The following is a 72,089-nucleotide window of genomic DNA, read 5'->3' as shown; positions in this document are numbered from 1 at the left end:
ATTTCTCAATTGAATAACGCTGGTGAAGAATGACTGCTTCTTATTTTATTTATGATTTTGGATCAAGTACAAGGCTACCTGATTTTATGCAGCATATGTGCTGCTTCAGTGTTGCATAGAAATTCTTTTTTTGCAAGTCAGGTTCTACCTAAATTGTACTGCTATGGGAGTTTACTTTTTAAGGCCATCTTGTGGTGAGAGATTTTATAAAGTCAAGAATTCTTCAGTGAACTATCTGTTGGGATTGAAAAACCCAGGGTTGCTTAAAGCATGGCAAAATTACACTGTATATTTATTTACTTATAGAAAAGTAGCTAACATTATTTTTTATGACTGTCGCCCTGAGCAAATAGGATCTGGAAAATCTTGGGAATGTCAGACAGGGAGCTAATGCATAAAACTAGAGCCTCTCCCCTTAGCCACATTTTCTGGGAGCACCTCTCCTGACGGAAGACTGCTTCTTTTGATTTCCCTGATTGATGTTTTTCTCATCTTTCAACTCAATGTCTCAATCAATAATGCAAAGAGAATTCTATTGACTCATCTTCTCTGCGTCCTCTTGGCTCAATAGTGAGACTTTAGTCGTACCTCTGTGTTCATCACTCACTTGGCTTGGAATTATTTGGAGGCCAGAACTTTAACTTGGTCACCTCTGTATCTCCATAAAACTAGCCATTGCCTCCTGGAAATGGGTGTTCACCACACAGTCACTGATTTGATGGTGACACCCAAACTTATGGAACCCCACAGCAGGTGATACAATGGGGTGCACCCCATTGCCATCCAGGGGACCATGATGGCTTGAACTGGTTTCCTGCTTCCTATGAGTCCCCTCCCCTGAACTCCTACAACATTCTGGGACTCTGAGGCTCATTGGCTTTTAACTGAGACTTCCTCCTTCTGCTCTTGTGTGTGAGTGTGGGTACGTGTATATGTATTATTTATATACACGAATAGTCTGTCTAGATTCTAGTGTTCAGGTCAGATACTCTGCCTTAACCCTAATCCCCACCCTTAACCATAATCCTAACCCCTAACTTTAATCCTGACTTGGATCCTAATCTGAAATCTGAAATCCTGGAGTCTAGCAAAGATCCCCACTCAAAGTCAGTTTTTAGCAAATTTTTTTTATTATGAATGTTACTATAATCTTGACCAGAAACCAAAACAACCACACCTTTTCTACGTCGTATTTCTCAATGGGAATTACGGTTTAGAATGAGCATTACCTGGCAGTGAGAGAGCCAGAGGATTCAAATACGTTCAGTATGGATTTCAGGAGTTATTATGTAACTTAGTATCTTATGACAATTAGTCAACATGGAGGAGTAGAGCTAACCTTATCAATTCATTGGAGTCGCTGATTGATTAAGAGCACATCATTTGCCAATACGGTGTATTTATTGTCAAATGTGTGCTTTTTCTAGTTTTTATCCTCTCCTCACTGATTTCATAGGATCCTTTTACAGACAACTTAAAGCCGAATAAGGGAAATGAAACAATTAGTTTAACCAGGACCACTAAGACCCCAGCTTCACTTTCAGGAGGGGTGCAACATTTGTGGGGCCCAGGGCAAAATGAAAATGTGGTGAATTTTAGTAATTTCAAGATGGTGAGAGTAGAGCCTTAAAGCACAGGCACGCCTATGAAGGCAGCCCTTACTTCTTTCCAGATGGGGAAACCAAGCTCTAGAAGGCACAGCAAGACGCAGCCAGGCCACAGCTGATGAGTGCTGGTCACGTGGCTGGAACTCCCTCTCTGGACATTTGGTGACGGCTCTCTCTGCTGGGCTTCTCCCGCTACCCAGCATGACCACGATGTGGCAGCTGACGGATATCACCGGGGCTGTGAATGGCAAGTTCTCCTTTTGCTTCTTTTCTTTAGTTGTCTGACCCTTATCCTGATTTCTTTCTTACCTCCATACCTCAGCTTTTTTGCATACAGTTATTCTCTTTGTCAGCACGACCTCTTCCACTGGTTTTCTTAAAAACTCTGGGGAGAAGGTTTGCAAGGTGAGGGCGGAGTGAAAGCTAAGAAGGGGACATTTTGCAGACTGGATTGCTCTCCCTGGCGCCGTACCAGAAAGGATGTGTTTCTTCTCACTGAGTTCTCCTCCCTTCCCGAATCCCAACATAGATGAAATTCTAAGGGCAAGCCTAAATGTCGTTGCTAAAGCAGCCTCAGGAGAGGCTCCTGAGGGGGCTGGATGCTAGTAAAGAGAGGTTGAAAAATCCCGTTTGGAGAATTTTTCAAAAGATCATTACTTCCATCCCTAGGAAACCAGTTCCCAACCTCCTGCCCTACTTTACTTCATTCCCACCTTGAATGAAACATGGCTGTGATTTGCCAGAATTCCATGGACTCGAGAATTTGATAAAGAATTCTATTTCCTTCTTTCTCTCCAGAGGGACTTCAGCCACCGTCTGTGGTTAACGGAATTCAGACCTCTTTATTGTGCCAAATTTCCCCAAGCTCTAGGCATCACATTAACTTAAGAATGCAACCAAGCCAGTCTTTTGGAGAAGGAGGCATGGCTGCCCTGAGATCCAGCCTTGCATCGAGTCCACCGGCCAGTTTTTTGAGTTTATTCGTGAAATTCAGGCAAGCCTGAAGAAACCCTTGATTCACCGAAAACAAGAAGAGCCAGGTTTTTTTGTTTTTGTTTTTGTTTAAGGGAGAGAGGGGAGGGGGATTTCACATTATCCTTACAGAACAGATAAAGAAACAGGTTTAGGGGCACCTGGATGGTTCAGTCCCTTGAGTGGAGGACTCTTAATTTTGGCTGAGGTCATGATCTTGGGGTTGTGAGATTTAGCTCAGCGTGGAGTCTGCTTGTCCCTCACTCTCTGCTCCTCCCCCTGCCCGTGTGAGTGCTCTCGTGCTCTCTCTCTAAAATAAATAAATTAAATCTTAAAAACAAAAACATCCCAAAACAACAGGTTTGAAGAAGCTTAAAAGAATCTAATTAAAATTATTTATATAATCGCATGTTTTCCCTCCAAAACTTTTAGAAGGGACTCAAAGCCCAAGTCCAAGCCATACATTTGATACTGGCTCTACAAAGTCCACAGGCAATGTCCTTGAGTCTTCTTTGCAAACATTGAGCAGTACCCTCGGGAAATACCCAGAAAAATGGAAGACACAGTGGGGTACTTAAGGAACTTCTCCAGGGTGCCTGGGTGGTTCATCTGGTTAAGCGTCTGGTCTGTGGGGATATTGATCCCAGAGTCCTGGGAATGAGCCCTGCATGGGGCTCCAGGCTCAGTGGGGAGCCTGCTTCTCCCTCTGCCTCTGCCCCGCCCCTGCTCCTGCACACGCATGTGCACTTTCTCTCGCAAATAAATAAAAAATAAAATCTTAAAAAAAAAAAAAGAACTTCTCCAGAAGCAGGTAGATAAAATAAAGACACACAGGCAGGCAGAGGAACACTTTAATAATGACATAAAACAAGCTGAAAAGGGCCAAATGTGAAATACAGACATGCTTCTTGTAGCAAGAAGTAGAACAAAAGGATCAGTCGGTTAGCCAGGAAGGACTTTCTGTAGGAGGCATCCTTCAAAGCAGAGTAGTGAAGGTGGTCTGGGGCAAGGGATATGCCGAGGAAAAAGGAGGGAGGGCAGTCCCTCTGGGAATCGAGATGGTGATTTGCATTATCTAGTCAAACCTGCTTTTTCCCTTATTGTATTTTATACTTCGCTTTTTTATTTTTTTATTTTATTTTTTTGCTATAGTTTAAATGATTCAGACCTCTCTGCCTGCATACATCTGATCTCCAAGGTATCCTAGATTGGTTTTGCAGGTAATTTATTATTACACATAACGTGTCTTAAAAAAAAAAAAAGAAAGAAAAGAGAGCGACTGTATAATGTGAAACCTTAACTGTGGATAAAAATGCCAAGATGTGAACTCCACTGCCTTCTTTTAGTAATTACTCATATCTGGCAAAAAAGCAGATGTCTTAATTTACCCCGAGGACAACTTAAAAACACTATTGCCAGCTAATTTGCTTCCAACCCTGCCCCCCAAATAGTTCTTCTCCCCTTTCTCATTTGAGTACTCATTTTAAAAATTATCAATCTTTTGTGATTCATAGTGTGTAGGCATTTAGTTCAAGTTAATCTGGATAAAGTTAACACTTTCCTCTAAAGGCACATTTACTTTGTTCTCTCTGGGAATGTCATATACAGAGAAGGCCTCTAGATTACTCTTCATTAAGAGGGCAAATTACATATGCATTCCCTGTATATCTTGATCAAAAAACTTTCTCTATCTGTTGACACATGCATCAGCTAAAGTAGGAATTTATATACCCGTTCACGGGATTAGAAGTCATTAAGCTTCACGGATCTGATCCACAAAAGGGGGTGGGGGAGACCTCCTCTTGCTTCATAGAATCTGATTGCTCCCGTTCCCTATCGTCTTTCTAAGAGGATTTAAAAGTTGGTTTCAAACAGCTGTCAGAATGATTCCCCCCCTTTCTTAAGGCACTCATTAGAAAATAAAACCAGATATAATTAACAAACAAACAAACCTATCTGCCTGCTGTTCTGACTTGTTATAATAAGTGTTATTTCTACTTACAAACAGTTTCCTGTCAGCATCCTGCTGTTTCTTTAATAAGACTTCTGCACTGGAGAAGAAAAAAGCTCTGCATTAAAATTAAGCATTGACTTGTCGTCACTTCTCTTCCTGCTCATCTCCGTTCAGATTCAATTTGCTTTGAGGTTGAAAGGAATGAAAATGTCAAAATCATCACTAAGAGAGAAGAGGAATCTCTCTGTTCCTAGGGTTGGCTGAAGGATGGGGTTGCCATAAGACTCATGATAGACACCCCATTTCCTCACTCTGGGACTCTATGGCCCCTATGGCTTCCGGAAGGAAAACCCTATCAGGTTCTTGGAGTGGTTTCGCAGCTGGAGGATGATGTTCCAGCATCCTTGAGCAAGTTCCAGAAGCCCATGTGAGTGGACGTATCCAGAGGGGACTTTGACCCTGAAGCTGGCCTGTGGGTTTGGTGAGGACAGGAGGCTGAGTGGAAATTAACTGGAAAGTGGTTGAGGTGGCCAGTACAGCAGCAGAGATAATGCTGTGTGATCAAAATGACCAAACCCCAAAAGGATTATGGATTTTCCAAATGAATATTTTTATATTAATTAGAATATATTATTATTAGAATATATAATGAATTTTATAATTTTATAATGAATTTTATATTTAATTGGAATCAATATTTTTAATTCTAGAGAACTGCAGACATATCCAAAGAAGGTAAGGTAGAGTAATGAATTATATATACCCATCACCCATTTTCAACATTTATTCATGCTTGTTTAACTGATATCCCCACCAACTCTCTCTTCCTGTATTATTTTTGAAGCAAATCCAAGACATTATATTATCTCATCTATAAATATTTTGTCTCTCCGAAAATAAAGACTCCTTTTAAAAAATATGTATATGTAACCATAATACCATTAGCATACCTAAAAGTAATTAACAGTTTCTTCATATAATCAAATATCCAGTGCTTAAATTTCTAGTTGTCTCATGAACGGATTTTTTAAATAGTTTGGTCCAGATTCAAATAAATCTTGTTTGGAATGTTTATTACATTTCTCTTTCTCTCCTTTTTAAAATAAATTGTTTATTTTGGAATAATTGCAGATTTACAGAAAAGTTGCAAACAGAGTACAGAGAGTTTCCATGTAGCCTTCACCCAGTTTCTCACATAATTACAGCGGATTTGTCAAAACTAAGAGAATAACGTTGGTCCATTACCGCTAACTAACCTACAGGCTTTATTCAGATTTCCCTAGTTATCCTCCTAAGGCCCTTTCCTGTTGCAGGATCGAATCCAGGACACCACAATGCATTTAGTCATTACGAGTCCTTAGACTCCTCCAATACGTGACAGCTTCTGGGCCTTGTTTTTCATGACTTTGATATTGATCAGGTAGTTTGTAGTAATTCCCTCAGCTGGGATTTATTTGATGGTTTTTCATTATCTAGACTGAAGTTATGGGTTTGGGGAAAGGATACTACAGAGGTAAAGTGTCCTTCTCATGGACGTTATATACCAATATGACTTCAGGTCTCTTTTTGGGGTGCCTGGCTGGCTCTGTTGGTTAAGCGTCCAACTCTTGGTTTTGGCTCAGTTCATGACCACAGAGTCGTGATATTGAGCCCCATGTCAGGCTCCCCACTCAGCAGGGAGTCTGCTTGAGATTCTCTCTCCCTCTGCCTCTTCCCTCCCCTGCCTCTCTCAAATAAATAAGCAAATATCTTTAAAAAAATAGGACTTCAAGTCTCTTTTTAAATCTCTTTTATTCATCTTTCTCTGTCTTTTTTCCTCTGCAAATTAGTTGCTGAGAATCTGTAGGTTTTTGGTTTTGTAGTTGCTGCTGTTTGTTTATTGTTTGGTTTTGTTTACATACAGAGGCCATGGCCACGTTTTAGGCTGAGTAATGGAGGCCTCTGTTCTAAGTCCGGGCTGCTTCCCAACCAAACAGTTGTCATCTCAGCAATTCCTGTGCATTTCCATCCCTAGCATCACTAGGCAGGGTTAAAGAAAAGGCTGCCTGCACAGCAGCCTTTAATTTTAGGTGGATGTTGGAGAGAAGGTCTGAGAAAAAAAGAAGTCCAGGAAATACATTTAAAAAAAATTCCTTGAAAACAGATTCCTGTGTCATTGAAAGGTTTAGATAAAGACACAAGTGTGCGGGCACACACACACACACACACTATGAAGACGTAGACAAATATATTATTGGTATTAAAAAGAGAAAAATATACCATATGACGATGCTTAGAATGGACAGCTTTTAGAATACGCTGGGGATGATTAAAATCTGGCTGACATTGGCACTGGCCAACAAGGGTCCTCAAGTTTTCATAAGGCATGACAAGTGAACAAAGACATAATAATTGTCTCCCTCTTGAACACAGAGCTGCCCATTTCACCGCGTGTTTTCACTCATGTTACATAATGTCATTTTGAAGCACTTGTGATTCAAACGGGAGGCACTGCCTTTCCCCAGATAAGGAAGTCCCACAGCCGAGAGAAGCCTTGTGACTTGGTCACAAGGCTAGCTACAGATGGAAATGAGATTAGAAAGCAGGTGTCCTTCTTTGCATGCTATTACCAGGTAGATTCAGGTTAATGTCATCCAGGATCGACCTTTGAGGGCTTTCTGCTTTGGTAACAAACATCTCAGTATGAATCCTTAAAATTAGAATTTAAAATTAGAGCCCCCGGTTTCTCATCGTGAACAGTCCAAATGTTGATTTAGAGCACCAGATTTGTGCTCTAAATCGGGTGTCGTGTTGCTATATTGCTAGATATCTTACTAGTAAGCTTGGGTGGGCCAGGAACACGCCCCATTTTGCCCTGACTCGTGAGGTTCAGGCAGCAGCTCTGATGCGTTCAGTGCACGTTCATGGTCAGGAAGACCAACTGCTTACAATGGTTATGGGAGGTGCTCCTAGGTTCAGGGCCCAGTGCAGGGTCACGCCTGGAGCCCACTTAGCCTGGCTTCCTGGGAACAGAAGGATCCTTCTGAATCCAACCCTTGGTGATCTCCAGTGGGCTCCCATCACAAATATGGGAGGAAAAATTGTAAAGTATAGAAGGCAAGGGAGTGGTGAGGTAGATGAGTGCTTTACCCATGCCCTCCCAGGGAAGAGAAGCCAGCACTTCAATATATCTTAACATCTCAGATACAATTTCTGCCTCTGGTAATAATGAGGCTGACACCAATGTGCTAAGGGAATGGGGCCCCCATGTTAATAAAGGGGTGACCATAATGGGGGTCCCTTGAGTACACCCCTTGTTTCACAAGTAGGGTTCTTTTCTTTTCTTTTCTTCTTCTTTTTTTTTTTTTTTAATCTTGCTTGGTCCATGGGCAGTGCAGTTTAATGATGTGTCCCACTGAGTGTGCCTCAACCATGGTAAGGTATTTCAAGATTCTAGTTGGGCTTCTGGATTCTTGGTCCATTAATATTTTTAATGGTGACAATAAAAGCTGGAGGAACTTCAGTCTCAGCACGGGTTTTGGAGAGGCTGTGTAATAATGAGGCATGCAGAATCCTGGGTGGTAGGGCCTCCAGGCTCTTGCTCTGCTCCTGGCTGGTTCTGTGTCCTTGATCTTGCCACTTAACCTCCCTTTCTGCATTCCAGCGGAATAAGCAGATAAAACTCTCCTTGACCTAATAGGTAAGTCTTCAAAAACAGCTGATTGGGAGCACCAAAGGTGGGGGAAGCTTGAAAAAAAGAAAAAAGGGGAAAAAATTACATTTTGGAAACAAATCACTTAATAACAAGCAGAGACAGAATGCCTGCACATTGGAGTTTTCTAGTAAGAGTGAAGATTTATTTGGCATTTTGAATTTGTTTTCTCAGTGAGCAGAGGCTATTTGGGGGAGTTGAGGGAAAGGAGAAAAGGGAAAGAAATTTAAAATGCCAAGAATAATCTATGTAGAGGTCTCTACCAAAAATTCTACTGATGCACAAGTCCTCCTACTTATAGAAAAAAAGATCTTTCTATTAAGATTATTCACACCAGGTCTGCTTTCCACATTGTCTTACAGTTTGAGCTGCTTCTCCCACCCCATCCCCCCAGCAATTGTTGAAAGCTCAAAAAGAAAACCATTTAGACTGTTGGCCCTCTGGGGCCTTAGAACCATGGATGACCTAATTTTTCCCATAAGTTCTATTACCGAGCCTGGGTGTTTCAGCTTTTTGACCTTCCAAACACTGGCTTATCTTGGGGACCTTATGAAACACTGTGCCTAAGAATAACCTGGTGGTTTAAAAACAAATAGACTAAGTCCCATGTAAGCCTCCCATGAAGGGCATTTCTAATTCCCCCTTGGAAGCTTGATCTTGGATCAGAGTCTGTAGTCGTATTTCGGGGTCACTTGCTGAGTTTAGTTTTTCCTCTGCCACCTTGTGTCAGAATCTTGCTTCCTCTGACCTTTCTCCCAGTTCCAGAGGACATGGGTCATGGCAAAATGTGGACACTGTGGGGAATCTGGCTAGAGAATGTTGATCTCCCATTGGTTCCAGGCACTGAAGGGTCTTGGCTGGATGAAGAGAATTCCGTTAACCTCACAAGAACCAGAGGCACCACAATTGCTCTTTGCTTTCACAGAGGAAGCCCAGATCTTGCTGGGCTCAGCGGTTAATATATCTGCACTGTCTTAACAACAGCCCCCTCTCAGTGTTTCTTGTTCTACTGCTCTTGAGGACACCGTCTCTGACCAGCCCTTGTCCCATTGGAGGTGGAGAGGGCAATGTGAGCATTGGAGAATCTTTGTCATAACTCTGCCACCAGACAAAGCCTGTGTTGGGCCCAGCGAAGACTTTAATTCTTTGTTCCTAGTCTTTGACAGTATTTTTTCTGCTTACTGAGAGGGCACCTTGCGTTGGTGGTTCAGCTTTCTAGCAGATTCAATGGTGACATCTTATTCCCATCTTGAACCAGTCTGAGCCATTACCTCTTGGTTGTACACTTACTAAGAAGGTGGCATGGAGTGAGAGGAGTACTGGATGAGGAGTCAGGAGACGGGGTTTAGGAAATACCCTTCAAGTTCTGAGGGTATTATTTTTCTTGTTTATAAGTTGAGGAGATTAGACTAATATGATCTCTAAAGGTCTATGCCATAATAAATAGAAAATTTCTGTGGTAAAAAAAGCTAACACCTGTAGCGTTCTGGGAGTATGCTATATACCCACGTTTCTATGTGTAAATATATACGTCTTGAGAAATAAGACATTGATAAAAGAAACTTCTTTCTTCTGCCATTCTTACCACTATTTTTAAAAAGATTTTATTTAGGGACACCTGGGGGGCTCAGTTGGTTAAGCAAATGCCTTTGGCCTAGGTCATGATCCTGGAGTCTCAGGATCGAGTCCTGCTTTGGTCTCCCTGCTCCATGGGGAGTCTGCTCTCCCTCTGACTTTCTCTCCTCTCATGCTTTCTCATTCTCTCTCTCTCAGATAAATAAATAAAATCTTTTTTTTAAAATCTTTTTTTTTAAATTTATTTATTAAGATTTTATTTATTTATTTGACAGAGAGAAATTACAAGTACACTGAGAGGCAGGCAGAGAGAGAGAGAGAAGGAAGCAGGCTCCCTGCTGAGCAGAGAGCCCGATGCGGGACTCGATCCCAGGACCCTGAGATCATGACCTGAGCCGAAGGCAGCAGCTTAACCCACTGAGCCACCCAGGCGCCCCTTTTTAAATCTTTTTAAAAGAGATTTTATTTATTTATCTGAGAGAGAGAGAGAGCGAGCGCGTGTGCATGTGTGTGCGTGTGCACAAGTGGGGGACGGGCAGAGGGAGGAGAAGCAGACTCTTCGCTGAGCAGGGAGTCTGATGAGGGCTTGATCTATGGGGCGCTGAGATCATGACCTGAGCTGTAGGCAGACACTTAACCGACTGAGCCACCCAGGTACCCCACCTCTATATTTTTTAAAAGATTTTATCTATTTGAGAGAAAAAGAGAGTGAGCATAAGTGGGGGGAGGGGCGGAGGGAGAAGCAGACTCCCCGCTGAGCGGGAAGCCTGATGCTGAGCTCCATGTGGGACTCAATCTTGGGATCCTGGGATCATGACCTGAGCTGAAGGCAGATCCTTAACCGACTGAACCCCCAGGCACCCCGTTGTTACCTCTATTAAAGCACGGAAATCAGTTATTGTTCACAGAGTTTTGCCTATTTAGTATAATATAAGGAAGGAAAACTCTTCCTGTATAGGCCTGCTGGGTTTAGGTTTCTCAAGCCCACCAGTGGCTATTTTGTCCCTTCTAAGAGACATCAGCGCTGAAAACCAAGTCCTCCAACCATGGTGATTGTAAGAGGTCAGCTATTATTAAACATTAGTGGTAATTTACCAAAATCCTTTCTTTCTGAAAATAAGTCAGGCAGAACTGTTATTTATTTATGAGTTTAAGATAGAAGAAGAGATGAAAGTACTGCTCTAAACCAGACGGAGTGTGGGCAGATGCTGGCCAAGATTCCTTTCTATCCGCAGCCCTTTGCCGGCTACGCACCCAGCCTCTGGGGCAAAGGCAGGCAATTGTGCTAAATCATGCAAAATGCAGTGGCAGTTTGGTGAGGCACGCAAAATGAATTGAAAGCAGAAAACTACTTATTTGTCAGTAGCAATCCATCCCAGACACAAAGCCTGCAATGATAAAGAATAAGGATTAATTCTTAGGACATACTCTCCTGCTTCAAAAAAACTTTTTGCAAGAAGCATAACACATATTTCAGTTTTTTACAATTTTCTAATTAGTATTAACTCATTAGCACAGCATGAGTGAGTTGGGAATTTTCAGCCCAACAAAAATGCAGTTGCAGGAGGATCTTTATAAGCCTCCTATAATCTCCCCCAAATGTCCAAGATTACCCTTTTCTTCACTTTGATTAGAAAACCATGTTGCAAATCAGAACAGGGATAGAAAATTGACTTTGTCTCTCTTCCTCATTTTGTCACCTGGAACAAGTCAGTTAATCTGTTTGGATCTAGGTTTTGGTAGCATCACTATTACATGTTCACATCTGTAAAAAATGTCCGCACTACGTCCTTAGGTGGGAAAAGCAGCTATAAATGATTTATTTATGCATTAGGCAGCTTTGCTACAGAAACGATGGCGCCCGAATCTCAGCGGCTTAAAATAATAATTTATTCCTCTTTCATATATATGTTAATGACTACAGTAAGCTGCATTTCAGCTCCTGTCTCTTCTTATTCTGGGACCCAGAACAAGACTGGGTCTGACTTATTTTGAATCTCCTACTCGTGGCAGAGGGAAAGAGAAAGTTCACAGAGATGCACAATGACCCTAAAACTTCTGCTTGGTTGGGGGTGCATTTTATATCCACTCACAGGCCATTGGCCAAGGCAAGAAAACGTTGGGCATGATGAGGAGGTAGGGATAGTTAGCTTGGAAGTCATTTGGCAGCCATCTGATTGCCTATAGGAATCATTTCTCCTACAGTAAAGGGGAATAAATAGGAACAATAATACAATATAGAACCATATATTTATCTGTAAACATGGATGTGCATAGAAAAAATCTGAAACGTTATTCATTAAAATATTCTTAGGCCAGAATTGAAAATATATGTTCACACAAGATCTTGTACATTCCGTGTCCATAGCAGCATTATTCATAATATCCCAAAGTGGAAACAATCCAAATATTCATCAAAAATGACAAATGGGGTGAAAAAATGTAGTATATCCAGACAGTGGAAGGCTGTTCAGGCATGAAAAAGAGTGAAATATGGATACATGCTACAACGTGGGTGAACCTTGAAAACGTTATGTTAAGTAAAAGGCTCTAGTCATTAAAGACCGCGTGTTGTATGATTCCATTAAAAAGAGATGTCTAGAGTGTAGAGAAATCCATAGACAGAAAGTAGGTTAGTGGTTGCAGGGACTGGGGGGGGGACAGAGGATGGGAAGTTACTGCTGATAGGTAGTCGGGTTTCTTTGGCATAATGAGAAAGTTCTAGAACTAGGTAACACTGACGATTGCACAACCTTGTGAATATACTAAAAACCTCTTAATAGTTCATTTTAAGAGGCTGAATATTATAGTGTGTGAACTATATCTCCGTTTAAGAAGATTCACAGAAATCGTTAGATGGTGAGATCATAAAGAATTTTCACTTCATTGAAATGTATTCATTCCTATATGGCCCGAATTTTTTATAATGTGAAAATATTATTTTTATATTCAGAGAAAAAGAATGAAGATATTCTAATTGAGGAAAACACAAAAATAGTTACATAAAATAAAGTTCTCTTGCATGCAATTCATGTTTCCTAATCTCAAGTACTTGCAAGTTTAAAATTTGAACCATCCTTGAGTTAAGCACTTAAATTCATTGCCTTTCTCTATAATTAACCTGGAGAGGTGTGATAACAATGATGGAAATATCTAAAATCAGGAAAAAGTGAAAATTGGATTAATAAGGGTTATTTGTGGTCAATGCCAATCTACCTCATAGAGACAAATGGTTTTCTAAAGGGTCAAAGTGGGTCAAGAACACAGTGATCTCCATATTCTTGCTTCTCTGCTGGAGAGGAAAAAAAAAAAATCAAAACCACAGCTTCATCTTTTGGCCCTACCAAATCTGGAAAAATTACACGTTTAATGAAGACTTTGGCCAATGATCCTATTTTACTCTTGAGTAGACATGAGAATGAATACCTTAGACAGGAGAAAAATTTTATTTTCACGACAGAGATCTGGTGGTGAGGGGTCTCCAGAGAACTGAAGTGGGGACTCAGCTCAGAATGTCAAAGTAGACATCCAAGTGTGGGATGTCTGCCAGTAGGTGAATCTGAAAGAATGAGCCATGTCCAGTGCCCAGAGATTGAGGTCAAGTTGAAGGCTGCAGAGGGGATTCAAGCATCTTGCCAACCCCCAACAGGAAATCCTTCCCAGGCCCCAGAAAATGCCATTGACCCCATCTGCATCCTTGGCTGCCTGGAGAATCAGTGGCTAAGGTCCCTCCTGGAGTCTGTCTTTCTCGGTATTAAAGGAAGTCAGTGAACAATCATCAAAAAGCCACAAGAAGTCCAACAGCTCAGCAGGCATGAAATATATCCTCTTGAACAGGCAAGGCCTCTGCCCACAAGAGATTTATAGTACAATACGGCAGACGAGAGAGGCCAACATGTAATCAGCAGAAAACTAGTATTCTGACGAGTTGTACTTATGTGTAGTGTGTAAGGACCTATTTCTAGAAAGCCCATGGCTTCGGTTCTTTACAAATAGCACACCGCAAACGTAATTTGCACAAACATTGTTGTTAGTCACAGCTTCGATCTGAAAGGTCAAAGGCAACTGACAAAACAAAACAAAATGAAACCCACAAACCCTGTGATTTAACAGAATTTTGTTAAATGTTCTTTGGCCAGGAGCAATCATAAATGATGCGGTGATGTAGCCTATTACTCATGATTTATAATATGAAAAAGGAAAGGGCAAAGAAGTTGTTTGCCCTTAAAACTCTGGCCAGAAAATACAAGGTCTTGCTATGCCCTTCCTAAAGCAATTTCCTGAAGAACAAAACCAAAGCTGCAAACAACGCTGCAGCTCAGGCCATTCTTACCGGCATTACCAATAATATTATGCTAATTCTGATCTGCAACGCAGATTACATTAGCAAGGTATAACAAGAAGCAATCAATGTTTGTAAAGTATGTTTTCTCCTTAGCCCTGCGTGACACTGTGCCCCTGAGTTTGCCTAAAGCTCTGGGTCTAACGTTACAGATGGCAGCTAGAGACTTAATACCTGGCCTGATTGTCAAAGCTCTGCTAATAAGACCTGACACTAGTCTGCACAGAACCTGTATCTTCTATTGTGTCCAAGGTACCAGTCTTTGGATTTTGATACTAACCTGGGAAAGGGTATCTATCATCCACAGCTGGGAGAGGACATGCTGATTTTATTCAAGCACCTCAAACTGTGCACAGCATATAGTAGGTTCTCAATAAATACGTATTTTTAAATGATGAATAAATGAATGAAATACTACTAGGGCACATTATATTAGAGGTCTCCAGAAGACAGAACCAATAGAATGTGTACACGTGTTGGGTATATATATATATATATAAAATATATATACATAAAATATCTAAATATATATATTTATATTTAGATATATACAATATATTTATATAAACATAAAATGTATATATGAAATATATATACATATGTTGGGCATATATGTATATACACACATGTATTGGGCATATATATAATATCTAAATATATTTATTTTATATTTATATAATATCTAAATATATTTATATATTATATATTATATATTATATAAATACATTTATATATTATATATGAATATATAATTATAATATTTATAATATATAAATATTTATATTTATGAATATATAATGCATGAATATATAGTGTCTATTTAAATACATTTTGATATAGTATATACACACAGACACACATACCTATGTATACAAACACACGCAGCATATATATACACGTATATATACATACCTCTAAAGAATTGGCTTACCCAACTGTGAAGGCTGAGAGAAGTCCAGACCGGGAGAGCTGAGGTAGAGTTCCAATCCCAGGCTGAAGGCCTTGAGAAGCAGGAGAGCTGACAGTGTAAGTTCCATTCCAAATCTGAGTCTGAAAGCAGAAGATCGATGCCTCAGCCCAAAGATGGTCAGGCAGAGAGAGAAAATTTGTTCTTACTCAGGATTTTATTCTATTTAGGCCGTCAGTGGACTGGATGAGGCCCACCCACACGGAAGAAGGCCATCTGCTTTACCTCAGTCTACCCCTTCACATGTTAATCTCATCTGGAAACATTCTCATAGAAACACTAAAAAATAATTAAACACATCTTTGGGCCCCCTGTGCATCAGCTGACACCTAAAATTAACCATCACACCCATATTCCCCAAAAGCCCTGCCCACACTACCCCCGTAGTGGGAAAGGTTGTGTGAATCAATCACCCTTCTCCTGACTGCGTTTGTAATGAATGACATGCATCTGTGAGGCTTACAGTAAGCCTGCGTGCCTTATGGCCACAGATCAGAATTTCCTGGGCATGAAGCTATTTGGCACAAAAGGAGTGACTTGGTGATTCTGATAACATTCAGCGTCTGCTGGATTCTCTTGATCAGTTGCTACTCTGCTCCCTTCCTCATCAGCCACCCTTTAATACACGGATAATCAGAACAATATCAGAGTGTGGGACGCTGGGACTCACACAGAGGACAGACAAGGGCTGGCGTCTAAGCAGGCAGGCTACATCAGAGAGGCAGGGTGACCAGAAGGCCAGGTTAACAGGCAGCATCTCACCTAAGAGTTTTCAATTAGATTCACCTGAGAAGCTTTAGAAACTCCCAGTGCCTGAGCCTCTCTCCTAACCAATTAAATTAGAATCTCTTGGGAGGTGGGAAATGTTGGAGACAAAGCACAAGTTTTCTTTTCTTTTCTTTTTCTTTCTTTTTTTTTTTAAGATTTATTTATTTGACAGACAGAGATCACAAGTAAGCAGAGGGGCAGGCAGAGAGAGAGGGGAGGAAACATGCTCCCCGCTGAGCAGAGAGCCTGACTTGGGACTCGATCCCAAGACCCTGGGATCATGATCTGAGCTGAAGGCAGAGGCTTTAACCCACCGAGCCATCCTTTTTTTTTTTTTTTTTTTTTTAAAGATTCTATTTATTCATTTGAGAGAGAGAGAGAGAGGGCATGAGAGCAGGAGGGGGGGGGGGGAGAAGCAGCCCTGTCGTAGGGCTCAATCCCAAGACCTGGAGGTCGTTACCTGAACCGAAAGCAGACACTTAACCATCTGAGCCACCCAGGCACCCCCAAAGCACAAGTATTCTTAAATGTTTTTCACATGATTCTAAAGTGAAGCCTGGATTGAGAAACTCTGTTCTGGGCTGTCTAATCACATCATTATTAGAATGAACTGTGATGGATTCTACTTGTGAATACCTCTTCAGTGGAGAAGAAAGATTCTCAAGCACGTCTGCACGTTGGAATCACCCGGGGAGCTTTAAAACCCACTTATGCTTGGGTTCTGCCATCACAGGTCGTATTTGAATGGGTATGGGGTATACCCTAGGCTTTGGGATTTTAAAAAGATTCCTCGGAAATGCATAATCTCTAGCCCCACTCCAGATCTACAGGATCAGAATTTGTATCAAAAATAATATAATTATGGTAAAGTATAAATAACATAAAATTTACCATCTTAACCTTTTCTAAAAAAAGATTTATTTATTTGAGAGAGAGTGAGTGGGGGTGCACAGAGGGAGATGGAGAGAGAATTCCAAGTAGACCCCACTGAGTATGGCACCAGACTCAGGGCTCTATCTCACAACCCTGAGATCATGACTTAAGGTGAAATCAAGAGTCAGATGTTCAATCAACCAAGACACCCAGGCACCCCCAATCTTACCATTTTTTAAAAGTTAATTAATTATTTTAATTAACATATAATGTATTATTAGCCCCAGGGGTACAGGTCTGTGAATCGTCAGGCTTACATACTTCACAGCACTCACCATAGTACATACCCGCCCCAATGTCCATAACCCAACCAGCCTCTCCCTATCCCCTCCCCCCAGTAACCCTCAGTTTGTTTTGTGAGATTAAGAGTCTCTTAATGGTTTGTCTCCCTCCCGATCCCATCTTGTTTCATTTTTTCCTTCCTACCCCCTAAAACCCCCCCCTTTGCCTCTCAAATTTCTCTTATCAGAGAGATCATGTAATAATTGTCTTTCTCTGATTGACTTATTTTGCTCAGCACAATACCCTCTAGTTACATCCATGTTGTTGCAAATGGCAAGATTTCATTACTTTTGATGGCTGCATAGTATTCGTGTGTGTGTGTGTGTGTGTGTGTGTGTGTGTGTACCAGATCCTCTTTATCCATTCATCTGTTGATGAACATCTAGGTTCTTTCCACAGTCTGGCTATTGTGGATGTTGCGGCTATAAACATTTGGGTGCATGTGCCCCTTCAGATCACTACATTTGTATCTTTAGGGTAAATACCCAGTAGTGCGATTGCTGGGTTGTAGGATAGCTCTATTTTCAACTTTTTGAGGAACCTCCATGCTGTTTTCCAGAGTGGCTGCACCAACTTGCATTCCCACCAACAGTGTAGGAGGATTCCCCTTTCTCTCCATCCTTGCCAGCATCTGTCATTTCCTGACTTGTTAATTTTAGCCATTCTGACTGGTGTGAGGTGGTATCTCAATGTGGTTTTGATTTGTGTTTCCCTCATGCTGAGTGATGTGGAGCACTTTTTCATGTGTCTGTTGGCCATATGGATGTCTTCCTTGCAAAAATGTCTGTTCATGTCTTCTGCCCATTTCTTGATAGGATTATTTGTTCTTTGGGTGTTGAGTTTGATAAGTTCTTTATAGATTTTGGATACTAGCTCTTTATCTGGTATGTCGTTTGCAAATATCTTCTCCCATTCTTCATTTGTCTTTGGTTTTGTTGACTGTTTCCTTTGCTGTGTGAAAGCTTTTTATCTTGATGAAGTTGCAGTAGTTCATTTTTCCCCTTGCTTCCCTTGTCTTTGGTGATATTTCTAGGAAGAAGTTGCTGCAGCTGAGGTGGAAGGTTGCTGACTGTGTTCTCAAGGATTTTGATGGATTCCTTTCTCACATTGAGGTCTTTCATCCATTTTGATTCTGCTTTTGTGTGTGGTATAAGGAAATGGTCCAGTTTCATTCTTCTGCATGTGGCTCTACAATTTTCCCAACACCGTTTGTTGAAGAGACTTTTTTCCATCAGACATTCTTTCCTGCTTTGTCAAAGATTAGTGGACAATAGAGTTGCGGGTCTATTTCTGGGCTCTCTATTCTGTTCCATTGATCTATGTGTCTGTTTCTGTGCCGATACCATACTGGATTATTTGTTCCATTTCTTTGAAAAATAACTGATGGTATTGCATTAAGTGTGTAGATTGCTTTAGGTGGCATAGACATTTTCACAATATTTGTTCTTCCAATCCATGAGCATGGAATGTTTTTCCATTTCTTTGTGTCTTCCTCAATTTCTTTCATAAGTATTTTATAGTTTTCTGAGTACAGATTCTTTGCCTCTTTGGTTAGGTTTATTCCTAGGTATCTTATGGTTTTGGGTGCAGCTGTAAATGGGATCAACTCCTTAATTTCTCTTTCCTCTGTCTTGTTGTTGGTGTATAGAAATGCAACTGATTTCTGTGCATTGATTTTATATCTTGACAATTTACTAAATTCCTGTATGAGTTCTAAAAGTTTTGGACTGGAGTCTTTTGGGTTTTCCACATAAAGTATCATATCATCTTCAAAGAGTGATAGTTTGACTTCTTCTTTTCTGATTTGGATGCCTTTAATTTCTTTTTGTTGTCTGATTGCTAAGGTTAGGGCTTCTAGTACTATGTTGAATAGCAGTGGTGATAATGGACATCCCTGCTGTGTTCCTGACCTTAGCATAAAAGTTTTCAGTTTTTCTCCATTGAGAATGATATTCACTGTGGGTTTTCATAGATGGTTTTGATGATATTGAGGTATGTACCCTCTATCCCTACACTTTGAAGAGTTTTGATCAAGAAAGGATGTTGTACTTTGTCAAATGCTTTTTCAGCATCTGTTGAGAGTATCATATGGTTCTTGTTCTTTCTTTTATTAATGTATTTTATCATATTGATTGATTTGCAGATGTTGAACCATACTTGCAGCCCAGGAATAAATCTTACTTGGTTGGGGTGAATAATCATTTTAATGTACTGTTGGATCCTATTGGCTAGTATTTTGGTGAGAATTTTTACATCTGTGTTCACCAAGGAAATTGGTCTGTAATTCTATTTTTTGGTAGGGTCTTTTTTTTTTTTTTAAGATTTTATTTATTTATTTGACAGACAGAGATCACAAGTAGGCAGAGAGGCAGGTGGAGAGAGAGGAGGAAGCAGACTCCCTGCAGAGCAGAGAGCCCGATGCGGGGCTTGACCCCAGGACCCTGGGATCATGACCTGAGCTGCAGGCAGAGGCTTTAACCCACTGAGACACCCAGGCGCCTCTCTTTTTTGGTGGGGTCTTTGTCTGGTTTTGGGATCAAGGTAATGCTGGCCTCATAAAATGAGTTTGGAAGTTTTCCTTCCATTTTTATGTTTCGGAACAGTTTCAGGAGAATAGGTATTAATTCTTCTTTAAATGTTTGGTAGAATTCCCCTGGGAAGCCATCTGGCCCTGGGCTCTTGTCTGTTGGGAGATTTTTGATGACTGCTTCAATCTCCTTACTGGTTATGGGTCTATTCAGGTTTTCTATTTCTTCCTGGTTCAGTTTTGGTAATTTATATGTCTCTAGGAATGCATCCATTTCTTCTGGATTGTCAAATTTGCTGGTATATATTTGCTCATAATATGTTCTTATAAGTGTTTGTATTTCTTTGGTGTTGGTTGTGATCTCTCTTCTATCATTCATGATTTTATTAATTTGGGTTCCTTTCTCTTTTCTTTTTAGTAAGTCTGGCCAGGGGGTTATAAATCTTATTAAGTCTTTCAAATAGTCAGCTCCTAGTTTCATTGATTTGTTCTACTGGTTTTTTGTTTGTTTGTTTTGTTTTGGTTTGGTTTCTATTTCATTGATTTCTGCTCTGATCTTTATTATGTCTCTTCTCCTGCTGGCTTTAGGCTTTCTTTACTTTTCTTTCTCCTGTTCCTTTAGGTGTAGGGCTAGGTTGTGTATTTGAGACCTTTCTTGTTTCTTGAGAAAGAAACAAGACTTGTATTGCTATATATATACATATCTATATGTCTGTGATCCACATATTTTGAGCAGTTGTGTTTTCATTTTCATTTGTTTCCATGAATTTTTTCAATTCTTTAAATTCCTGGTTGACCCATTCATTCTTTAGTAGGATGCTCTTTAGCCTCCATGTATTTGGGTTCTTCCCAACTTTCCTCTTGTGATTGAGTTCTAGCTTCAGAGCATTGTTGTCTGAAAATATGTGGGGAATGATCCCAGTCTTTTGGTACTGGTTGAGGCCTGATTTGTGACCAGGGTGTGATCTATTCTTGAGAATGTTCCATGTCCACAAGAGAAGAATGTGTATTCTTTAGCTTTGGGATGAAATGTTCTGAATATATCTGTGATTTCCATCTTGTCCAATGTGTCATTTAAGGTCTTTATTTCCTTGTTGATCTTTTGCTTGGATGATCTGTCCATTTCAGTGAGGGGGTGTGTGTTAAAGTCCCATACTATTATTGTATTATTGTCGATGTGTTTCTTTGATTTTGTTATTAATTGGTTTATATAGTTGGCTGTACCCATGTTAGGGGCATTGATATTTAAAATTGTGAGATCTTATCGTTGGACAAACCCTTCGAGTATGATACAGTGTCCTTCCTCATCTCTTATTACAGTCTTTGGCTTAAAATGTAATTTATCTGATATAAGGATTGCCACTCCAGCTCTTTTGATGTTCATTAGCATGGTAAATTGTTTTCCACCCCCTCACTTTAAATATGGAGGTGTCTTTGAGTCTAAAATGAGTTTCTTGCAGACAGCATATTGATGGGTTTTGTTTTTTTATCCATTCTGATACCCTGTTTCTTTTGATTGGGGCATTTAGCCCACTTACCTTCAGGGTAACTATTGAGAGGTAAGAATCTAGTGCCATTGTATTGCCTGTAAGGTGATTATTATTGTATATTGTCTCTGTTCCATTTTGGTCTACTACTTTTAGGTTCTCTGTTTGCTTAGAGGACCCCTTCCAATACTTCCTGTAGGGCTGGTTTGGTGTTTACAAATTCTTTTAGTTTTTGTTTGTCCTGGAAGCTTTTTGTTTCTCCTTCTATTTTCAATGACAGCCTAACTGGATATAGTATTCTTGGATGCATGTTTTTCTCATTTAGTGCTCTGAATATATCATACCAGTTCCTTCTGGCCTGCCAGGTCTCTGTGGATAAGTGTGTTGCCGATCTAATATTTTTACCATTGTATGTTACAGACTTCTTGTCCTGGGCTGCTTTCAGGATTTTCTCTTTGTCACTTAGTAAGACTTGTAAGTTTTACTATTAGATGATGGGGTGTGGACCTATTCTTATTGATTTTGAGGAGGGTTCTCTGCGCCTCCTGGATTTTGATGCCTGTTCCCTTTGCCACATTAGGGGAATTCTCTACAATAATTTGCTCCAATATACCTTCTGCCCCCTCTCTCTCCCTTCTTCTTCTGGAATCCTAATTATTCTAATATTGTTTCATCTTATGGTATCAATTATCTCTCAAATTCTCCCCTCATGGTCCAGTAGTTTTTTGTCTCTCTTTTGCTCAGCTTCTTTATTCTCCATCATTTGGTCTTCTATATCACTAATTCTCTCTTCTGCCTCATTTATCCTAGCAGTAAGAGCCCCCATTTTTTTTTATTGCACCTCATTAATAGCTTTTTTGATTTCAACTTTGTTAGATTTTAGTTCTTTTATTTCTCCAGAAAGGTCTTTTACTTCTCCAGACAGGGTTTCTCTAGTATCTTCCATGCCTTTTTTGAGCCCAGCTAGCCCCTTGAGATTCATCATTCTGAATCTCTAGATCTGACATATTACCAATGTCTGTATTGATTATGTCCCTAGCCTTCAGGACTGCCTCTTGTTCTTTTTTTATGGTGAGCTTTTCTACCTTTTCATTTCATCCAGATAAGAATATATGAATGAGGGGTGCCTGGGTGGCTCAGTGGGTTAAATTCTCTGCTTTTGGCTCAGGTCATGATCCCAGGGTTCTAGAATCAAGCCCCGCATTGGGCCCTCTGCTCAGCAGGGAGCCTGCTTCCCTTCCTCTCTCTCTGCCTGCCTTTCTGCCTACTTGTGATCTCTGTCTGTCAAATAAATAAATAGCAAAGTCCCCAGAAGAATGTATGCTAACCAAATCAGAAGAGACCACAAATCAGAGGGAGAAGAAAGGGGGTAAAAAGAAGTTTAAAATTTTTTTTTTTTTTTTTTTTTTTTTTTTTAGATTTTTTATTTATTTATCAGAAAAGAGCAAGACAGTGGCAAAATTTTTTTTAAATTTCCCCAGGGCGTGCTGGGAAACCTGAGCCGAAGTATGTGTGTGTGTTTTTTTTTAAATTTAAAAAAACGTATGTGTGTGTGTTTGGGGTGGGTGGGTGTGTATAAATAAGACTGGTGAATAAACAGAGCCACCCACTTTACTTTGGGAGCATTTTGGTCTCTTAGAAGAAACTACCTCCCAAAATTTTAAAGAAAGAAAAACTTATATATATACAAAAATAAGGTAAACACGAAGAAAGGATGAAATATGACTATAGATGAAAATTAAAAAAAATTCAATTCAAAAAATTGATAAGGTAAGTTGGTTGGAAAAAGAAAGAAAAAGAAAGTGGAGAGATTTTCCTTAGGCTGGAGACTAGAACAAAGCCCTGTGCTAGATTTAGGGTATATTTTGATCTATTAGAAGGAACTGTATCCCAAAATATTTTAGAAGAAAAAACCTTATATGTATACAAAAAATAAAGTTAGATAAAATGAAGGATAAAATAGGACTATAATAATGAAGGTTTAAAAAAATTTGGGGTGGGGAAGGTATTGTTAAGATAAACTAGTTAGGTCGGGAGAGGGTGGTGGGGTTGTGGACATTGGGGAGGGTATGTGCTATGGTGAGTGCTGTGAAGTGTGTAAGCCTGGCGATTCACAGACCTGTACCCCTGGGGCTAATAATACATTATATGTTTATTAAAAAAAATTAAAAAAAAAGATAAAGTAGTTAAAAATCATTAAGAGAGGAAAGAGGAAAAGTTAAAAAAAATAAGAAAAAAATAAAATTAAAAAAATTTAATTAGCTTTCCAGGACTAAAGAATCATGGGCAGAAATCCATGAATTCCATGTTTTGTTTTCCCCTTCTCTGGGATTCTGCTGTTCTTGATCAGTGAGCTTGGACTTGCCTGGATATTCTTGCTGATCTTCTGGGAGAGGGACTTGTTGTAGTGATTCTCAAATGTCTTTGCCCAAGGCCAAATTGCACTGCCCTTGCCAGGGGCCTGGCTAAGTATTCTGCTCGGATTTGCTCTCCGGAGCTTTTGTTCCCTGAACGCTTTCCGTAGAGCTCTGGAGGATGGGAATGAAAATCGCAGTCTCCCAATCTCCAACCCAGAGGAGCGGAGAGCTCAGGGCCCCACTCTTCAGTGCACCCTGGGAGAAAAACGCTCAATCACTCCCATCTCCCTGGTCTCTGGCCATGTTCCGAGCTCACCCGGCCTGTGATGGAGCATTTCTGTCTCTGGCACACAGCCCTGTTTGGAGTCTCCAAACCCAGCAGAATCCTGCTGCTCTGCTTTTCCAGCAGATGAAGGTGAATCTCCCCAGATCTGCCACTTGTGGGATCCCTGCTTAAAGAGCAGTGGCCCGACTGTGCCGCAGACCTTGGTTTAAAGTAACCCTGAGCTGAGAGCTCACTCCTTGGCTCCGTCTCTGTAACCAGCTTCCCTGCTCTAATACCTGTGAGCTCTGCTACACTCAGACACCCCCAATCCTTCTGTGACCCTGCGGGATCTGAGACCACACTGTCCCCATGAGGGCTCCAACCCTGCTTAGCCTCTGGAACGATGTCCTTCAGTGGAGCAGACTTCTAAAAGTTCTGATTTGGGGCTCTGCTGCTCTGCTGCTCACTGGAAGCCAGCCCCTCCCCCCACGGTCTATCTTTCCATGTCTTCAGATTCTTCTCCACATGTCCTGCCTTTCAGAAAGTGGTCAATTTTCTGTTTCTAGAATTGCTGCTCTTCTTCTCTTCTTCTTCTTCCTGTTGGGTTTGTAGGTGTTTGGAGTGGTTTAATAGTAATATCTAGCTGAACTCCTGCGACCTGATGTCATTTCAGCTTGCTACTCCTCCGCCATCTTGATTCCCTTCATCTTGCCATTTTTAAGTGTACTGTTCAGTCGTATTAAGTACACTCACAATGTTGTGCAACCAATTTCCATATCTCCTTTTATTTTAGCAAAACTGAACACTATATCCATTAAAAGACCACTTCCCATTTCCTTGCCCATTCCATTCCCCCAGGCCTTGCTAACCACTAATCTACTTTTCCTCTCCATGAATTCCAGGTACTTTATATAAGTGGAATCATACAATATTTATGTTTTTGTAACTGGCTTATTTTACTTAGCACAATGTCCTCAAGGTTCATTCATGTTGCAGCATGTGTCAGAATTTCCTTCTTTTTAAGGCTAAACAATATTCCATTGTATGGATAGATCACAGCTCGTTTAGCTATTCTTCTATGGGTGGGCATCTGGGTTGCTTTCACCTCCTGGTTATTGTGAATAGTACTGATAAGAACATGGGTATACAAATATCTCATTGAGACCCTGTTTCATTTCTTTTTGGTATATTCAGAAGTGCAATGACCTGCCATATTGTTTTCCATAGTAACTGCATCATTTTACATTCCTACTAACAGTGCACAAGGGTTCCACCTCCTATCTTTGCCAACTCTCTCTTTCTTTCCTTCCTTCTTTCTTTCTTCCTTCTTTCTTTCTCTTCTTCCCTCCCTTCCTTCCTTTTCTCTTTCTTTTTTTCTTTCATTGTAGCCACCCTAAATGGTATGATGAGCAGAATCTGCATTTTTAAAAAAGATTTATTTATTTGAGAGGAAGGAAACGGACTGAAGCAGACTCCCTGCTGAGCATCCCAAATGGGGCTCGATCTCATGAGTTAGATGCTTAACCAACTGAGCCATCCAGGTGCCACCAGAATCCATATCTGGTGGTGATTGTGTTTGGTTACAGTTTGAGAAGGTGCTCTACTGCCCAGACTTGTTCCCTGGTTGGCCTCTCTCACTATGCATTTGCTTATTTTTTTGTAGCATTGACTATGGTCTTGTTTTCTCAATGTTTACTTGGCTTTTTGGTTTTCTACAAATAACCATATGGCTTAAGCCTGTTCAACCTCTATTGTTCATTGGCAACTTGGTGAAAAGTACCCTCTGGGCTCAGATATAGAGGGTGTAAATCCAGGGAGAATTTGAGTTGTGATCCTCAGGTCCCACGTGGTCCAATCTCTGTAAGGACACAGAATATGAAGAAAGAGCCCAAATAGCCCAAAACAATGAAAAGGAAGCCTTATCTTACCTTATAGTTACCAAACAATACAAAAAGGAATCAAGACCAGAACACACAACAGCATTTCTTAAGACCCTTTATCTTTCCTCTCCAATTCACTCCAGATTCAAAGTGCTCATTCTCCTCCACCTCCTCCCCCATCTCTCTCCTCCTTTCCAGTCCTCTACTTATTGGTACATCTACCCAGTATCTTTTATAAGCAGATCCCCTCCTTGGCCTTTAACTTTTCATTTTTCCAGGACAGCATCTCCAAGTCTTGGAACTGTCTGGGAAAGCTGTCTACTTCTCCAAGGGCGAGGGAGGACCCACTGGGCAGACTGAATCTACTCAGGGCTCTTGATTAGAATTGACTTGTTAGTCTCATGGAACAACTGGTCAACAGAATTTTTTATGTAGCAGGGAAGATAGGTGAAGCCTGAAAACTCTATGTTAATGGATAGCTTGCATGTTTTTCTCCTCTACTGGATTGTGCATTCATTGAGGACTTCATGTTTTACCCTATGTGTATCTTCAATCATAGTCAAATTTCTGATTTGTGGTAACTGTTCAGATGTACATGAGAGCTATCTTCCTGGTGGCCTAATTCAAGCATGGGGGAGGAAACTCTCTCTCTCTCTACTCACCTAGATTCTCTGGCTGGAGCTTTGCAAATTAGACTGACAAAAGAAATATTAACAGCAGAAAAACATGGGGTGCCTGGGTGGCTCAGTGGGTTAAAGCCTCTGCCTCTAGCTCAGGTCATGATCCCAGAGTCCTGGGATCAAGCCCCGCATCACATTGGGCTCTCTGCTCAGCAGGGAGCCTGCTTCCCTTCCTCTCTCTCTGCATGCTTCTCTGTCTACTTGTAATCTCTGTCTGTCAAATAAATAAATAGAATCTTTAAAAAAAAAAAAAAACCAGAAAAACAAACAGAAGTTCACTAATATGTGCATTGTGCATGTACATGGGTGCACTCAGAGATGAATAACTCAAAGAGGTGGTTAGAACTTGGGCTTGTAAGTATCTTTTTTTTTCCCCTAAGGAAACTTTTTTTTCTTTTTAAGAGAGAGAGTGTGCATGTGTGTGAGCAGGGGAGAGGGGTAGACAGAGAGGTAGAGAGAGAGAGAGAGAGAGATCTTAAGCTTGTTCTACCCTCATTGCATAGTCTGATGTGGAGCTCAATCTCATGACCCTGAGATTATGACCTGAGCCAAAATCAAGAGTTGGACGTTTCATGGACTGAGCCATTCAGGCGCCCCTGGGCTTATATAGTATCTTAACAAAAGGACAATACGTTTTTAGAGGAGTGACAAGACGAAGGAAAGGGACTTTCAGTTTCTAGGGGGGCAAATTGTGGGAAGGTAAATATACAGGGGAACTAATGGAAAATAACAGCTTGTTAGTAAAGTTTGTTACATGGATTCTTCTCTAGGCTGAGAAGGGTGTAGAATTGGCTCCAATGATTGACTTCTGTCTTTTTGATGAGAGGGAAAGGGGCATCTTTAAAAACTTAGGTCCTACTTTTAGACAAATAGGGGAAGGATAGAGAACTTTTCTTATATCTATTTCTCAATTGCCTTTGGTTCAAAATAATCAATATGTCAAGTGGCATATTTTGGAATGGCATATCTGACTCTTCGATAACCTGCAGTCCAGGTGTTCATTATGCTGCCAGCACTGAAAGGGTCCCATGATATTCAGGTTATAGTGTCACCTAGGATTCACTCCCTTCTTCCCTGATGCCACAGAAATAGAACTTCTCAAGGGCCTTAGTAGCTCTTGTAGCCTCCAGCCTGTACCTGACATTCTCAACAAGACTCTTTGATGGAGGTGATATTTTGAAAATCCAGAAGCCAGCAGGTCCCTTTGGAAGTGATATTTCACTGCTGCATTCTAATCTATAAAATCAATGCTTGTCTCTGACCCAGAGCTGGGTACAGATCTTCTTTCTTATGCATAAACAGTATGTACTCTAAATTGATTCATTGCTCTATACCCTGGCTTTTAATGTCAGATGGGAGTTTTTCCTTGTCTTTCTTGCTTTTGAACATGGACATTAATCTGCAGACTGAACATTAAGGAAAGTGCATGGACTGTCTCCACAGCACATGTGTGACCTTCTCCTGTGGTCTTCAGGAAGCTAGAGATAGGAAAGAACTTTAGTATTCACCACCAGAGTAAGCTGTAAATATCACACTGTTTTACCTGTTGTAACATTAATCTTTCTGTGGCTCCAGGCATAAAATAATAAGGAAAATACCACAACTTACTACAACCAGTCAATGGGCTGATAAGATGGATGTTGTTGTGTTTCGAAATTGTGCCAAGTTTATGTTGATAAAGTGATTTTCTTCTGGGAATCTGAAAAACAGTGCCTTTGGTTCTAATCCTGTGTGACTCTGACTTTGTCTTAGATTTACATAAAATAGGAAATTGGCCCAATATGGTTTCATTCATCTTCATAACTCCAAAATTTATGGGGAAGGTAGTATTATTATTCTTTCACTACTAAGGTCTACAGAGCTTAAGCTTTCAGTCAAACCAGCTAATTCTGTATTGGTTCCAGACCAGAAGTAAATGAATAGGTTTGTGGCTATATCTACATAAAAACAACAACAACAAAAACAAACTTAAAAAAAATTGCTATTGCATGGTAGAAAGGAGGCTATTTTGTTTATCAAAGGCAGTTGACTTTCACAGACTGAATCTATTCAGGGCTGTTGATTAGAATTGACTTGTTAGTCTCATGGAACAACTGGTCAATTCAGCCCAATCACCACTTTGATGGATTTTTTTTTTTAACTTAGAATGTTTGATTCATCTACTAACTTGACTGCATGTGGACCACCAGTAGGTGGATTATTATAATTAAGAGAGTCTTTTTAACAGCCTTTGAGAAAGACCATCAGATTCTAAATTCTTATTCTTGGGCATTAAATAGGAAAGGCTCAAATATCTCCCAGTCCTTCTTTCCACATTCATTGACTATGGTACATATTTTGACATTGTCTGGATTTCTGCTGGGAATTTTGTTTAGCCAGTAGTTCAGGAGACCTGAAATAACAATACTACACAGCTAGAAGTTCATTTTTCTCACGTGTAAAAGACACACAGAGAATTGATGTAGCTCAGAGGCAGGACATGGGGTGATGTACCTGTCAGGTGAAAGCAAATTGCTTCTGGTATTTTAGGGTTTTGGGGATAGAGAAATAAAGCATTTTTTTAAAAAAATATTTTATTTATTTATTTGACAAAGAGAGACAGCAAGTGAGGGATCACAGCAGGGGGAGTGGGAGAGGGAGAAGCAGGTTTCCTGCTGATTCCTGATTCTAGAACCCTGGATCATGATCTAAGCCAAAGGCAGGTGCTTAATGACTGAGTCACTCAGGTGCCCCAGAAATAAAGCATTTCTACAAATGCATAATCAGTGCATATTAGATGGTCAGAATGGTGTCAATTTACTCCATGACAGACAAACTAGAGGAAGAGGGGCAGCAACAGAAGTTACTAATTCAGATTTTGATAATTCATTATCAAGTTCTGATATCCATCGGTTCACTGCACATGTTAAGCAGGTGAGTTAAATGGGGATGTAATGGAAATCACCATACTTAATTTTCTTTGATGATGACATGAAGAGTCCCAGAATTCTTTTTTATTTTTTTAAATTTATTTTATTTTTTTTTAAAGATTTTATTTACTTATTTGACAGAGAGAAATCACAAGTAGATGGAGAGGCAGGGAGAGAGAGGGAGAGAGGGAAGCAGGCTCCCTGCTGAGCAGAGAGCCCGATGCGGGCCTCGATCCCAGGACCCTGAGATCATGACCTGAGCGGAAGGCAGCGGCTTAACCCACTGAGCCACCCAGGCACCCGAGTCCCAGAATTCTTAAAAACATAGCATTGCTTTTGGTTTACTTTTTTTTTTTTTTTTAAGGAGGGGACAGTTCCAATAGTGCTTACTTTGGGTCAGGAAGACAATTTGAGGATTCTGCTTTTATTGAATTTATTATTCATTCATACTGTAATTCAGGAACTGGGGCAAATTACCAGGGGTTGGATTGATAGAAACTTTGTGCCCATCAGGAAGTAGATTTGGACTCAAACTTCATTTATCACTGGATACCCCTAGATAAGGCTCTGCTGTGTGTGTGTGTGTGTGTGTGTGTGTGGAGAAACAGTGATGTTCTGGGTCACTGGGGTTTAAGACAAATTCAAAGCCATGTCCAATAATTTGTGAAAGTATAGATGTATCCCTTTCTCTAGTATACAATTATCTTGGTAAGTGTATGCAGGTACTTTTGGTGAAAGGGTAGAGGAAGATTTTCAGGTAGGTTCTTATAATGTCCTTCCTCCACGTTCCTCCCTTTCATTTACTGAATTGAGAGTATAGATCTTGAAAGATAGGCCATGACTCTCTAGTGATGATTTAAGTTAGATATGATTACTTAAGTGTAGGTTTATTTTCAGTTATACAGGTCAAGTACATTCTTCATAGGCTGCCCATCTAGTTTACTTTTAGAAACATCATGATCATGGCACCTGGGTGGCTCAGTGGGTTAAGCCTCTGCCTTCAACTCAGATTATGATCTCGGGGTCCTGGGATTGAGCCCTGCATCGAGCTCTCTGCTTGGCAGGGAGCCTGCTTCCCTCTCTCTCTCTCTGCTTGCCTGTCTGCCTGCTTGTGATCCCTCTTTCCCTCTGTTGAATAAATAAATAAAAACAAATTAAAAAAAAGGAAACATCATGATCAATTAGCCATTACCAAAATATCTCTGCAAGTAAAATTATTCTATTTTTTTTTTTTAAGTAAGCTCTATACCTAATACTCGAACTCAGGACCTCAAGATCAAGCGTCCCATGCTCCACCAACTAAGCCAGCCAGGTGCCCCTCATTCTGCTATTATAATAACCACATCCCCTCTGTTTCTGGAAGTTAAATCCTACTATGTCATGTCTGCACTTCTGGGTGTCCACCAACCCTACTGAAATCACGGAATTATTTTATTTTATTTTAAAAAATTCATTAATTTTAAAGTTTTATTTGTTTGAGAGAGAGAGTGTGAGAGAGGGAGCATGAGCAGTGAAGAGGGGGAGAGGGAGAAGCAGACTCTCCACTGAGGAGGGAGCCTGATGTAAGGATAGATCCCAGGACCCTGAGATCAAGACCTGAGCTGAAGGCAGACACTTAACTGGCTGAGCCACCAGGCACCCCAGACAACTATTTTAAATAGCATTATCTCCTACCTTCATCTCTGGAGTACAGAAGAAATTCAGTGAAGTACTCTTCAAGATCCTGGTTCTCTCTTCATTAATGTTTTCCTCAATGCCTTAGAAAAGGGAGTGTTCTTCAGGCTTAGTTTGGGTATATGTTAGATGTTGTATGTCAGAAAACCATTCCAGCTTTCTTATCTCTCTGAACCTCTGGAGTCACACATTTCAGCTTCCTTCAGCAATAGGCCATAGTACGATCCAGATTTCAGTCAACTAACCGAGTTAGTAATTGCCTCAGGCTAAGAAAAATGAATCCAGAATCTCTGGTGTAGTGTATCCAGGCCAAGAATTTGGTCCATAAAATTATGTCTCTGGTGGAATACCCAGTATAGTCTCCAGATTTTTGTCAGTATTAGTTTTAGCAAAATCTTGCAATTCTTATGGCATGTGAATCTTTCCCTTCCATGTTTGACTTTAAATTGGGCCCCAGGGACATGATTGATCTGGAGCTAGTTTTAAGTGAGGTGGAAATGAAAGGTCACAGGTGTAGGGAAGGGGGAGAGCCAGAAGTCCTGTATGAGACAGCTGTCTCAGATGAGGTCAGTATAAAGTCTTCAAGCAGGGGCCAGACCAGCATCTTCCACTATAGAAGAGGGACGGCTTTTTTCAGTAAGGAAGATGCAGTGAGGTTTTAGGATACTCAGAATCATCTAGATCTTCCCAAATTCTCTCTTTCCAATTTTTGTGGCTCCTTCTTTCCCAAATAATCTCCTAACTTTCACATGAGCTATGTAGTGAGGGTAGGGTGCAGCCCACAGTGAAATTCAGTCGCTAGCTCAATCTGGCTCTGCATTTGCTTTTTGGCCATGCCAGTTTTGTGACTATGAGATAAAAAAATATTTTAGAGGACTCCTAGAAACTTTAATGATGTCTTGGTCTGAGAATTTAAATTCTTTAAAGCCTGTCTTTCCTTTTAGAAGCTCACCGATGGCAACAGAGGGAGCTTTCTCAACCCATGCCTCTTTTATTCCTTAGCACCACATAATGATGTCTATAGGGAAGCAATCAAAAGGGAAAGCAAAAGTTTGGCTTCAGTAGATACTTTATTCCAAATGACAAAAGGTAATCATTTAAGTTGCTGTTTTCCTACCTTACGTATAACGGGTTACTAGTGTCCCATCACTTAGTAATACCCCAAAACTTCAAACCTGGCAAGGTCAGAGAGCCAATCTAAGCTTCATGTCCTTGAAGTCTGCTGTTTGCAATCACTTACGGTTCAGGTTTTGTATTAGCCAGAGTCCCTTAGACGTGGTCAATGAATTTATTCTGGTTATTTTAAGCAGAAAAAAATTTGCTAAGGGACAAAGACCTTAAAGAATTGTTACAAAGGTTAAAGAAACCGATTCTAGGTAATCCTCCAGGAATAACCCCAGTGTGTACTTCCACATTCCAAAATAACCTTCCAAGGGAGCTATAGCATCTGCTATGATCAGGAAGCCACCAAAGTGCTGGTTCCAGTTCATGCTAAAAATATGAATAGAAATATGCCCTGGCTCTTTCCTGTATAAACTTTAGTTCCCCTTCCTACACTGTTGGTGGAAATGCAAGCTGGTGCAGCCACTCTGGAAAACTATATGGAGGTTCCTCAGAAAGTTGAAAATAGAGCTACCTTACGACCCAGCAATTACACTATTGTGTATTTATCCCAAAGATACAAGTACAGTGATCTGAAGGGGCACGTGCACCCCAATGTTTATAGCAGCAACGTCCACGATAGCCAAACTATGGAAAGAGCCCAGATGTCCATTAACAGATAAATGGATAAAGAAGATGTGGTATATACATATATAGTGAAATACTAGTCAGCCATAAAAAAAATGTTATCTTTCCATTGCCAAAGATGCAGATGGACCTACAGGGTTTTATGCTAAATGAAATAAGTCAATTAGAGAAAGAAAATTATCATACGATGTCACTGATATAAGGAATTTGAGAAACAAGACAGATCTCACTGATATAAGGAATTTGAGAAACAAGACAGAGGATCCTAAGGGAAGGGAGGGAAAAATGAAACAAGACGAAACCAGAGAGGGAGATAAGCCATAAGAGACTCTTAATTTCAGGAAACAAACTGAAGGTTGCTGGAGAGGAGGGAAGTGGGAGGGATGGGGTAGCTGGGTGAAGGAACTTGGGTAGGGCATGTGCTACGGTGAGCACTGTGAATTGTGTAAGACTGATGAATCACAGACCTGTACCCCTGAAACAAATAATACATTATATGTTAATTTTTTAAAAACCCACAAACTTTAGTTCCCCATCAGTCCAACATGGGTGCATCTGATTGACAGAGTCTCAAGCCCCCTAGACACCCTAGCACAAGGAGCACTGGGAAGTACAATCTTTTATTTTATTTCCTTTTCCTTTATTGTTGAGAAGGCAGGATCTAGAGTGGGGAACTATCAAAACGTTAAAAGTGTTCAAGACATTTCTGGACAACTGGTAAGGAGGCTGGAGAATAGGAAAAAGGAGAACAATAGCCGTCTACTTCTTGGGTTGGGTGGTAAGTCCATGAGTATCCATTATTTTTTAGTACTACAATGAATGCATGCATGCATTAGTTTAGGTTCTCCAGGGAAATCTAAGGAATTGGTTCATAGGACTATGTAGAGTGAGAGGTCCCAAGATCTGTGGTTGGGAAGCGAGAGACCCAGGAGAGTCAACAATATATTTCTAGTATGAATTTGAAGGCAGAAGACTGATGCCCCAGATCAAAGAAAAGCAGGCAGAGAGTAAGAATTCTTTCTAAGAAGCCTTTTACTTCACTCATGCCTTCAAGTGGTCCACCCATAAGGGGGAGGGCCATCTGCTTTCCTCAGTCTACTGATTCAAATGCTAATCTCACCCAGGAGCACCCTCACACACCCAGAAATACTGCTTAATCTAGTGCCCCAGTCAACTTGACTCATCAAACTGAACCACCACAATATATGTTACCTGTTCTTTATGTAATAAATCAAATATTATGTTTTTTTGGCGTAAGATACAAAAAGTGAGTTTTTGGTCAAGTACAACTGATATCCACCACAAAATGCAACCCTTTTAGTTGAGATTTTGATTGGGTTCAAGTGCAAATGACTGTGGAGGGAGTAGTTCTTTAAGCAGCTGTCTTTTGGATCTTGGTTTGACGGAGAATGAGTAGGTTGTTGAATGGAGTTTGGAGAGAGAGAGAGAACTTAATTCAGCTGTTTGAGAAGAGGCGGGATTGAGAACACCTTAGAAATAAAGGAGGAGGGGGCACCTAGGGGCGCGTGGGTGGCTCAGTTGGTTAAGTGCATGCCTTGGGCTTGGGTCATGATCCGAGGGTCCTGGGATTAAGCTCCACATGGTCTAGTTCCCTGCCCAGAGGGGACACTTCTTCCCCCCACCCCACCTCTCCGCCTACTTGTGCTTGCTCCTGCTCTCTCTCTCTGTCAAGTAAATAAGTAAAGATCTTTAAAAAAAAAAAGTTGGGGGGCTCTTGGGTGGCTCTGTTGGTAAGCTGCTGCCTTCTGCTCAGGTCATAATTTCAAGGTCTTGGGATTGAGCCCATCATCTTGCTCCCTGATCAGCAGGGGGTCTGCTTATTCCTCTCCCTTTGCCTTTCGCTTCCCCCTGCTTGTGTTCTCTCTCTCTCTCTCTCTCTGTGTCAAAGAAACCAATAAAATCCTTAAAAAGAAAAAAAGGAAAGAATGGGGGTTTACATCTTTAGGACAGATTTCTGCTACTTTCCATTTTTGTTGGAACTGTTTAGACTCCTAGCACTTGCCTGAGACCTATTTCTTTTTCATTTATTCACCTTAAGGGATATTGGAATTTTCAGGTGCCTAAGATTATTGATAATTTGTTGTGTATCTATGCCTATGCCCTGCTATCATTTTTTAGTACACGTGGCAGGACTCTGAATTAAAACTCACCCTTCCAGCCTCTCTTTCCAGTTCCCCGGGGTGTTAGTTCATGCAGTATGAAAGCATAGGTTGGGTTGTATTCTCCATTACCTGCTGCTATTTATATCAGTCCTGGATTGGAGGAGCCAAGGAGCAGAAATTGTGTACGCAGGAACTTTCTTCAAACCTCCAGTTTATGAATAATGCATAATTCTCTGTGACTCATCAAAAGCAGTGGTAAACAAAACCCAAACAGTTGGCCACCTCCTCAGCAATCTACAGACAGTGGTCCCACCCCTTACAAACTGTGAACGACAATATCTGAAGGTAGCAATGGGAATCAGCCGTGCTAGCTTATCTTTAGTATCACCCATCTGTTTATTGGCACAGTTAAGTCAGAAAGGAACAGAGCACAACAAAGACAAAAAGGTGTCCCAACTCCGAAGGTAGGTGGAGTTGCAGGATATTACCGGGACCATTCCGTACCGCACCCCACCTAACGTACTTTCCCTTTGATCTTTTTCTAATAAATTGCAAGCAACACCAGCTTTGTGGTCAGACAGTCTTGGGTTCAAATTCTGCCTCTGCTACGTATAAGCTATATGTCCTTGGGCAGGTGTCTTAGCTTCTTGTATCTCAGGTTCTCCTCCTCCTCTTTGGTCTCCACTAAAAAGGGATGGCAGCAATCCTTAACTCTAGACACTCAGGGCTCCTGATTATAAGCACCAGCAGCTGACTCTAGCTGATTAAGCAGGACGGATATCGGGTGGCTCACAGGGCAGTTGAGAGGGAGGGAAGCAGGCTTGAAGCTAAGCTTCTGGGGTCAAGGCCTGAAAGCGCTGCAGGGGTGACCCGATAAGGAAGCTGCTGAGCCTTCTTTCCCTCAGAGCACAGGTCAGTGGCCAGGAGCTCAGCTCTGCTGGAATTCTGCCAGCACTGATATTTCTGGGCCAGGAATCCATCCGGAACCCCAGAAAACTGGATGCCTCGGCCGCCACCCTTATCAACAGATTGGTCCCAGGCATCACTTCCTTCCTCTGGTTCATTACTTCCTATTAGACTGTTGCCTGGGCACATGTTAATGGCAGATCTTAGGCTCTATGCCTGTGTTCTAGCTGCCAAGGTCTTCAGGGGAGCAAATTTTCCGACTTTAGGGAGGCAGAACTCTTAAGGCAGGGAACTGTCCAAACATAGCAAAATGTGTAAAAGGTGTGAAGCAACTGGAAATGATGACCTACATTATCTCTCAAGGAGTTGTGAAAATTGAGTCTGTTAAATGTCTGGTCTGCCTCGGGAGTTTAGTTTGTTTTTTTGTTTTTTTTCCCCTTGGTTTCCTGTTCTTTCTTTTATTGGAAATATCCATTGGCTCACTGGCTTAACTCCCAGGTTGGGTTCTACCAAGGCAGGATTTGTAAGTAAAGTGCAATGGAGCCTTTGACTTGGGGTGGGATCTCTACTCCCTAGTGCGCCTCCCTGGATGGCCCTGACCTCCGGAATCCTAACCCTCACCTGTCCTGACCCCTGGGAGCTGCTCACTCCTTCCTGTTACATTTGACCTTTTGATTCTATTTTTTGCTCATGACCACAGCAACCCACTGGCACTCTCCACCCCAGCTCCCATATTGTACTAATCTCTTGGCCTCTTGGCTCATAGATTTTTAGTTGGTAACAAATCTTGCTACGAACCGGATTCTTCCCTTGCCCTGACTTCTGGATCATTTGCAGAGCGTTCTCATATTTTGTATAATCATTGAAGGAGACTTTCTACAAAATACTTCTATCTATCTTTTAAACGTTTCTTTTACATTTATATGAAGTAATTTTCCTATCTCTAAGGAACAAGAATAAAGGAAGTCTGAAGTGGGACTAGAAAAGGACAAAAGGAACAGTTACAAATGGTTTCCCTGTCACTCTCCCCAGTCTCCTACTCTTCCTTAGAAGTAATTCATTAGTACTTTGTATACAGAGGGGGAAAGAAAACCAAAACAACTTGTTCCAAGACATAAGCTAGTGTCTTTCTTACTGATAAATGTCCCCAAACCCTCTGAAGCCAGACTCTGCTTTCTCTTTCATACCACAGCACTTGCAAATTTGCCAAACTTCTTTCCAACTGAAACAAAGGGCAGTATTCTCAACAGTATCAGCCTGGCATCTGGCTGCTGGGACCCTGGTGGCTAAGAGAATGCCTCAAGGAGCTGGGGAGGGAGCACTGAGATCCTGTTCTGCCGTCATGGCTTAGGGAGCCAGAAATTATTTGTCCACAATTATTTATTCAAATTGTCCTGGTATCTTACAACTTCATTTGACAGTCTGAGAAATGTTCAGCTCAGCTGGCTGGAAATGTCCTCAGAAGTCCTTAGGCTTATTGACTCCAGGGATATGATCTAGAGAAGCATGCTCAAGCAGATATGAAAGATGATTATTACTCAGTGTTGCTATAGTACAGTGACTGACCTGCCAGATAAAAGCAATGGGAGCCAGGCACTATTTTACATCCTAGATCTCCTATGGAGAGACAAGAATTCCACCAGAGAATGTCGTGAAGACTTAGGAGATTTTTCTTGCTTGATGGCATACCTCAAAATAAGTTATTATAAGAGACAGACTGAGGACATCAGATAAAAAATGCTAGCATATCTGGAATCTCAGCCTTATTTTATTTTTTTATTTATTTTTAAAAAAGAATTTATTTATTTGTCAGAGAGAGAAAGAGAGAGAGAGAGAGAGAACACAAGTAGGCAGAGTGGCAGGCAGAGGCAGAGAGAGAAGCAGGCTTCTCACTAAGGAAGGAGCCTGATGTAGGACTGGATCCCAGGACCCTGGGATCATGACCTGAGCTGAAGGCAGTGGCTTAACCTACTAAGCCACCCAAGTGTCCCTAGAAGAACTTTTTAGATGAGACATTGTTTCCACTGTTATATAACTGCTTTGTCCTACCAAGGTGAAGGACAGACCTGGATGGCTCAGTCGGTTGGGTGTCTGACTCTTGGTTTTGGCTGAGGTCATGATCTCAGGGTTGTGGGATCGGCCCTGGGTCAGGTTCCAGCTCTTTGGGGAATCTGCCTCTCTCCCTTTCCCTCTCCCTCTGCCCCTCCCCCACATGAGTGTTTTTTCTCTTTCTAAGTGGATGGACAGATCTTAAAAAAATAAAGTGAAGGACATAAAGTGAAAAAGTATAAGAATCCCTTTCTAGCTCCTAAATTAACTAAGATTCATTAGCTTGTTGGCAGCAAAGGCCCTAAAAAAATAGGAGAGAGAGAGAGAGAGAGATGAAACTCCAAAGAAAGAACATGGTTCCAGAAAGGTCTAGAGAATAATAACATGGAAGTGGCGGTTATAGCTGGGGTGCCCAGGTTGTGGTAGCCTGTTGACCATGGAGCAGCAGGAGGTAACTGGTAGAGCAAAAACCATGTCAGGGTGTTCAAGGAAAAATGAAAGGTGTCTTTCAGGAAGGGTCCATCTACTATTAAATTTTGTCTACTACACTTTGGCCTGCTTAGCATATGTAATTAGGCAGTAGTGGCAGAATATTAGTGGCAGATAGGGAAAAGTATGCTATTGATGGGGGTGGGAATGAACAACAGGTATATTTATAGCTAGTTGGTATTATGCTGAAGGTATCTATGGCACAGCCCTGTTGAGGAATGAGATCCCAGCCTTGCTGCCAAGTTTCATCATTGGGCATATGAACCTTGTGCTTTCAGGTTCAGTGATCTTGGTTCAGCTGCAGGAATAACTTATGCATGAATTAGCAACCGAAACCAGTAAAGCTATTGACTGAGAATCAGGTGGATGGTAACCTCTTTCCCCCTTGATATATATCTGGTGTTTGTAGGTTGGTCTGGTTAATTTGGGCAAGTCTGTCTCTGGACTCCTAAACTCCCACTTTCAGAGTCTTAAGGCACCTGTTCCAGTCACCTTGCTCTGGGTCTGTTTCTCATGACCAGTTCTAAGTACAGTCTAAGGCTGCTCAGAACCTTAAAGCTGTTGGGAGTATAGGCAATATATCTATGTTACTATGTTGTCATAGCATAGAATGGAAGAACAGAAAGGAGCTTTTAAACTCACCAAGTCCAAGAGAAGGCTCGGGTCCAGAGAGGGGCTGTGATTTACCCAAGATCACCTGAAAGAGTGTCTGGCAGAAGTGGGAACTTTCCAAAAAGCAATTGGAAATGAACAGTGGGCATGTTTATTACCTTTTACCAACAGGTGGAGTTTGTGCACTAAACTATTATTACTAAAAAGGGAAAACATTTCTTCCATGTGTTTCAAGGTTTAATTCACTGAGCAAAGACCATATTGCCAATATGCAATTTTAAGGAAGTTGGGGCAGAAAGGCACTTATTTTACTAGTTTAATGAAGCACTAGATTTCAGGAATTACCATTCTGTTTTGGAGGGACAGTGATAGATGTTTGTGCATAGCAAAGTCTTGGGCCCTCAAATATGGCTTTGTGGTTCCTGACTGTCCTTCTGGGTTGCCTGTGACGCACAGTATAAGAATCCTTCAATTATTCTGAAAGTAGCTGGCTAGTGGCTGTAGTTTTTCTTCTGTCCTCCCATTTCTCTCCCTCACAGGGTGTTACCTCTTCATGTCGGGAACATTCTTTTCCATTAGGGTCCCCCATTCCATGCAGCCCTTAGAGGTGTAGACTCAGGTCGTGTTTCTTTGCCCCGGAATAGGGGCATGTCTGAGAGGGAGCTCCAGCCTCACTCCAAGCCCTCAGCTAGGATAGGGGCCTGAGGGAAAATGAACCAGGGCTAGCCTGTACCTGTTTGTGGCTTTTATTAGCTAACCTTTGGCGTTCTTCCTTTAGATAAAAGGGGAAAAAAAAAAGATGTGGTTCATTTTTACTTTTTGATTTTTCTTTTCTCACTGAGGATCCATTTTGAGACACCGTCCTTTTCACCAAGAAGATATACTTCTCTGGCAAACCAGACTTCCTATTGTTGACAAAGGGGCCAGACCCTTCCTTTTTCCCTTCCTCATATGTCTTCCTCTCCTAGGCCAGTCACCTTCACACGGAGAACTCTGTTCTCAGGAGACATTCATTCTCCTGGGTGAGTCAAGTGTCCTTGCTCACTTGCCGTGTTGAGTGACCATGGTGCCCTGAGTTTGGTCAGTGATGAGGTTCCTCATCATAGGCAGTGTGGCTAGGGGTGCCATCTATTTGGTATATGACCAGGAGTTGCTGGGACCAAGTGACAAGAGCCAGGCTGTCCTTCAGAAGGCGGAAGAGGTAGTTCCTCCAGCCTTGTACTACCAGTTCAGCCAGTATGTGTGTGAGCAGACTGGTCCAATGATACCCTAGCTCCCAGCCCCTCCGAAGTTTAACTCCCATCTGTGACACCTGGAATTCAGGCATTATTTCAGTGATGTCGGGTCCATTAGTGGCTCCCTCTAAGGACTGCAAAACCTCCAAGGAGGGCTGGGAACACCTGAGGGAGCGAACTGAGTAGCCTATCAGAGGAGGTTGCCTGCCCCAGTCAGGAACAGGGGCAGGGGTGCCATAAACCTGGAGACTCCAAACTGGGACTGGGACCCCACTCCAAGGGCATCTCCTGGCTTTGCCAGAGCAATAAAGGACTTTGGAGGTGCAAAAAACCCCAAAAAGCAAAAACAAATATAAAACAAAACAAAACAAAACAAATAAAATAAAGAAAGAAGAAAAGAAAAGAAAGAAAAGAAAAAAAATAATACTTTTTGAGGGTCTGCCTTAAGTAAGCTGAAAAACTGTTGAGTTTACCTGGGACTGTCCAGGTTTTAGAACTTAAAGTCCTATGATTCAGGAAACCTTCCATTTTGGAAAAACTCAGACAGCTGGTCACCCTAACCCAAGGTGGAGCATGGTCTGGGAGCTCTGTAAACTGTCTATTAGCTTCTCAGGTGCTCAGCAAGGCTGAGAGGTTTCAGATCCTTACAGAGGAAAGCATGACATGGTGGAAAAGCTTTTAATTAGAACTGCAGACCTTGGGTCCTGGTCCCAGTTTGACTGCAAAAGAGGTAGAGCTCTAGGACAGATCACTGAACATCAGTCTCTTCCTTTGAAGAGTAGAAACATTGGATTTGATGTTCTTTGACGTTTGGCAACCCAGATTCTGCAACTCTATTTCTAAAGGTATGTGATGAATCAATTCCCACGAATTCGTATTCCCAGATAGGAGACAATAGGTAAGAAGGCTTTGTTGACACTTGCTGATGATGCTAACATTTATGAAGGTCTTATTCAGTGCCAGACACAGCCATTATTTTACTTCATCCTCACAACTTAAAAAAGATTTTATTTTTTTATTTTAGAGAGAGAGCGAGCAGGAAGAGGGGCAGAGGGAGCGGGAGAGCGAGAATCTCGAACAGACTCGGCACTGAGCTTGGAACCCGACATGGGGCTTGATGTAGGGCTCAATCTCATGACTCTGAGATCATGACCTGAGCCAAAACCAAGAGTCAGAGGCTCAGCTGCCTGAGCCCCCCAGGAGCCCCAAGGTAGATGCTTTTTTTACTTTCATTTACAGACGAGAGGCTCAGGCCTAGAGAGAGTACATCACATGCCCCAAACAGAACCTGGGAGGTCCTGTTCCCAAGCCCAGACTTGAACTGTTGGTCTCACTGGCCAGGGATGAGTCAAGGGTTGAAATGAACAGGCTAATTGTTTCCCCTCAAAGGACTGGAAAAAGGAAATAGTGGCTATTTGGAAAGAGATCTTCCCATTCTGGGCTGCTAAAGGTTATGGTCCCTCAAAATAGAGCCTGGTATTTGAGAAATTAGTGTTCTTAGCTTCTAGCCAGGCCCGTCCCTGCTCTTTAAGACTAAACAGAGGGTGGTAAAACCAATTGAGAATTAGAGCATTCCCCCACCCCGACTCCTCCTTTCCTGAGGCTTTAGGATAGTTCTACTCCCTACAGGCTCTGTGAAGCATTTTGCGGGCTGTTAGAAAGACTCAGAAGGTCACTGTCAACTGCTCCCACTGTCTCTTACTGATGATCTGGAAAATGATTCCATTTAGATCAGGCTTGCCTAAAACTGTGTGTATTGGGCGGGGGTGTGGAGGTGTGGGGGGCTGGTGGGGGGGGGCGTGAGGAATGTAGGAAGATTCTTATTAGGCACGCTTCTTCCCTTTTTCAAGAAAGGATGATTTGAAATACAAACAAAATAAGTCTGTGGGGTCACATTCACAGGAGCTGGCTGAGTTTCACTTAATTAAACTACTGTGATTGCTTTATTCATACATTTCACTTGCCCCATGCCCTTCCTCTCTGACTCCTTATGAAGGCAATGCTATTCCATTGGTGGGGGTGGGGGTGGGGATTAAATTCTGTTAGTCTTTAAGACCAACACTAATTAACAACATTTATTTTACTCTGATTATCTACGTGAAAGTATGCAGAAGTAAATTTATATTCTCAGAATGTGACTGCTTTGGACTGAAAAAAATGCCATTAAAGGGAATTAACAATTCCTCAGAACTCACCATCGTCTGTTCTAAATTCCCCAGTGAGCAGTGAAGCCCCAGGGCTGAGGGCAGGAAAGGAAAACCAGGGCCAGAAGCAATGGCCCACGAAGCTACCAGCCACCAGCATGATCATCCGAAAATCCAGCTCTGGCCCACTTTCTCTCCTGCTGCAAAACCTGGCAGGTCTCCTGCCTGCTGGGTCAAGGTGAACTCCAATCTGGCTCCATCTCTCTCCAGCCCATCCCCCTGTATTACCACTGCATGCCTAGGCTCCGGTCCTCGGTCCTCGTCACCCCCATCATTCTTACCACAGTTAGGACTTTTTTCATAAATGATTCCCTTTTCCTTTAATGACTTCCAGACTTATCACACCCTTGCTTCAGGTGAATTCCTTTCACGCTTTTAGTTGAAGACCGAGGTTCACCTCTTCTGTGTAGCCTGTCTGGACCGCACCCCCGCCCCCGGCCCCCATAGAGTAAGTCTCTCCCTTTCTTGTGTACCCATTTTATCTTGTACATTTTGATCTGAGCATTTACCAAATATAATTTTTATTGGCATGGCTGTCTCCTCCGTCGGACTGGGTCTTATTTATCCGTGTTATCCCCTTCCAGTTGCAGAGTCCAGCATAATATTGCACATAGAAAGTACTTAATAGATGCTTATTGAAGGAGTATGTTATGACTGTTAGGATTCTGTGGGTTGATATTTATTTTGTGTTCACTATGGGCAAAGCGTCATGTAGGTGCTATATATGCATGTGTTTTGAGAGAGAAAAAGATAAAAATCTGAATGATGGGGTCATGTCCTTCAAGAAACAGAATATCCTATGGGAGATGAGGAGTTAAAAGCAAAGCAGAAGAGCTACTGCAGAGAGGGGCATGGTTCTGACATCGCAAAGGAAGAGCAGTTGGTTTGGGGCTGGGGTGGGAAGGAGGCACCACAGACCAAGGGGTGTATGGAAGGACATTGACAAAGAAATAGTGGGAGAATGGGGACATCCAGGCTGAGGGAACAGTATGAGCAAAGGCATGAAGAGAAGGTCATAGCGATTTCCTGTGAACAAAGGTCCTGAGAGCTCAGCTCTCAGTCCTATGGGGACTGCATCCTTTAAAAAGAAGTCTGAAATAAATCCCATTAATATCAATAAATGTATTTTCCCTAGTTGCTTAGATTTGCATTCTTTAAGCAGGAGTGGTGATTAATCATTTCCAAATTGCCCAAGGATATGAAGCAGGGTGCTCAAAAGTCTTTAGCAGCAGGAAATGCTTGTTGCAAATAAACTGTTTACAATTTACTTTGTGAACATCATTTCTGTTGGGACCATGCATCAGATAACAGTAGCAGTAGGTGTGAGCCCAGTCCTAATAGTGGTCCAAAGAAAATATTCACAGCCATTTCCTGCTGCTGCAAAGTTTTTAACGGGCTTGGCTATGGTTCTAGGGAGTTTCTCCATAGAGTCAGGAAACACAAAATTGGTTAATACTTAACAATTGTATTATTAAAAAGAAACAAACTGAAAATTTATTTGTCCCTTACCATTCCTTGATGAAAAGAGACATTTAAAATTCAGATGCAGGGGCGCCTGGGTGGCTCAGTGGGTTAAAGCTTCTGCTTTTGGCTCGGGTCATGATCCTAGGGTCCTGGGATCGAGCCCTGCTTCGGGCTCTCTGCTCAGCAGGGAGCCTGCTTCCCCCCTCTCTCTGCCTGCCTCTCTGCCCACTTGTGATCTCTATCTGTCAAAAAAAGAGAAAATGTTAAAAAATAAAAATAAAATTCAGATGCAAATACTATAAACCTGCCAGAAAGTGTGCTCCGTCAGTTTCTTGTTTTAGGATGGAAGGCTTTTCATTTGCTAAGTGTATGTAGTATGGGGCAGCCATGATCAGTTTACTGATAGACGCTAGAGTTTATACTGAAGAGCTTTAAACTGGATTCAGGGACCCAGTATTATCAACAATATATATGAAGTGCCTAGTTGTAAAAACGTGCTGTTTCCGATATGAGGCTTGTTTAAGCAGTCTTTGGTAGATGTACTTCCTGCTTTCTAGACATTACTGTGTTAGACTCTGTTGGGTTCATGCATTCTAGGACACGCAGATGGCAGAATATAGATGACCAGCCAACAATGATCTCTTACATTTCATCTTCACCCTTTAGAAGCCAACATACCTTCGCATTCGTGTTTTCAATTTTCCACAACCTGGTGAAGTGAATAGAACATGAAAAACGATCCTCACTTTATAGTTGTGGAAACCAAGAGGCAGAGATGATAGATAAAACTCTCCCCCACACAACTGGTTATTGCCATGGAAAGAGCCCAAACTCTGGCCTTCTGACTTCTTGTACATTGCTACACTATGGTTTTCGTGAATAAACTGACCTCACGTAGAGGTTGTGGAGATGGGGAGCATTGGTAAATATCTGATTGCCATGGCGATCGATGTAAAAAGGATGAAAATTCCATGGCGGCTAACAATGACCTAGAGGAAACTTCTAGCTCACCCTTAAGGATAGAGGCTCACTGTGACCAACAGACCTGATGCTCATGTCATAGACATATTCTCACTAAATTTGGATTTAAAAATCTTGAAGTCTTTCATAGGAAGTCCAACAGCATCACATACCCAAGGTGGTAGATAATAACAGCAATAATTATAATGAACATCTGCAGAGTGTTCGATCTATAGCAGGGACTGTGTAAGAGCTTTATACCCACTGTCTTTTGTAACAAGCCTGTGAAGAAAGGGCTATTCTTGTTCCTGTGTTACAGAATGAAGGAATCGAAGCTGACGTCATTCGTCGAGGTTTCACAACTCATAAACCACAAAGCTGAGAACTGAACCCGAGCAGCCTGTCCCCAAAGCCCACATGTTTCTGTGACATTATTCTAATACCTCCATGTCGGCTATAACATCAGTGCGGTGAGGGAATGAAAACAGTGCAGGAGCAGGGGTTGAAGCTGACCCTGAAGATTGAGTTCAGGGGTCAGATAACCTCTGAGAAGGCAGAGGGCAAGGGGAAGCCCTCAGTCACAGGAACCCAGAACCAACCAAGGTTCTCTCACTTGGCTTCCATCCCAACACCATGTCTCAGTGAACCAATCTCTTACCAGGCAAGTAAAGTGTATCGAAGTGTCAAGGACCAAACTGGTGTGAATATTCTCTCCCCTCTGTTTCCCTCTTGTTCTTCAGAGGTTCATGTCTGCTTTTTCGGTTCTGTTTTTCGGGGGTAATTTTTTAGATCTTGATTTGACCACTAGTAGAATTAGGTTTCCATCCTCTTGAATCTTCAACACGTTTTTGTTAACTCTTACAGACTCACTCCTTTCAGGATCCAAGAAACATATTCCTTAAACATGAGTGTGATGGACCGAATATGTGTGTCCTTCCAAAATATTTATGTTGAAACCTAATCCCAGTGTGATGGTATCTGAAGGTAAAGCCTTTGGGAGGCGATTCCATCATAAGGATGGAGCCCTCAGGAATGGGATTCGTGGTCTTTTAGGAAGAGCCCAGAGAGCTGGCTAGCTTTCTTCTCTGCTGTGGGATGAGGCAATAAGAAGAGAGCCATCAGAGGGCTGGAGGAGCACACTTCCCAGAACATCGCCATGTTGGCACCCTGACCTCAGACTTCCAGTCTCCAGAGCTGTGAGCAGTACATTTCTGTTGTTGATAAGCCACATCGTCTATTGTATTTTGTTACAACCGCCTGGACCGAGTAGGCAGTAGGGTACGCAGAGCCTTCTCTCTCAGAGGAGAATGCATTCTGTTCACCTTCACATCCTGCCTCTGTTCCCAAAGCTTAGGTGAGCAGCACCGCAGGGCTGTCCTCCTGAGAACCCGTATTTACTCTCTAGGGACTTGACCTGTTCCTAGTGAATGTCAAAAAGAAATACTATGCAGCAGCCCTTTGAAATGAAATGCTTTTCTATTGAACCGGAAAATAATCACATCCTCCCATTTACTCTTTAGGGTACAAATTGATCTGACTTGATTTGTCAGGGAGCCAGAACTGCAGGCAAATAGACGCCGGAGAAATCAACCAATCTTTTAAGCCAGCAGTAATTGTTCCTCCTGTCGGCTGGCTAAATGACTTGTGTCTGAGCATTCCACCGTGGGCTGTCTTGAGTAAGTGTTTCTTCGTGTCTTACAAGGGCTTGGCTTTTGTGTTTCCAACCTCTCTCCTTCTTATCCTGTCTCCTGGGGCTAATGTCATTGGGGAGCAACCAAAGGCAAAGCATGTAAATAAGAGTAAGGAAAAATGGTATGAGAATGAGAAGAGGTGAGAAGTGGCGTGTAAACCAAGGATGCGTTTTCTTGTACCTGGAGCATTAGCAAACCCGGGAAGTTCCTCTAGTATCAAAGCAGAGGGAATGAAGACCCTTTGCTGGTAATTTGTCCGTTATCTTTAAACTTAAGAAAAGGAAAGAGTTTCAAGATTTTGCTTGTTTATTTGACAGAGACACAGTGAGAGAGGGAACACAGGCGGGGGAGTGGGAGAGGGAGAAGCAGACTTCCTGCTTAGCAGGGAGCCTGATGTGGGGCTTGATCCCAGGACCCAGGGATAAGGACCTGAGCTGAAGGCAGACGCTTAACAACCGAGCCACCCAGGTGCCCCTAAAAAAGGAAAGAGTTTAAATAGACAAGGAAACTGAAAAAGAATGTAACTGATATTCAGGTACTAACTACGGAGATTTGCCATTTTGCCATATTGATTTTGGTTCCCTACCTTCTCTTTTTCCTTCTTCATATCTCTCTCCTTCTTCTTTAGAAATAAAATCTAGCTGTGTAGCCAGATCTCTGTATTTCTACTCCACTGTGTTCTTCTTTTTCTTTCCAGAGAGAACTGTTATCACAACACCAGATTTTATCTTTCTTGTTCACTAAAATTTTGCTATGTAGAATACATACAGAAAGAATATGTAGTTCTCTTTGGAGATGAGCTTTTAATATTAACTCTTGTGGTTTTCCTATAAGTATCATTTTGAATTTTTTATATTTGACATCATATTGCAATTTATCCATCCTGATATCGGTAGGTCTAGTTCAAGTATTTTAACTGTGGCATTGTATTGCTTTCCAAATTTATTTCATTCTCCCCTATTGATAAACATACTCTTCCCTACCACAGACAATGCTATGATGCATATTCCTGTTGAGGTGTCCTCAGACCCAAGTATGAGATTTTCTCTTTAGGGTATATAGCCTAAGATACAACCTCAGAGTAGAATTGTGGGGTAACAGAGGAAGCTTTTCTTCAATATTATTAGCTATTACCAAATTGTTAAACTGGGCACTGAAAAACAGTTTGTATGGGGACACCTGGGGTGATTCAGTCGGTGAAGCGTCTGCCTTCGGCTCAGGTCATGATCCCAGGGTCTGGAGATTGAGTTCTACATTGGGCTCCTTCCTCCTCCTGGGGAGTCTTCTCCCTCTGCCTGCCATCCCTCCCTGCTTGTGCACGCGCGCGCGCTCTCTCTGACAAATAAATACATAATCTTAAAACAACAACAACAACAACAACAAAACAGTTTGTATGGCATTCTCCTAATGACTAAAAAGGAATAAGCTGTAGGAAATCAATATAGCAAGATGTAACAAAAACTAGTTGAATCGGGCCAATTGGTTTATTCTCTGTAACCTGGTCCATTATATACATGATTTCTCCTCTTGAAATAAGAATATAATGCAATCTGTATCCTACTTAAGGTAAAATAGTCCGTGGATTACCATATATAGATACCATGTATCTATATATCTATATTCTCTCTGTCTGTATATGATATCTCTCCATATTCCATAAATAACAATAGGCAAGTAGCTGGATAAGAAGTCCTAAGTTACCCCTCTGAGCTCCAAACTTTCATTCCCTAACTTTATTTTAAAACTTTGTTGAAATATCAACCCAGCTGAGGATATTAGCTTCAGTGTGTACATAACCTAAAACACCTGTAGGAGAGCAGCTCTTCAGAAAGGGAGGATGTACGAAGCACCTGGATGAGATCGGAGTATCTGGTGCAGGTCTGGGAATCTCTGACAATCAGGAAGAGAAACTGAAGAAGATTTTAATTTGGCTGTGTAACCAGCCTGGGAGTCTATGTGTGGACACATTCACGGATGCTATAGACGGAGCCTCATGTGCTCACCCTAGACCCCCTCGCCTTCTCCCCAGAGGCTCTCCTCTTTGTCTCCAGGAGGTTCCCCAAAGAGTTGGCATCTCTTGGCTGCTCATTTTGTGCATTGACTCCTTTGTCCGGGGCCCTTATCCTTGTGTGGGTTGGCTGATGGGACCGCGGTACGTCCATCCATAGTTTTCTCCTCATAGGAAGCCAAAGCTGCTGGGGTCTGCCCACGGGAGCTGGGGCAGGGTGAGGAAGGGAGACATCCTGTCCCCAGCTCAGTCTCCTGGGCTCTGAGGCAGAGTGTATGTGCCTAGATTTCCTCAAGTTCTTCCTTCAGCTTCTGGCACCATTCCTTTTTTTTTTTTTTTTTTAATGAGATTTTAAATTAGTCCTTTGCAATGGATTTGCAGTCAAGGTGCGGGGGACACTAACCCATCCTTGCCTTTGTCACCTCGCTTTCCCAGCTCTTCTCCGAGGCACCCCACGGCTGCACTCTAAATCTCAAAGCCTGCAGGAATAGCACTTTGTGGCGGTGGGGAGATGGGACCTTGGTGGGGAGATGGGACCTTCTTGTTTCTTGGAGCCTATCTAAATCCTTGGGGCAGTTCAAGCAGGACACCCTGTTCTATTAGCATCACTAAAGATCGGAAGCTGCCTTTTGGTGGGGGAAGACATTCATTGTTTCTCTCACAGGGTAGGTTGGCAACAAAAGCCTGTGCAGAAACCACACTTGTGAATGGAGAACAGAGTTGTAGAGACACAGAAGAACAAGCTTGACTGGAGCTTAATCTACTGCCCACCCCTTCCTCCCCCTGCCCAACATTACTTAAAACACAGAATCACATTTAAAGAGTCTTCAGATGGTCTATGTGAGCATCCCACCCGTTTCGGTTATCTACTGTTGTATAACTAACCATCTCAAAATGTAGTCACTTCGATTTGATCACCCTCAACCGCTATTCACTATGAAAAAGATCCTGCTAATTCAAAATAGAAATGAAGTTTTTAAATCTAATAAAAGCTACCTATGAAAAGAATGTAGTGACTTACAACGACAGTGATATATATTTTTTAATTAATTAATTTATTTTCAGAAAAACAGTATTCATTATTTTTTTTACCACACCCAGTGCTCCATGCTGTCTGTGCCCTCTATAATACCCACCACCTGGTACCCCAACCTCCCACCCCCCCGCCACTTCAAACCCCTCAGATTGTTTTTCAGAGTCCATAGTCTCTCATGGTTCACCTCCCCTTCCAATTTATTCCAGCTCCCTTCTCCTCTCTAACACCTCTTGTCCTCCATGATATTTGTTATGCTCCACAAATAAGTGAAACCATATGATAATTGACTCTCTCTGCTTGACTTATTTCACTCAGCATAATCTCTTCCAGTCCCGTCCATGTTGCTACAAAAGTTGGGTATTCAGCCTTTCTGATGGAGGACAGTGATGTATTTTTTCCCACCATTCTCGGTTGGCTGTGTGGTTTCTCTGCTGTTTTCCCCCAGGGCTCACATAAGTGGCTGTACTGAACTGGGGAACCAAAGTGGCCTCACCCATGTTCTGGAAGATGGTCCTGACTGTGGCCTGCAGTGCCTCATTTTTCTCCATGCAGCTCCCCTCCTAGTGGGCTAGACTGGGTTGCTTACATGGTGTTCAGCATTTCAGAGGGAGGAAGCGCCAGTGCTTCTTGAGGGCTGGGCTCTGGAACTCTTCTGCCACATTTGATTGATGAAAACAAGATGCAGCCCAAGCTCAAGGCAGAGAAGCAGACTCTACCCCATGAGGAGAGTTGTCGCACAATATTGTGGCCATATTTTTCAGTGTACTACATCACTCCATCCTTTCTATGGCATCTCTGCTATTGTTCACCTTGAATAAGATTAGTGAAGGGGTCCTCACTTTTTCCCTGGGCAACCTGTTTCATATAGACCACCCAGAGCCTTCTCCCTTCAGATGAATACCGTCTTAGTTCAAAATAAGCATCAGGGTCCCATGCTTTTTTAGCGAGTATTGGGGAAACAAAACATTTATTGGGATGAGTCAAAGGAAACTCACATTTAGGGTACGTAGATGGAACAACTTACTTTGTCCGAGTTCTGTTTGAGCTAGGAATGCCATTTGTGGGAAACAACCTCATTCTGAAGGGCTAAATTGGGCCAGTGTGGGGCTGAAGGGAAATAAAACTAATGAGCTGACCAGGGCTGTGCCTGACTTAGTCTGGAAAGGAAAAGGATAAAGGGGGCCCTTGTGGATTCCAAGTTGTTCAGCTTAGTTCACTAGAGCAAGGCAACCAATAAATTAGTTGGGGAGAAAGTCCTAGTCAGGAATAAAGTGTACCCAGGGCTATATATATCTCAGGAAATTAAGTATCATCATAAGTAGTTACACGGCACGAAGATGCAGGAGAGGGGAGAGGATGCCGACGTGGTTTTGGTCTAGTGCCTTGTTACTCCTAGTGTGTGTGCTGGGCCACCAGGAGAATCTTGGGCCCATCCCCAAACTACTGAATCAGATTCTGCATTTTAACAAGATCCCCAACTAATACATATGCGCATTAAAGTTTGAGAAGCCTGGGTAGCCTTCTTGATTCCATTATATTATATCCCATGTGAGGCCCCACATAAAGCTGGCCTTACTTCCAAAAAGGAACCATGCTTTCTGGGAACAGAGAGGGTCCAGGCTCACTATGGGCACTTGCAGTCTATGGCCCATTTCTCTAAGCCACTGAAACTCTACTGAAAGCCATGAACCCTGTCCCCAGAATGGACATGCACAACCATAGACATGTAGAATTTCATCACATTTCGTGATTCCTCTGAAGACTTGGTCTGGGGAGCCAACGTCAAGAGCTCATGCTCTGTAGCCAGTCAGGACAGCTAGTCATTGCAAGCAGGTCCTGCTCTGGTTTGAGTACCATGGGCAGAAGGGGTGGAACCATGCAGGCTTAGGTCACGCAGGGTTCTCACCAAGATGGAAAGTGATGCACACGAAAAGCAAAGGACAGGCACCAACTGTTTACAGAGTTCAAGAAACTGTGTTTATAACACATAGTTTGCCAAGGAGGTGATAGTGAACAGATGTGTCATTTGCAATTATTCCTAAAGATGTTAATTATGTAAATGGAGTCTCTGATTAGGGTTCTAAAAAAAGAACCCCATATATTATGGAGTGTTAGATGTGCACAATCAAGCATGCTCGCTGACTGTTCCTCTAGGTAATCACTGTTGGTGCCAGACTCATCACCTGGGGTGCCTGGTTTAAATGTACCACCCTGAGAGCCAGAGAGGGCTTCTGGAAGCCCTTTCCACTTGCAGAAGGTGAAAACTGGAAGTGAGCTTTGGGATCCTGGAGTACAGCTCTGTCCTTGTAAAGAGGCAGAACCTGAGGCCCAGAGAAATTATGTGACTGGTCACTAGGAGAGGGAAGGTAAGAGCTCCTGTCTTTTATGTCATCAATTTGCTTTTCCTTGCCTTATAGTGTCAACAAGGACATACACACGTCCATTATCAATTTTCTAGTTGGAGTCTACTTTGTGAAGAGAGGGCCGAGGGAATGATGTGAACCGAATATCTCCCTAACCCACTCAGGGTAGGCATGGACGTATGCGTGTAGGGAAGAGGAAAGTGAGTAGTTAGAATAACAGAGGGGTTTATAGTCTAAGCCGTGCTGTTCAACAGAAGAGCCACGAGTCATCCGTGTCTATTGACGTTAGAAATAAATAAAATTAAATAACATTTGAAATTTAGTTGCTGTAGTTCCATTTCAAACACTCCGGAGCTGTGTGTGGCTACTGCCTCCCATTCTGGATGACACAGAACATTTCCATTACTGCAGAAAGTCCTCTTTTGGGGAGGACTTTCTAGAGTCTCGTATCAGAATTTTCTGAGTCTGAATCCCAGTTCTGCCACTTAGAGGAAAAGCTTCTGTGTGTTGTTTAATGGTTCCCAACCTCAGTTTCCTCATCTGTAAAATGGGCACAAGCCTCAGAGCCTCAGTGGCTTGCTGTGAAGATTAGCAAAAAGAAGCTTGTACTTACTAAGCACTAAATAAATGCTATTACTAGCCTCACAAAGCATGTGGGCATCCTGGTTAAGCCTGTGTTTGGGGCATCTGGCTGGCTCAGTCATGAGAGCATGGGACCCCCCCCCACACCCGTGCTGGGAACAAGGAGAGGACAGTGTGGTGTGATTTGTGAGAAGTGGTGGTGGGCGGGGAAGGTCGCCTCGGGGAAGATCAAATTGTCAGCATCCCGCTGCTGCACAAGGCTGGGTGTGGCAGAGACCTCAGCCTGGCTGTGCCGCTGGTGGTGGTCTCCTCTCCTTCACCGCCTTTGTGCTAACTGCGTGCCTGCTTGTCCACAAGAGGGAGGTAAGGGAAAGGAGAGAAAGAAATCCTCAAAGTCCAGCTGGTTCTTTGCTGGCAGCTCTGGCCAGAGGTTTGCTGGGGAGGAGGATGAAGCTCCTGATGCAAGTAAGACTGCCTTTCCTGAAAGGTAGCTGCGTTTTCCTTGAAGGCTAACCCCCGCAGAGAGGATGTCCCCACCGCAAGGCCGTCGGTTACCGGGAGGGTGGTACTTCATGGCCTGTCCAGAGGGCTCAGACCATTTTCACACCTGGCTGGAGGCTGGGCCAGCTTCCCAGCAGCCCTCGGGGCAGCTGCACCTCAAGGGAGGTGGCCGATGGGGAGAGGTGGCAGCTGTCCAGGTAACTTAGTGACATGGCCCGCCACTCCACGGTACCAAGGACGCTGTGGGGCTCGTAAAGCATCGCAATAGGCATTGCGAGAAGGTAGGACAAAATAATTCTGTTTGCCCTGAGGGAATATTCAGCTAATCCAGGAGATGGTGAGCCAAGGGACAAAGGGGACTTGCGGTGACCAAAGAGAAAGAACCCGGTGGCGGGATCTGTGGGTGTATCTTGCTGCCTGGTCTGCCCTCCATGAGCAGCGGGACTGGGGGCCGGTTCTCGCAGTTCTCTGGGCCTCCTCGCTCTCATCACGAGCAAATGTCAGCTGATGGACTGCGTGATGGGAAAGTTCTCCATGGCCAGAGCCCTGGGCTTCACAAGCAGAGGTGGGGATGTATCTCCGCCACCAAGGAAGACTCTTCCACTGGGGACGAGACTTATCAGATGGAAGTGTAGAGTGTCCAGTTCCACACGGACAACACATTTCTTAGTGCATGTCCCATACGATATATTTGGGACGTTCTTTTTTTTTTAAATTAAGATTTTATTTATTTATTTATTTATTTATTTATTTATTTGTCAGAGTGAGAATGAGAGAGAGAGAGTGTGTGCGCACATGCAAGGGGGAGCTGCAGGCAGAGGGAGAATCACGCTTCCCGCTGAGCAGGGAGCCTGATGTGGGATCCCATCACGATCCTGGGATCCTGACCTGAGCCAAAGGCAGATGCTTAACCAATTGAGCCGCCCAGGGTCCCTACTTGGGATGTTCTTATGCTGCAAGGCTATTTGTTGTTTGTCCTAAATACAAATTTAACTGGGCATTCTGTATTTTATTTTATTTTTTAAAATCACTTAAAATTTTTATTTTATTTTATTTATTTGGGAGGAACAGTGTATGAGAGAGAGAGAGTATAAGCAAGGGAAGCTGCAGAGGGAGAGGGAGAAGCAGGTTCCCTGCTGAGCCTGATGCGGGGCTTGATCCCAGGACCGGAGATCATGACCTGAGCCAAAGGCAGACACTTAACCACCTGAGCTGCCCAGGCATTCTGCATTTTGTGTTTTATTTGGCAAACTGCCTCTCACCAAATATTTCTGCCCCTCTCACTGTGCAGGGGGTTGTTTCTGCCTTGCTGCATCCTCTTTCTGGGACCTCCTTGGCCACTGAGGGACAAGGATGGTTGTGACTAAGGCAACACCTCTGGCTTCTCCTTAGGCTTTCACTGACTAGACGCAAGAGCTAAGGGCTCTCTTCACCACCAGCCCCCCCCCGCCCCCCCCGGAGCAGGGGAAGCCGTAGGAAACTCTCCCTTTTTCCGCTGCCTACTGCAGACCTCAGCCCTTCTGATGGCTGAGGGAGTGAACTTGCTGTCAGCTCTGAGGGCTCATTCATCATGGGCCTGTTGAGAGCTTGGGCCCCCATGTATGCATTTGGGATGGGAGCAGAGGCCCCATTTGTCCTAAACTATAGCCTTTTTTTCCTCAGTTACCTTTTACCAGTGAACTCTGCATTTGGGGTGTTATTGGGTGATGGCGGCTTAATAATAAGCTGATACTTTCTTTCCAACTGGGTCAGTGCATTTCTCTATTTTCCTATTTGGCCTAAAAGGGAGGAGATTTGAGACTGAGGTCCCAAGCCTCTTACATCATTGTTGTGTCTATGAATCAGACTTACTGGCCCACTTAGATCCAGCCTCCTCGATGGGGGAAAAAGTAAAACCGAAGTGGATGGCACATGAGATCATTAGGCTGGGGGAGGAGGAAGAGATCAGATCTGGGTCCTCCAGACACCTGTGTTCTTACAGAAGTGGTCTGAGAACTTTATGTTGTAAATAATAGCTTGCTGCATGAAAGAAGGCGGGCAGGGCTTGAGGCTGGTTACCCAACCCTGATGCTTCTAGTTACGGATGTTTACATGAGAAGGTTATCGGAAGATACCTCTTTTTTTTTTTAACCCCCTCCCTTTTTATTAATATATAATGTATGATTAGCCCCAGGGGTACAGGTCTGTGAATCAGCAGGCTTACACACTTCACAGCACTCACCATAGCACATACCCTCCCCAGTTTCATAACCCAAACACCCTCTCCCTGTCCCCCGCTTCCCCCGGCAACCCTCAGTTTCTGAGATTGAGTCTCTTAGGGTTTGTCTCCCTCCCAATCCCATCTTGTTTCACTTTTTCCTTCCCTACCCTCCACAACCCCCTGCCTTTCCTCTCAAATTCCTCAGATCATATGATAATTGTCTTTCTCTGATTGACTTATTTTGCTCAGCATAATACCCTCTAGTTCCATCCACGTTGTTGCAAATGGCAAGATTTCATTTCTTTTGATGGCTGCATAGTATTCCTTAGTTTATATATACCACATCTTCTTTATCCATTCATCTGCTGATGGACATCTAGGTTCTTTCCATACCTTGGCTATCGTGGACATCGCTGCTATAAACATTCAGGTACACGTGCCCCTTCAAATGTAGTGATCATAAGGTACCTCTTGAGATCCTTTGCCAGTTAAAGTGGTGGCATTTTCATAGCTCAGGCTCTTATTTCTTGCCTGGACATTTGCCACCCAGCATTGTAACTGCATCCCTCCTATACTTGATTTTCTTAAACACAGACCTGATGATGTCACAACACTGCCTAAATCTTACTATTTTCTACAGAAGCAAGTCCTCTCTCCTTAGCAGGGTACACAGGATGCTCTGATACTCTTTGAATTTCAGCTTTTCTCTAGGAATTCCCTCGGGGCTCCCAGGCACTCTGGGTGTAGCCCAGATCAAATGCTAGTTGTCTCCTAAACCTTCTTCTTTACATCTCCAAAACTTTGCACATTGTTGGACCTCCTACGTCTAATATCCTGCCTCTGTGCTCTCTGGTCAATGTTGTCTTTTGAGAACTCCCTCAAATGTCAGCTCTCAAAGTTGTCATATTTCCCTCTCCCCTGATCAAAAATATATTCTCTTCCTCTGTGGTCTCAGACTCTACCATGCTGCATTGTAAATTTTGGGCTGCCAGGTGTCTATTTCTCCTACTTGTCTAGGAATTCCATGGGGACATATATTTGTATCCATCTTTCTATCCCCCTTCAATGTCACATGCCTCTCCTATTTCCCACTTGTGACAGCTTCTGTCACAGAGGGGGCATTCAAGAAATAATTGTTGTGGGCGCCTGGGTGGCTCAGTGGGTTAAACCGCTGCCTTTGGCTCAGGTCATGATCTCAGGGTCCTGGGATTGAGTCCCGCATTGGGCTCTGTGCTCAGCAGGGAGCCTGCTTCCTCCTCTCTCTCTGTCTGCCTGCCTCTCTGCCTACTTGTGATCCCTCTCTGTCGAATAAATAAATAAAATCTTTAAAAAAAAATAATTGTTGTATGCATAAAGACAATAGAATGTAGCCCACAGAGCTGATGTTTCAGTTGTTTTAATTGTGTGACGTGTGTGACTTGTCAGATCAAATAAATCTTTGGGTGGAAATGACTGTGTTGAAATGTTAGTATAGGAGCATACTGCAGCCCATAAAAATCCAATAGATACTGTAATTTAAATGAGGGATATTAAATCTTTATCTCAAGGCACAAATCAGAATAGAGCCACAGCGTGAAACACTTGTAATAGACGAACATTAGCGTCAGTATCAGCATTCAGTAATCCTTCTGTCTTTGGGGCAGAGAATGCCTATTTGGTACTAAACCACGTCTCGTTAATATATACATTGTGACTATGACTTTATGGAAGGGTTTTTTTTTTTTTTCTTTGTCACGTGAGCTTCAATGGGTCAGCAAAATATCTCTGTTGGCAAGTACCTTGTGAGAGGCTGTGAGACTGATCACAGAGTGGGGGGTATTTATTTGCTGCTTTGCCTAAATGAAATCTGGAGTGACACCTCTTCTAATGATTTATTTCCTTTAGTACACACTGGGCATCAATTTAGCTCCCAAAGACTAAAGCTTTTCAGGGGAATCAGAGTCTGGAGATCTTCAGGGGAACAATCACAAAGTTAGAAGCACTCCAGAGAAAGAATACTGGATGTGGGGTCAAGTTTCTGGTCCTGACTCTGTTACTAACTGGATGAAATAAGGCAGGGAAGGCTTTTGGCTACCCAGCCCTGAGGCGTCTGGTTCCAGATGTTTACATGAGATGGTTATTGGAAGGTATCTCTTGAGATCCTGTGCCGGTGTGTGGCAAATAGGGCAGTAAGTGTGGTCCTGAGGAAGTGACACAACCTCTGAGGGCCTCAGTTTCCCAGTATTTGTAACAAGGAGCCTCTACTAGGGATCTTTGAAGACATTTCTCTGCTTTGTCATTTTGATCCTATGTGGTCCTCTGCAGGGACAGATGGACCATGACCTTAATGACGCTTAAGTTTCAGGAATCTTTTCTTGCATAATTCCTTTCAAAAGCCCCAGGAGGGGCCCTGTCAAAGTCTATTACATGGCCATAAATTTTTGTAAAGTTTCAAAAGAAAGATATTTTGGCTGAAATCGGCTAAGGCAGCGGCCTCTTTCTACCCCTCCCCAACTTCATTACAATTCCCTAGATGTTGGGGGACCTTGAAGAGATGGCAGGCATTTTTTGGATCCAGATAAAGGGAAGCTGAGTTGGGGATATGTTGATTTTGAGTTTAATGATAGGTCTTTATGGTAGTTCCCCTGTTGTTTGCCTTTCTCATGTAAGTATGGCTTCCACGAATATTTCTACCACCTACTGTGGCATGAAGATACAAAGCCACACATGGTGTCATGGAATGAAATGCTCCTACAATACCTGGCCCTGGAAGCAGGGGGAGAAGGGGAGGGAGACAATGCTTGGAATGTGCAGAGCCAGAAGGTGGTCTGTGTCTTGCAATCATCAAACATGTAAAGGTAAATGGAGGATTTGATTCTACAGGATGCCTAAAAAAGGAAAGAAAAAGAAAGAAAGGAAGTGTTCTTCCATCAAGAAAATACTCAGTAATGCAGCATATACCATTATAAACACACTGTTGTTGTTGTTTTTTTTTTTTCTCTCTCTCTTTTTTTATGAAAAGGGCTCAAAGTAGAATTTACCAGAATGTCCGCATTTGTAGGAGCGAAAACCTTTAATAGTACTAGAAATAGTAAGTCTGTGAGGTTGCAGGTTTTATGCATCTCAAAATAATTCTTAGCATAGATGACTCATCTTGTCTAGATGAATTCTGCTGGTTTTAGATGACAAGGCATGTAATATTGATACACTGCATTAAAAAGCTTCAAAGAAACAAAGGTTCTAGTGACAGAGCTCCTATATTCATCAGTAAGGCAATTGATGTAGGAGAAGAGTAATTTGGTTTTTCTATTATGTAGCTCAATATATTGTAGACACAATTTAAAAATGTATTTGACATACTCTTGTAGATGTCTTAATTTCAGATTAATTTTGTATCAATTTTCAGAATGGTTGATTATACTCAAATTCAAGTATGAAGGGAAGAAACTCTAAACTGAAATGAAGAACACTAGCAGAAACTTCAAAATGTTTTTTACTTGATCACAACAGAAGCTAAAAATTCTGATGGCCAAAATCACAAAGACAAGGGACATCTGGCTGGCTCAGTTAGAGGAGCATGTACTCTTGATCTTGGGGTCATGGGTTTGAGCTCCACATTGGGTGTAGAGATCACTAAAACAAGTAAATAAACTTTAAAAAACCATGAAGACAAGAAATAGCATGATAGCAAAGAAAATACAGATAAAATGATAACTGAAGAAGGAAATTTGTGTGAATTGGGACATTCCAGGACAAGCGATGGCAAAGCAGAAGGAAAATGTAACGTTCCACTTAAGGACACGGACTACAAAAAGGTTAATGAGTATCATTGATGAAAAGGGTATTTAAAATTAACCATTGCACAAGAAACCTGAAATGCCGTGAGTCTTCTAGTTCACAGCTGAAGGAAACTGGATAGAGCTTATCCCAGATTTGACAAAACTCTGAAAATCTGATGTGACATTGAACAAGTTGGAAGCTGAGGAAAACTTCCCTAAATGATCAATAATAAAAAACTATTTCTTGCAGATTGAATTATGTTTTCCCTCTCTCTATAGGTAGAAAGATGACAGGAACCATTGCTTATCATGTAATGAAATGGCCAAAAATTTAGAAAAATAATAAAGATGTGTGCTATCAGTTCACTTGTAAACATATTTTATCATTTCCCCCCTGGATTCTGTGATGTTTGTGACTTTTTAAACTCCTGGAAATTAGTATTTTATTATGATTTATTTCTTCATTGTAAATAAATATTCAATTTGTACTCAATTTTTATTTGTAATTTTGTATTCTCTTTTGGTTTAAAAAAAAAAAAAAGGTTTCCCAAATGATGCAAGCTTTAGGTCCCACAAAATCTGGCTGTGTTGCTGCTCATCTGAGAGCATCCTTTATAGAGCAGTTCTTCTCAAACTTTAATGTGCATGTGAGTTCCTTGGGGAGCTTGTTAAAATGCAGTTTCTGAGATCCTGCATTTCTAACAAACTCCCAGGTGTGATCTAGGGAGCACACTTTGGGAATCAAAGCTCTAGAACAGTGTTCTTCTCTGGCCGTGCTGATCACCTGTGATGCTCCTAGAAAAACACAGATGTCCAGGCCCCACCCCTCCAGATTCGTACTCAGAAGGTCTGGATGGGGGCCCTAAGGTTGTATTAAAGAAAACAACAAAACACTCCATAAAACGAGAAAGAGGCCCTTTCATACACTGTTGGTGGGAATTCAAACTGAAGCAACCATTTTGGAGGTTGATTAGGCAGTATCTTCCCGGATGAAACCAAAAAAGAAGTCAGCTGGCAAGGCAGCTTGGGAAAGGCAGTTTATAAATTCCCACCCCAGGGTCACAAAGCAAAGTATGGGAGGATGGGCTTTGTTGAGAGAAATAAATATATGACTGGCACAGGGTACATTTCCTGGGATCTAGTAGCTCCATTTCTAGGAATTTATCCAAGTAATATTTATATGTATCAAGATACATGTATATGATTTTTCAATTCCATATTATTTGTACTAAATAAGGAAAAAAGGGCAGCAACCTACCAGCACATCAATAAATTATACAAATTATGGAACACCTGTCCAATGGAATAAAATAGTTAATATTAACTAAACAATTACCATGTATCAGACATTGTTCTAGGTTATTTGTAAGTTATTTACTAAATTAGCCTTCACAACTATCCTGTTCCCATTTTACAGAAGATGTGTTTTATATGTATTGACATGGAACACTGTCCAGGGATATGAGGCACAAAACATGTAGCAGAATACTTAGTGTAATATACTATGCATTGCCAGGATAATACTTAATTTTTTGAAGATTTTATTTGTTTATTTGACAGAGAGAGAGATTACAAGTAGGCAGAAAGGCAGGTAGAGAGAGGGGGAAGCTCAGTGGGGACACTGAGCAGAGAGCCCGATGCGGGGCTCGATCCCAGAACCCCGAGACCATGACCTGAGCCGAAGGCAGAGGCTCAACCCACTGAGCCACTCAGGTGCCCCCAGGATAATACTTTAACAACAAAAAGTAAGACATCCCATTCTGATGAACATTCCTGGGAGATAACTACTGACAGAGCACAAAAATGAAAGGATATTCCATTGTATCAAATAAGCTGTTTTCATGCACTTTGGTTAACTGGTAATACTTTCAGAAGAAGACAATTAAAATGATCAGGTTGATTTGGTGTTCTAGAGTCTTCTTTCAGTTAGTAATCAAACAGATAGGACATACTGCATGATTGTGACATTAGGGATGATGGGAAGAACTGACCCATAGATTTTCCTATATCTTGTTTCTTTAAGCACACACACAAGAGAGACCTACTTTGGTGTGATATGCCCCGGCTTTTCAGCTGACCCAACTCTTAACATCATGCTGTTTCACCACTGGGACTCCATTCCTCCTATTTTAGTCCACAGCAACCTTTTTTTTTTTTTTTTAAAGTATATTTTCAGCACTTACCTGTGGGAATTTTAAAACAAACAGGAAAGATCAAAGAAATTTACAAGGGAACACTCACACAGCCACCACCTAGACTGGATAACATTTTACTACTCTTGCTCTGTCATTCAGCTGTTTCTCTCTCTACCCCTCCACTGATCCATCTCATTCTGGGGTTGCATTTCAAGGTAAGTCACTGACATCAGTCAATAAATACACTTACCCCTAAATACTTCTGTATACATATCAATAGCTATAGTTTAATATTCATATATTCATTTATAGTTCTTTTTCTTTCCCTTTGAGGTAAAATTGATACACAAAAAAATGTACAAATCTTAAGTGTACCATTTGATGAGCTGTAACTAATCCTTCCATTTGCTTACCTCGAACTTGTAGTCAGAGAGAACTTGACCATACCTGCGAGTTCCCTCCTGTCTCTTCCCTGGGGCCCTTTCCCCACCTGTCTATCAATCCCCTGTAGGAAACTACTGTTCTGATCCCCTCTCCCATCCTTACCTGTTTAAAAACTTCTATGAATGGAAAGATACAGTATATCTTTTATGTAACACTTCCTTCAGCATAGAGATTCGTCTATGTTATTATTGTATTTCTTGCTATTCAGTAGTATTACATTGTAATACAGCACAGTTTATTTTCCTATTAATTGATACCTGGGATCTTTGTGATTTTTTTGCTCTTGTGATGAAAACTCCTCCCAATATTCTTATACAAGTATTTCTGTGGACCTACACTTTCATTTCTCTTGGGAAAATACCTAGGAATGCAATTACTTGGTCATAGGATATATATGCTGAGGTCATGCATCCTGGGCAGTAATTTTGCAGGAATGAGGCATGTTCTCCCCAGTGCCTCACACCAGGAGACAGATATTGTCACCTCTACTCACCACTAACCTTGGTCACTTGATTATGTTGTTGTCTGTTCAATCTCTCCACCTTAAATTGAATATTTTGGCCTTTGGAATTGATTAATGTTTTATGGGGACATATTCCAAGATCAGTCAATATTCAATTCCTGGTTAAACTTCAAACTACTGCCCTTACCCTCCATTGACCGAATCGACCAACTTTATCAAGGTTGCTGCATGGCAAGTGTCTGTTTCTATCACTTCTTCCATTTTTATGAGTTGGTATTCTGTTAGGAAGCTTTTCTTTTCCCTCAACCATCCATTCAGCATGTATATGAATATGCACGCATGGATTCCAATTTTATTCAGTGGATTGTAATCCATTCCTACTGTTCTTGTTGAAGGGTCCCAGATGCAAACCTATCACACTGGCTCCTGTGTCCTTTTGGCACATCCCCATGTTCATTGAGCCTTTCCTCATTTCCTGATCTAAGATGATAACTCAGGGTCAACTTACATGTTCTCTGTTGCAGCCCTGGAATCAGCCATTTTCTCAAGGATGTCTAGTTTCTGTTTATAAAGGATATTTAGAAACCAAGATCTAGGCACTCAATTTATTAATTGGTACTGGGGTGCCATTGCTCTTAGGCTCACTCAGTGGACAGAGATAGGATGCATATACTGTACATATGTAAGTGTGTGTAAATCGATGTATATACATATACACACACACATATATATCTGTGACTATTTCTATATCTGTGTACCTGTATATATTTATACACATCCACACAATAATAAAAACATAAGTTCACACTGATACCTCAATTCCAACCCAACACCTCAGAGTTCTTCCTAAATTTCCTGTTTCAATGTTTATAAATATCTTCTCTGACAATGAGCATTTTGGCTCGGACGATCCTCAGTATATTTACCTATTTGCTCCATCTCCCAACCACACCTGCTGTCTCTTCTACTTGGCAGCTCCACATCCCACACCTTTCTTGCCTGGTGTCTCTCCTCTCCCTGCCCCGAATCCTTGGTCTGGGACACCCCGTCCATGCTTCTGCATGGCTTCCTAAAGGCTGTCACCGCCCTGTGACATTAGTCACTCTGCTGACTTTTCCATGCTGGGAGTAGAAGTGACAGGAGCGCTTTTTGGAGGTAAAAAATGAAAATGAACAAAACCCACCCTCTATTGCATGGGCAGGAGTTCTTAATTTCTCAGCTTCTAGCCCTTGAATTTGCAAAAAGGGGAGCACTTGGTCTTTTAAACTATAAGGGAAAGATTGAGTGAAGCAAGTTACAGTTTTACTTAAGGTCCTGAAAAAAAAAAAGGCTTTCTACCAGTCTATCAGAATTATAACTTGTGCCTGCTGTGGTGTCAGCTCTGAGTCTTCACAGGGTCACCCAGCAGGGGCTGATGCTGCTCTATGACAAGCCAACATGCTTACCACCCACAAAGGGGTTAATCAGTAATAAGGAATATCAGCGGAAGCCTCCATTTGTTGAAGTGTTGGCTGTCCTTGGGTGGGCACAGCAGAGGAGGCCCCCAGCCATTCACACCAGTCCTTGGCGTCTGTGAGGTCTCGGCTGTGATAAGCCTGCTGACACCAATGTCGGGCTCGCCCCCACCCCCTGCCTTGCCCCCCGCTGACTGGAGCTTCATGAGTTTTTCCTCATCAGAGCCTTTGCCTATCACCTTAGGGGAGAAATAGTGCAATAGTTAGTTTCACATTTTCAAGTCCAAGAAACAATCTGGCGTTTGGAAAACCATCTGATAGCCCTTCCTGGAAATTGTAGGATGTAAGCACATCTTGAGTGCACCAAACACCACGCAGGTACCAGCTCTTTCTTTCTAGCTTGGTGTTTACTCACTGCCTCCCCCCCCCCCCCCCCCCCCCCAATCCAACCGCATTCCCTAAACTCACCGAAAAGCATAGGTTTTTAGCTCAGTGTAGATCAGATTGCATAAAGCTGGCCACTCTTGGGGTCTGCCTTCATTTCTGGTAATACACTCTCCACTTACCAGGGAACCTACTTAACCATCTCTGAAATAGTCTTCATTTGCAGGCTTGAGGAAACCAATGACCTAAACTAAGGAGGGCAAATCTGTTTCAATATGAATGCCAGCTCTGATTAATTATTAGCATAGGCTTTAGAGAGCTGTAAGGTAAAGCACTTTGACACCTCTTTGGGGCTTGATAGGAAAGAGTGTTATAATAGATTAGTGATGTCCACCATGAGCATGAAAGGGAGGAATGGGGTAAAAGGACACCGTGTTTGCCATCCCTATCCTGGGATTTAACTTTATGTAGCAGGAGATAGGTAAGATACTCTTGCCTAAGGGAGTTAGGAATTCCTTAATTTCAAAACTCTCTGATTGGTATTATGTCATGTCTGTTGTCCCTATTGATTTATTAATATTTTAACACATGTGTTTCCTGATTAATAACAAGAAAAGAGAGGGGGAAAAATGAATATTTATTGAGCATCTATTAATTGTCAATTACTTCTTTTAGGAGCAATTCTATAAAGTCAGAATATTACTCCCCTTATTAAAATAACCAATAAATTAAGACTTAGGGATGTAAAATATTTGTCTAAACCTTAATAGAAAATTTCAAAACCAAGGATGATACTTATTCTGATATCCTTGGGCAGTAGTCCAATCTTGGGAAATTATTAGAGTCTCCTGGGAAGACTTTTTTTTTTTAAAGATTTGTTTTATTTATTTGACAGAGCAAGAGAGCACAAGCAAGGGAGCAGGCAGAGGGAGAGGGAGAAACAGGCTTCCCGCTGAGCAGGGAGCCCAATGTGGGGCTCAATCCCAGGACCCTGGGATCATGACCTAAGCCAAAGTCAGATGCTTAACCAACTGAACAACCCAGGTGCCCTAGATTTTTTAAATATTTGAAAATATTGATGACTACATCTTATGCTAGATGAGTTACATCAGAATCTCTGAGGCAAGGGAAGCTCAGGCATGGGAATGGTCGAAAACATGTCCTAGGAGATTGGATTCTGCAGCCAGTGGGGGGAATTGCTGTGTAAAGAGAGTAGGAAGCAGGATAATTAACCTTTACAGAATGCCCACTTTGAGCCCAGTTTCTTCTTTTTTCCCCAAACTCTAACTTAATTCTCATACAATTCCTTAAAGGCAGCATCGTTAGCCCCATTTTCTCTATAAAGTAAACTGAGGCTCAGAAAATATAAGGAAATTGCCGAGAATCTCATAGTATATGTGGAGTCGAAGGCAAATCTGTTTGCTTCCAAAGCACTTGTTCTTCCCTTATGTTTCTGAATCCGGGATCTACCCTTGTGTTGAGCAAATCTGGATACCACCTAGTTTCCAAATTTGACTCCTACCTGTCATTCCCTTCTTTGACTTGCTTCTCTAGCTCCAGCTGGAAGAAACATTCACAGTCTTAAGATAGTTTTCATGGGAGAGGAATGTAGGGGGCTGACCCTATAGTTACCACCTTCTGTCCTGTACATTGTGGGCAGCTCAGGGAGGCAGAGCCAGGAGTCCTGCACGGTGACCTTGCCTCTGAAGGATCTCTGTGTCTAGGTCAGATAAGTTTGCAGTCCCCTCTTCTATCCTGAGGCAGTTCAAAGAGGGACAGAGGAGCTGTGATCTGATCTCCTATTCCTTGAGTCTTGTGCACCTGCATTTCTGCTTTGGCTGTTGTGATGTCACACTGACTTTGGCTCCTTTGGTCAGAATCACGCGTATCCCTGAGCTGATTAAATAAACCACTGGACCCTTAGATTGGAATAGACCTCCAGCTTGATCTAGTTCTAACACCTGTCTAGGGCAAACTGTCCTCTGTGGCGCCATTGTCAGGAATGAATGCAGACGTCATTTAAATACTTCCCAGAGGGGCACCTGGATGGCTCATTCAGTTAAGCATATGACGTCGACTCGGGTCATGATCTCAGGGTCCTGGGATCCAGCCCTGCATTGGGCTCTCTGCACAGTGGGGAGTCGGCCTCTCCCTCTGTCTTGCCCCCACACTCATGCGCTCTCTCCCCGTCTCTCTCCTTCTCAAATAAATAAATTAATAAAATCTTTAAAAAAAAAATGCTTCCCAGGGATGGAGCAGCTCTGTCTCTATCTTCCCTGGCCCATTGTTAGGCAGCCCCATAGCTCAGAAACTCTTTTAAAATTAAGCTTATATATTATTTTCTATAATTTTCAGTCCCTCTGCTGACAGATTTTCCTCAGTCTTATCAAAGACTGATTTCTATCAAGCTGATCCATCGACCAAGTTATTTATGTGAATTAGGACAGCCTGAGCAAGGTTAGTTCCAGGCAAACATATCAATAGAGTCTCCAGAGAAGCCTATTTTCAATGTGCTTAGTCTTGCTGCTTTCCTTTAGGGGACAGTCCTGCTTTACCTTCCCTGGTTGAAATTTTCTTCCTCCATCAGAATCCCTGCTGTGAAGAGAAGTCTGGAAGCTCAGCCACCATTCGGTATAAGTGATGGACAAGGCATGACCACCCCTTCCTAAGAGCATTTACTATTTATTAAGGATGAAGCCTTGAAAGGTTTGATGTAAAGGAACAAATTCAAATGAACTGTAGTCATCAGGCCATTCGAGGGAGGGTGGGGGAAGGGAACACAGCTTCCTGGAGCCTCTGATCTCACCTCACATAGGGACACCCGACTCAGCAAGGTGAACCTCCACCTTGGGGCTGCTACCTGGGCCAGTGCTGCTCTCTGCTCTGTGAACACTGGTGGTCTCCAGGAAGTTGGAACCGAGCATAGGGACCTGTGCGATCTGAGATCTAAGCACAACAGCAAGTGGCCGGTTTGCAGAACTTCAAGCCCTGTAGGATTTGAATGGCACCTTGGGTTTCACGGAGGATCTGTTTTAATTCTCTTCTCAATTACGGCACCTCCAACAGTGCCTGCACCCCTCTACCATGCCTGCAGCAAAAACAGGAGCCAGCAATCATCTGGAAGGAAGTTTTCCTCCAAACAAACGGCTGTCTCTTGATGCAGGGCAGTAATGTTCCTTAGAAAGCTTTTTGTTCAAAACAGACCAGGCTGCCTTCCTATCCAAGAGATGAGAATGTCAGCCTGCCGTGGTGGAGGTTACATGGAGGCGAGGCTCCTTAGCCCTGAGGTACAGAGATGGGAGTGTGTGTTTTATTTATTATTTACCGAGAAACCTGTCCAAATACTGCATTTTAGGAACTGGCAGGAAACACCGATGAAAATATGAGCACCAAAGGCATAAAAGAGCCTTTGAAACCGGGACAGACTTTCATTAGAGCTCACCTGGAGTCTGTGGGCAAGGCAGTTTGTGTGCACTCCACTCTCATCCTCACAAATCAATTTTTAAACTTGGTTTAGACTCCGGGAAGCGGTGAAATTGGGGATTTCAAATGAGCCTTTCAGTCCAGATGTGTCCATAATAGAAACCACTGGGCAGTGGGGCATAATTAACAATCTCTCCTTCACTGAGACCGCAGAATGGCATTAATTTTGCCAACTGGGCTTGACGTGAATTGGCTAGAATGTCTGAGTAGATTTCCAGCTGCTGCTCATGGAGCTCTGGCTTCCAGCTCTCTCTGCATTCCAAATAAAACGAGGCCTGAAATAGATGTGCGATACATGTTCAAAGCTATTTTTAATCAATGATCACTTAGTTCGCTGTGAAAGATTATCAGCAGGTCACAATCCGTTTTGGATTTTGCTGTGTCCTGCAGAACTGATCTAAACACACAGTGACTTCAGTTTTTCCCCTGTGGTCCCTGTGCTTCCTTGGCTCTGGGCTCATGTGAAGGGGGAGGAGGGCACTCGAGTGGACAGCGGGAGCACAGATGTGTTCACAGTTACAAGTGCCACAGCTGGAGGGCCATCTACTTGGGCTAAGGCTCTGTTTGAGTTTGCCCCTGGTCCCGCAAAGAAATTTTGTCCAGCAATCATAAGCCCAAGGACTCTGTCCCCTGAACATCTACCCTGAAACTCCCCATGCTATTGTCCAACCAACCAATCAACTTCAATCCATAGGAGACTTTAGAGAGAAAGCTTTATTTCTCATTTGCTAACCTCTGTCTAGCTGTGGAGGTGTTGTGAGCGGTGCCCATTTGCTTATAGACAGTATCTTCCTGGAGGCTTGAGGCTTCTGTACGGATTGCTGCCAATACCATCCACTAGCTGTTGTGGTTGTTGTTTAAATAATAGCACCTTACATTTATTTAGCATGCTTACTGTTTGCAAGCAAAGCTATAATCTCATTTGCAAAAGGCATTTACATAGTATGAATACTCAAATACTTATAATTGCATATTAATTTTGTTTAACAGAATATGCTCAATATTGTTTTCCCCTCTCCTATTTCTTTCTTTTCTTTTTCTATAATGTGTTTTCCTTTTGGATCCAGCTCTTTTGATATTTTTTTACACCCGCGTTGGCAACTGTATTTCAGTGTATCCCTAGGACCATTAGTCTTAGTGCTTTATCTTACTACTTAAAAAAAAAAACCAACAAACTCTATCTTTTATTCATAATACTCATTTTTCCCTCATTTTCCATCTTCCCCAAATATTAATTTGTAGTTTCCCAAAACATTGCCATGGTTTATTTAGAGTTTAGATGTGACTTGGTCCTTTTTCAAATTAGGTCTCTTAGGTATGTTTCTTTTCTATTGTTTTTGCTTATAGATGTATTTATTTATTTGAGAGAGAGAAAAAGAGAGAGAACAAGCAGGGGGGAAGGGCAGGGGGAGAGAGAAAGTCTTTAGCAGGCTCCCTGCTGAATGCTGAGCCCAATGCCAGACTCCGACTCATAGCCTCGAGATCACAACCTGAACTGAAATCAAAGCGTGACTGACCTTGCTATCCAAGCGGCTCTCTTTCTGTTCTTGAATTTTATTTTATTTTTTAAAGATTTTATTTATTTATTTATTTGGCAGACAGAGATCACAAGTAGGCAGAGAGGCAGGCAGAGAGAGAGAGGAAGGGAAGCAGGCTCCCTGCTGAGCAGAGAGCCCCATGTGGGGCTTGATCCCAGGACCCTGGGATCATGACCTGAGCTGAAGGCAGAGGCTTACCCCACTGAGCCACCCAGGTGCCCTTGTTCTTGAATTTTATAGGGATTCATCTGTCCATCTATCAAGAATGTCTGATTGTCACGTACCTGAAGGAAGTGGGTAGGCTCCTGGAGGTGAACCTGGATTTCACAAATGCTTTTAAAAAGCCGCCGCCATCTCCTATCTCAGTTGTCTGGGACTGTTCTGGTTTTAGCACTGAATATGCCAAATCCTGGGAAAACGGACAGTTCTGGGAAACTGTGATGATTGATTGCCCTAGCTCCTGAGTTGACCTCCATCAGAAAAGGAGAAAATGCGACTGACCAAGAAGACAAAGATTTGATGCCTCCAGTGCCTTTCTGTGCTTCAGTTTCCTCATCTGTCAATTGGAGGTCATTAGTTATGGTGAGGACCAAGTCAGGTACAGCTGCTGAAGAGCTTAGAAGGTGCCTGGCACATTGTCAGGGTTCCCTGAATTTTGGCTATTATTGTACTGTTCGTCTTCCTCCACCAGAATAGAGACTGTGTGAGAGCAAGGTCTGTGCTGAAGGTCTTCCATTCACTCCTTCAGTCACATGCTCTGCCTTCTCCATCCTACACACCGACCCAGCAGACTGGGTCTCTGTCAGTCGTGTTTGCCTGTGTTAACAGGTTGGGCTTTGCTAACGGGGAACGCCAGCAGGAGATTGGACCGAGGGGGGCTGAGTTGGGGAATTTATTCCTCTCTGGACGAGGGGGTCACATCAGGATGGCTGTTGGCCTTGACTGAAAGTCACAAGCCTGTCAGGAGGCCTCTCCAAGCAATCTCTCCAGGCTCCACTAGCTACTTCTTCCCTTTGCCCCTTCAGCCCCAATGGTGTCCACTGTGACCATCCCTTGTGGTTTCTCTACACCCTGCCTACACCTTCTTAAATCAACCCTGTGTTAAAGTCTACTCAAACTACACAAAGTGAGCATGTTGTCTGATTTCCACTAGGTCCTTGATTTTAGAGGGCCCTGGTCTGTTCATGTTCTACCCCAGAGTCCTGGCAGAAAGTAGAAACTCGACAAAATTCTGTGGTATGAATGAAGTCAGTGAATGAGCACCCCAACAAGAGACTTCTGAAAGATGAGAAGGGGTTAGCCTGTAGAGTAAGGTGAAGAAAAGTGTCCAAGAAAGAGACCGAATAGAAAGCATTGGCAGAGACAGAAAGCAGCATTTTCAGCAGCTCAAAGACATGAATTATGGCTGGATTGTGGGGTTGTGAATGAGAACTGAGGCTGAAGAGGAAAGAAGGGGCAGGTTCTAGCAGACCTTCTTTGTGTTAAGGACTCAGGCTTCTCTTGAGGGCAATGAGGAGGTAGGGAGGAAAGTTATATGACTATAGGTGTAATTTTTTTTTAACAAAAATTACAAACAGCTGGTATGAATCTTTTCTAGAAGCCCATTGTTTTTATCATAAAAGTGTTAAAGCAAATCTGAAAAGTACAGAAAAGTACAAAGACTAATCTATGCCACCTGAAGCTCTAAAACCGAGCAATAGTCTCTTCGTGGTTTATAGAATAGCAACCATTGCAACAGCTGTCTTTGATTTAGTGCCTACTGTGGGCCACTTTGTAGGTGCTTTACATGTAATGACCTGTTTAGTCCTCATGGCAAACCCATGGGCTAGATGGAAGATGACATGCAAAGGATTAGAGCCATTAGGTTTTAACATTTAAAATACAGAAATTCTTCAGGGGCTCCTGGATGGCACAGTGAGTTAAGCCTCCCCCTCTTGGTTTCTAAACTGGTGGTAAACTCTGGGTCTTGAGATCCAGACCCACCTCTGGCTACTCTGAGCTCAGCAGGGAGTCCGCTTAAGACTCTCTCTCTCCCTGTCCCCCCACATCACCCCTCTCTAAATAAGTAAATAAATCTTTAAAAATAATAACATATAGAACTTCTTCAGATTTCTCATCAATGAGCATGACTGTCATGTTTTATAGGACTCTACCTTTGAGGAAAGACAAAGCTTTTAGTTAGTAGTCTTCCAAGTTCTGGGAATGGATTAGATACTGGTAACAAACGTTAGCACAGAACAACACCAACCATTATTTTTAACTTTCTGTTTTGTTAAGTTTTGTCTTTTTTTTTTTTTTAACAAATATTTTATTTTCAAGTAATCTCTACACTCAATGTGGGGCTCAAATTCACAACCCCAGATCAAGAATCACAGGCTCCGTTGACCAAGCCAGACAGGTGCCCCTAACTCTCTGTTCTGGGATTAGATTTACAGAAGAATTACAAAAGCAGCACAGACCTTTTTCATAAACCTTTTGTCCAACTTCCACTAATGCTCCCATCTTACATAACCATGATGCAATTATCAGAACTAAGAAACTGACTTTGGTCTAATACCAATAACTAAATTGCAGACTTTATGCAGATTTCATCAATTTTCCCACTGTGTTTCCTTCTCGGCCCAGGAACCAGCCATGACTTTTTGCCTTTAGTCTTCTTCAATGTGGGATGGTTCCTCAGCTTTTCTGGGTCTTCTGTGACTTTAATAGTTTTGAGGAGTCTGATCAGATATTTTATAGAATGTCCTCAGTTAGGGATTTCCCCATGTTTCCTCATGATCAGATTGTGATTATGAATTTTGGGAAGGGTCCTACAGGTGTTACATACCCTTCTCAGTGCACCATATTGGTGGGTACATGAGTCAATATATTTGATTACTAGTGATATTAATTTTGATCCCTGAGTGAAGGTGGTGTCTGTCAGATTTCTCTACTGTATAGCTACTGTCTTCTCCATTGTTATTAATAAATAGTTTGTGGGCAATATTTTGAGACTCTACAAATATCCTGTTTCTCTTCACTTTCACCTACTAATATGAGCATTCAACAGAAGATCTGACAGGTAGCAATTACCACTGTAGTATTCTAACGGTGATTTCCTATGCCCCTGATTCCTTAAATATTTCTTAATTGGAATTCTTCCATAAGGAAGAGTCGTCCCTTCTTTATTTACTTACTTATATTTTTATATAGATTTTATTTATTTGTCAGAGAGAGAGAGCCAGAGAGTGCGTGCACAAGCATGGAGGGTGGCAGGCAGAGGGAGAAGCAGGTTCCTGCTGAGCAAGGAGACTGATGAAGGACTAGATCCCAGGACCCTGGGATTATGACCTGAGCTGAAAGCAGATGCTTAACTGACTGAGCCACTCAGGTGTCCTCTTACTTACTT

At 42.2% G+C, this 72,089-nt stretch overlaps 1 pseudogene; it reads left to right on the top strand.

The window, feature by feature from the left end:
* The first annotated feature begins 39,861 nt into the window (after positions 1–39,861).
* LOC101683607 lies at positions 39,862–40,219 on the top strand (annotated as a pseudogene).
* The last annotated feature ends 31,870 nt before the right edge of the window (positions 40,220–72,089 follow it).

This window comes from Mustela putorius, unplaced genomic scaffold (genome assembly GCF_011764305.1).
Source record: "Mustela putorius furo isolate JIRA1106 unplaced genomic scaffold, ASM1176430v1.1 tig00000281_pilon_pilon_pilon, whole genome shotgun sequence".
Lineage (NCBI taxonomy): Eukaryota > Metazoa > Chordata > Mammalia > Carnivora > Mustelidae > Mustela > Mustela putorius.
The sequence above is the reverse complement of the archived record's forward strand: the minus strand, read 5'-3'. Positions and strand labels throughout refer to the sequence as shown.